This window comes from Sturnira hondurensis, unplaced genomic scaffold (assembly GCF_014824575.4).
Source record: "Sturnira hondurensis isolate 20B ecotype Veracruz unplaced genomic scaffold, ASM1482457v3 Scaffold0016663, whole genome shotgun sequence".
Taxonomy (NCBI): domain Eukaryota; kingdom Metazoa; phylum Chordata; class Mammalia; order Chiroptera; family Phyllostomidae; genus Sturnira; species Sturnira hondurensis.
In genome coordinates this window covers 12,917,984-12,988,891 of record NW_028089294.1, presented here as the reverse complement: position 1 = coordinate 12,988,891, position 70,908 = coordinate 12,917,984, and the positions used below count along the sequence as shown (strand labels likewise).

The window sequence follows — 70,908 nt, the reverse complement described above, 5'->3', positions numbered from 1 at the left end:
CACAGAAGCAAGTCTTAAATGATCAATCAACCACTTACTAGCCATTCGACCTCACTATCCAAACTCCCTAAGTTTCAATACCCTAAACTCTTCAATGTGTAAGAACCAGACCAAGCTTGTAGGGTTGTTGTGAAGGTCAATGGGGTAACTCAGGGGAAGTATTTAGCCTCTGGACACGTAGTAAGCATGAAATAAATGATCCCCAGTGATATGACATGAGGTTGTTGTTATATATGATTTGTGTACTACCTAGTACATGGAGGGTGCTGTTGTAACCAGCCTCTATGAAGGTCCCCCGGCATCCTCACCTTCTGGAATCCCTACCCTCTTGCAGTTCCCTCCCACAATGAGTCACAGCTAGTTGGTGTGAACACAGTACGAGTGACAGTGTGTGACTTCCAAGGCCAAGTCATATAAGCCATTGCAGCTTTCCCTTCAGCTTCTTGACTCGCTCTGGGGGATGTCCGACTCCGGGCCATGAGATCGTGCAGCAGAGGGGCCCCTGCCAATGGCCGGCACAGACTTTCCAGTCGTGTGAGGGGCTCCCCAACACACACACACCCGCCAAGTGGCTCTCGGGCCCAGCCCAGCCGTGAGACGACTGCAGGCCTGGCTGACACGGACGGCAACCTCGCGGGAGATGCAGAGCCAGGACTGCTCAGCCAAAGCCAACTAGCCCATTGCCAGACCCACAGAGACAGGACAAGATGTTAAATTAGCGCTGTTATTTGTCATGCGTCAATAATGAACGAATACAATGCTTCAGAAAAATTAGTCTCCTCCCTCTTCCCAGTGAGAAACAGGTTGGCATTTCCATCTGCAAATCTATGCAGTCTAGCATGTGAACAGCAAGGGGCACCATTGGACCACTCTGTGGTCCAGCTGTGTGGGCATTTTCCTCCTTCAAGCAGGGGGCACACCCCTGATGGACCAGAAGAAATGCCAGACCTGCCAGGAAAAGGCCAGTGTCCTCAGGCCCCTGCTCCTCATAGGCCGAGCTGATGGTGGTCCCAGAGCAGTAGCTGGGTGCAAGGGAAAGCTGGGGCAGGCCTTGCCCCTGTAGCCAAGACGCCCAGAGAACAACTCAGGGTCCTGCTTCCTAGCATTAAGTTTTGGGGCAGGCTCGACTAAAACTCCCCAGTTGCTGAGCACATCTCTCTGGTCTCCTGGTGTACCCCAGAAAGAACAGAGAGCCCGATGGCCCTCATCTCCTCCGAGTCAGAGACGCAGGGCATCAAGTCCCTTCCACATCCTTCTGTGATATTTCCCTGGCCCAGAAGAGGCAGCACTTTGCAGGGAAGGGTGGTGAGGGGTAGAACGTATCCTGGATGCTTCAGCCCATTTCTTACTGGTGTGTGAAGTCAGGGAAGGCGCCCAGAGAGGGAGGTCATCGGAGGGGGTGAGAGGGTAAAGATCAATGCACAGGGAGTTGGCTGATCCCTGGAATGAGCCCCTGGTACCTGCTCCCCTTGCCAGTAGACCTGCATAGAAGGCAGGACCACCCTCCGTGGGCTTGTGGAAGAGTATGGAAGGCACGTGTTTTCGTCTGATGCAGTGTACTTAAGCGCCACATCTACGGGCACCTTGATCCTGGACTTCTCAGTCCCCAGAGCTGTGAGCAATGAATGCTTACTATGTGCATTGCCCAGTTTCTGAATGGACCGAGCGGCCTGAATGGACCAAGATGCCAGGTCATACCTTGTTTGCGAAGCCCCCAGGTGACCACGAGTCTGAGTTTGTAGTTATTGTTACAGAGCATCCCAATGCTGATCTTCTCTGCCCTGTGCTTTGCATTGGAACTTCCACTCTTCCCCAATCTCCAGCTCAGCATGCAGTAAACTCCGGTCTCTTGGAAGATGTGTTGTTACTGGACAGAACCTGCTGCCCGCTGCCCAGTAAGTGGCTTTCCCTCTGCAGGGACGCCATGATGTCCTTGCAGAAGAGCACAGGTTTGAGTGAGAGGCTTAATCGTGCTCATTCCTTCTGTTTTCAGAATTTTCCTGTCCCGCGCCGACACTCAAATATCTTGATAAATGAACACTTCTCTAGGCTTAGAGTCTAGATGGCTTGGTGAAACTAAGCAGATAAAGGAAACAGTGTCATGGGAACATATTCACTCAACAAATGACTGAGCTCTTATGATGAATAAGGCACTGTGCTAAGTGCTGTGGAGGATTCTAAGGCAGACAATAACAGCTGTGCTCCCCGGGAACCCATGGGTGGCAATCCTTTGTGAAACACACAGATGTCTTTGTCATCTCCCACCTCCAACACACAGAATGAAGCGAAGACCTGGGTGGAGTCTCCAGGTGGGTGAGCCATGTCCAATCCACGAAGCTTGATACAATTCTGAGTTGCCGTTCGGGCAGAAATGCACAACACTATGCAAAATGGAAAGTATTCTGAAACCACTGAGAAGTTGGGGCAGTCCCTTCTGGTCCAGGGAAGAAAGTGGGGATCGAGGGGTAGGCTATCAGGAGAAGCTGGGTGCCTGTGGTTCTTTTAAAAGAATGATTCTCCTAGCTGGTGTAGCTCAGTGGATTGAGCACGGGCCTGTGAACCAAAAGATCATGGTTCAATTCCCAGTCAGGGCACATGCCTGGGTTGCAGGCCAGTTCCCAGAAGGGGATGCACCAAAAAGCAACCATACATTGATATTTCTCTCCTTCTCTCCTTCCCTTCCCTTCTAAAGATAAATAAATGTAAAAAAAAATAAAAGAATGATCCTAAAAGGGACTCTGTGAAATATCTAGAGTCTAGATTCTAGATGAAGTTGATAAATGCCTCCACTCTGGGACATTCACTTCCCAGTCCCTAAGCTAGTCAAAGTGTTCTTACCTGCATAGGTAAGAGCAGGGGAAATCAGAGGAGGCTCCATCAGCCCACGATAAAGAGGATCCCCCGAAGAAAAACGTTTAGAAAATCATTACAGCCCCTCTCTATGTCAAAAGTCTCGGTCAGAAATGTCTTTTCCTCCTTGCAAAGAAACAGGCTGCTTCCAACAGCTCAAAATAGCTTCACCCACTTCTCTCCAGTAAGGAAATTGATTTTTCTGTTCTCTCTCCACTCCCACTGGACAGTGGAACTCAGTTATCAAGCTTTACTTCCTGTTCTCCCAGTAACCCTATTTGGTGAAATTAGAATTAGGCGTTTAATTCAATGAAGGGCAAAGCTCAATGAGATTAGCCTTATGGTTTCAAAACCTCTTGCTAAGGAAACAGAATCCTGTGTTCTCTATTCCTCTTCCAAAAACTGACAGAAAACTAAAGGGAGGTTGGGAATTGATACGGCTTTTGGGTCCTGTGCCTGGCTCCACCCTGGACTGTCATGCCTTTGAACCCTACCTGGATATTTATGAACCTACCTATTCTGTGAAACTTGACCTACCTTCAAAAAGAAAGTGACTATGAGATTGTTTTTCTACAATGTATAAACTGAACCAAAACACAAATAGCGGACATTCTTCCAACACCTCCTGGGTGGGACGCAGCTTACACGTGGCCGTTAATATGATCCTTGCCTGTGACCAGCTTCATGGACATATATCATCCATGTAGCTCATCAGGCCACATGCTCAGCAGGGCGCACACTGGGTTTGCTTTTCTACTGTTGTCTTGAATTCTTAACAACCTTGGGGCCAGGGACCCTGCATTTCATTCTGCACTGTACTCTGCAAACTAGGTAGCCAGTGGTATTCTTACTGTAACTCTATCGCTTGGTAGGTATGTTGATCCCATTTTTCACATGCAAAACTGATATTTAGAGTGGACTCAATCACTCACCTCACTCTGTACAAATAGAAAAAAAAACAGTTCTGGGATTTGAAGCCAGGTCCCTGCTACCAACCCCAAACACATGCACCGTTGACTCTGCCCTTCTGACTTGGTTATCCAGTTCAAGTCAACCCAGCTCTCTGAGTCAGCATGTTAATTCTGGACACTGTAGGTTACAGGGCACCAGCAGGTGGATGTTTTCCTTAATCAACAAGATAATTAGCTTAGATCTCTAAAGAAATAGTTCTGCATGTATAGTATTTATTTCCGACAAAATGTTTTCCAGCAGAATGTAACAAATTTTGTCTTTGAAACCCAGGCAATATTTTTATCTTTATACACCGTTGACATGGCATTATAGCCGCCAACATGAAGAGCACTTGCTCTTGACAACAGTGTACTTCTTCCCAAGATATAGTGACTTAATATTTAAAGTAATATCTGGGAAGTACAAATATGAGGTATTCATAAATAAATTAAATTAGATTGTGGCTGCTAAGAGCCAATTATCACGTAAGATACTTCTGATGGTTGAAATAATTGAAATACTAAGAGAGCAGAATATTAATTCTGGCATTCTCTGTAGGCCATGGTTATAAATTACTAAAATGGTCTAGTAGGTTAGGGAGTTTTATTGAGATTTGAGATGGCCCTTAAAATATTCATTGTGTGTTAGAAATTAGTTGTCTTGATTGATTCTATTTATAATTCTATCAAGTGTTTACCAGATGGGAGGAGGAGGGGTGCCGCAGGACTCAGAAGCAAAGTCTTTTCTACTTACGAACTAACCATGGTAACCGAGATGGTGGCGCCCTGACTAAGAAGTCCTGACAAACCTGTCTTAGAATCCCAGTTTCACCGCATTCCAGGTGTGTGACCTCGAGCAACTCACTCAACTTCTCAAATGTCCTCCTCTATGGAAAAGCCTTGTGATGAGGGATCAATTTAAAACTTTCCGAAGCACATGCACAGAGCCTGGCACTTAGCAAGCAAAGCGTAGATGTTATTCTCGTGATTTCTGCTGCTACAGTCGGGGGAATACGGAACTTTCCTACCTGCAAACTCAAGGGCCAAGGCATTATCGTTAGCGCCAATGAGAAAACGCGGGGGTTCTCTCAGTGCTGTGCTGATAAACATCTAACAACAAGTGGCATGGGGGGGGCGCCCTGGGGAGCGGGGGCGGGGGGCGGCTGGTCTGCAGTGTGTGCTGATTTCCACGGTGTGAGACTCCCGCCGCCACTGGTTTCAAGCTCCCGGAGTGATGTCACTGAGTGCGGATTCAGGAAGACGTGCGGCACAGACCTCTGGGCCGCTCGCTGACAGAGCTGGCCCCACACTCCACCGGGAAGCTGCGGGCCCCAGATCCGGCTCCGCTGCCCTCCAGTCGCAGGACCCTGGCAGTTCCCACACGCCACCCCCGGGCCTGGGCTTCTTCATCTGCCAGATGGAGACTCTCATACCTGTCTGGTATGGCGACAACCTGTGAAACGCAGTGGAAATTAGATCGGCAGTTGTGATACACGGGCTCCTGTAGTTACAGCAGCTGCTTTGTCTGCCTTCAAGGTCCCAAGACGTGCAGTTCCGTTGTCTTTTGATCTGCCGTCCTTCTGGCAGAAGCTCCTGGTTTATTTACCCTAACCTTTCCCCGCCCCCCCATATCCATTTAGTTCATAATTATTATCCGCACAATTGCCATAATAAAGCAACTTAGGCTCTTCCGGGCCATAGGAAACAAGGCCCGGCTCCTGTTACTTGGGCTTTGAGAGGCAGCTGGGGAGCCATCAAAGCCACGCCTCCCCCACCCCAGGCAGCAGGAACAAGGACTCCTTGTCCTTGGGAGGCCATTGGCCGTCCTGGCGGTAACCTGGTCCCTTTGATTCCCCCTAGAAGTGGGTGTCCTTAGCCCTTGACCCCAATCCCCTCGACAGCACTGTTTCTGTATCTAGTCTTACCCACCCCCTCCACCCACTGCTTCTACTTGGGTTGGAAAAACAGCCAGTGTCATGGCAGGAGCGTGAGCCAGACTGCTGGGTTCAGATCTAAGGGCCGATGATGGAGCAGTGACGTGTTTGTGCCTCAGCCTTGCGTTGGTAGAACGGGGATAACAGCACCTGCCCCACTGGGCTGTCATGAGATAAAGGAGTCAGAGCGTGTCTATCGTGCCGAAGAGTGTCTGGTATGTAGCGGTCCTTGCTGACAGCCATCCTGCATCTGTGCCATCCATCTGAGGTCTCCCCATCATGCCTGGGCTCTGATTAGGTTTTTGTCCCCGTCCACTGTTTCCTCCTGGGATGGAGCGTTCTCATGGTGTTCTGGCTTCCCTCTTACTGCACCTGTGAACCACAATGGAAATTAAATGGTCTGCCTAGACGTGGCCACCTTTGGCTAAGAAGCACTGTCTCAAGCCACAAAGCATGGCACGTTGCGGGTGAGCAGCCCACCTCCATGGAGGAAGGCTGACACCCCCAGTCCCTTAGCTTCTCTTGTTTATAGAAAGTCGTCCTTTCTGAACGTTGATGAGGGAGCAACATCAGCCGCAAGCACAACAAGGAAGACACTCCTGGGCTGGGTGGAGGAGGGTTCTGAGAACTATAGTGAGAGGGAAATGCGTTTTCCGCCGTGATATTTTAGAGGCTTGCCCTTCACTCTCCTTGATTTGAAAATTTATTCCTCGAAAGCCATTCTGGTTGTCAAACTATTTCCACCCCAGAACCCCCATGTGGCCCCCTCCTTGGGTAACAATCTCTGAGGATGCCAGCAGACCTCGGGCTGGGGTACAATAATCTCCAGGGCAGGATTAGCTTGATAAAAAAAAATTCTGTTTCTTCATTTGCCTCAAAGGGAAAGAATTTAGGAATGTGTTTCCAAGGTTCAGCTGTTCACCTAATAACAATAATAATTACCTTAATGCTGTTCAATAGGGGATTAGTTTAACAAATGATGGCACAGCCATGGTACATGATGCAGCCATTAAATTAAATGAAGTAGAACAATATACTGTATTTTATTAATCATTACACTGCTCTAAAGCTGTAACATATGGGTGGCTTTCTGAGAGTTACAACTTGGGGGGAAGGAGTTGCTGTTAAGGATTTTGGAACTAAGGTACAGCCACATCTTGAATTAAAATCGTACCCCCGGCTGTGAGCCCAAATTGCATCTTTATCCCGGCCACCTGAAAGGGGAAAGAGAGAGGCCCCAGGTGAACAAGTTCCCTGAAACACCATTGGAAAGCCCAAGGGGTGTTGTAGAGATGAGGCTGAGGCTGGCATTACGCTTTCTAAGAGATGGCACGTTTCAGGACTGGATGTTCCAAGTGGGGGACAATTATGTGAGTCACCAAATTGAGGAAGGCTCTGCAACTCCCTTTCGGAATCAGAGTCGGCTGCTCAGGCTGGGTCCGGGCCAGCAACCTGCTTGTCCCACCCCCTGTCACTGTCTTGGGACCGAACATCTGGGAAGCACCAGAACAGACTCCTTTTCTCTGGAAAGATTTGCAGCGGTCCCTGTGCTGGGAGCAGAGAAGGTCTGGGAAGGGGTTAGAGCTATGGAAACAGTGCAGGAGGAAGAGGTGGCAGAGCAGGGAGACGCTGCTGCCCATGTGAGCATTTCCAAGGACCCGCCCAAAGGGGAGCTGGCAAGAGGGCATTTCTAGGTGGGTCGCCCTCACTGCTCTGAAATGAGCGTCTGGCAGGATAGATAGCAGCCTGGATGGATATGTCAAAATCAGAGCCTACACCAGGGACCTGGGAATGTTGATGTCTCCCAACATGCTTATGCTGTGCTTTCTGCCTGGGACCCAAGAGTGTGGTCGGCAGGCCTATGCACACCCTCACTGAGCGTCTACTGCAATACAGTAGAGCATCTACAGTAGAGCGTCTGACGCTCTACTGAGCGTCTACGTACAGCCCCAAATTAGCCAGCCACGGGGTACAGGCTGTCATTTTTATCCTGAGGTACCATCTAATGGGAGAGCCAGTTAACTGAGGAAGAAAGAGAAGTAACTCTAGCAGCCGGCGAGAAGCAGGTGGAGGATCAGAGCTCAGATCTGCGATGCCCAGGCAGATCAGTCTGAGTGGAGGGGCTTATGGCTCCACCCTGAGGAAGATCCTCAGCATTCTGGGTCTCAGGGGTATAGACACACGGGCTCTGGGCCCAGGACACACGAGCACGGGGTAGAAGCCTCAATTTGCGGCCCATCTGCCAGAACAGGCAGTAGATGAGAACATTGCACTCTAGTCACTTCCACTCTGACATTTCACAGTGTGAGGGGCATAACCCTTAAAACCAAGGGGGGAAGAAGTAGCTTTGTATAGGTTGTCTACTGCTGCATAACAAGTTAGTCCAATATTTAGCAGCTTAGGACCCCATCATGACTTACTATCTCCCACAGTTCACAGCTCGGAAATTCAGACACAGAACAGTGAGGATGGCCGGTGTCTGCTCCACTGTGTCTGGGGCTTTAGCTGGAAGGGGCGAAGGCTGGGGCTGGGATGATCTGAAGACTCATCCATTCACACGGATGCAGACTATATGCTGAAGGCCTAGCTGGGCCGTTGTCTGGAAAAACCGACCCATGGCCTGGGCTTCTCCACACCCCCTGGGCCTCCTCAGAATATGGTAGCTGGGTTCCCAGGACAAGTGTCCCAACACAGACAGCCAGGCAGATCCTGTATCCTTTTTATGCCCTGAACGTGGAAGACACACAGTGTCACTTCTGCCACATTCTATTTGTTTGACGTGAGTCGCTAAGCCCAATCCATATTTAAAAGGAGGATTAGAGTCCATCTTTTGGAGAGAGGAATGTCAACAAATTTGTGGACCTATTTTCAAATTACCACGGGACTCGTTGTTACATGGATTGTGACAAACAAGAGCACTTAGAGGCTGCTTGCACCCTGCTTCCCCACCACGACGCAGCTGTTGAAGCTCAGAGAGGGCAGGGATGGAAAGATACCACTGAGACTTTCACTCTCACGATGCCGCTCCATCCCCAGGCTCTTTGGGAGAAGGAGGTGAAATGGGTGCATTCAGGCTCCAGCCAGAAGTCCCCAAAGCATTCCCAGAGGGAATTAAATACGGTCCTAAGAAGAGTGTGATGTAAGGGAGGGACGTTTTAGGCTATAAATAGGGAGAGAGAACAGGAAGCATCATCAGACGTGAGACATCTCTTTGGGAAGGTTCCACAAAAAACCAGCAGAGGGCAAGGTTAAGTGGAAGAAATCTATTGGTGTGTGAGCAGGAATCTGTGTAATGTCCAGGGTTTGACCTTGGCCTCTGGAAGAGCTCGCTATTTAAATTATAAGTGACTGAACACAGTTACTTCGCTTGAATGAGCCTTAGTTTCCTCACCCACAAAATGCGGATGGTAACAACCTCCATCTCAGAGGGTCGATGTGAGAATTAAGTTAGGGGATAAACAGGTAACGCGCAGTGCCTGACACGTGGTGCATCATCTTCACGTTGGTTGTGGTTACCATGTCACCAGCCCCCCGGCCCCCACCTCTAAGAGAGACTCAGTTCCTTTCTCTTGCTGCAGCTCTGGGGGTTCCTGGCCTGCCAGGGAAGTTTCGATAAGCTTTTTCTATGTGAGGGGAGAAAGCAGAATAAGAGAAAAGGAAGAGGAACCGGGACTTTAGAGGAATGAAGGACAGGGAAGTGCTGGTGCGGTAGATGGGAGAGAAAAGCCAGATTTTCTAAGACAAAAACCTTCATGGAGTCCAAAGAATACAATTATGAACTTGAGATCATTTTAAATTAACTTTTGGTTGCTGGGGATATTTCTTTGGTTAGGACACTGCTTGGAATCTGGAGCACATGGAAATGCATTTTAGGCATTGCTTTTTAACCAAGGCTTAGAACTGTTGATCTAGCTTGCGTTTGTTTTTGCATAGAAAGTTCTAGAAGAAATATAGGCAAGCAATAACAGTAGTTTTAGCTTGGCTGAGAAAGACTCATTTTCATTTTATCCCTTTGGATCTATGAAGTTTTTCATCAACCTGGGCCCATGTCACTTTCTCAGGCTACTTAACATAAATTATTATTTTTATAAATAGACATGTGTTAAACACCCATTAAATATCTGTGTTAGGAACTTTATATGCATTGTGTCTGATTCTCACAACAACTTTGGGAGACTGAGTCCATCATCTCCTGTTACGGACGAGCAAGTCAAGGTGTGAAAGACAAAGTGAACATGTCAGGGTTCTCTGGAGAAATAGACAGGATATATAGATATGCAATGTAAATAATGTCAGAATCTACACATAATAGCATATGTACATGCTCATGTAATAGAATATGTACAGGAGATTACCTGATTGTCAGAAATTGGCTCCCATGATGGTGGGACTGCCACGTCCAAACTCCAGAGGGCAGGCCAGCAGACTGGCAGTTGGGTTAAGAGTCGAGGCTGTGGCCTTGAGTGAGTTCTGCGAGGCGCCAGGCCGGAAACTCGGACAGGGTTTCTATGTTGAAGTCCTGAGAGAGAATTTCTTCTGGAAACCTCAGTCTCTGCTCTTAGGGCCTTCAGCCGACTGGGTGGTATGCTTCCAGAGAGTTGGGTAGTGACTATGGAGGTGCATTTATATGCAAAAACTCATTAAGATTTGTGGGCTTTGCTCTATGTATGTTATAACTCAATCGGAAAAGGCAAGCATTTCTTAAAGACCATAATCTTGAACAAAAGAAGCCACTATATATTTTTTTCAAATGCAAGAATGTAGTTCTCCTGAGAGTCAGGACACCTGTGCCTTTAGGGAAGGGACAAGGGGTTGTAATCAAGAAAAGGCAGGAAAAGATAATATGCTATTTCCTGACCGAGGAGTGTTCACAAGATGGGCACTTACAGTCATTCATTAATCTCTTCCTATCATTTGTGTTTTACACGTTTTTAAGTATGTGGCTACGCTTTACAATTTAAAGGAAGAGTTTTAAACAATCAAACAGGGAACGTAGTTGTTGATTTCTTGATGCAGCTGAAGACTTCAGGCTCCAGAAAGGACTGCCAGGCAGGGCAGCTTCAGCTCAGAGGGCCGACTCCTGGGTCAGGCCCTGCTGCCCCTCCCTGCAAGGACCCCCCCCTTCACCTGCCCCTCAGCCCAGGAGGACCCCTGGAAATTGCCCCCCCTTTATTTCAGGGCTCCTGATGAAGACAAGGCACGCTTTATTGGAGAAAGCTCATTCCATTTCACGTGGAATGTGAAAGAAACGGCATGTTCTGCCTTTGTCTGATGTGCTGATTAGATTGCAGACGGGATTAGTGAGGTTGATGCCATTAAGTAAAAAGTCATCTCCTTTGGAAACGGCTCAGAAAGTCTGGATTCCATTTTTAAAAGCCTCAGATCCCATTACGATGACATATTGAGAACCACGTGGATTAAGATTCAATGGGAAACGTCGGAACTCCAAGTACCGGCAGACTTGTGTGGACACCGGGGGTGGGGGAGGGAGGAAGGTGATAAATGAGGACAGCCTCGTTTGGCTGTAAGATCAGAGAATGCTCAGCCACTCTCTTCCTCAAGAACAAGTAATCAATAAATCATATACTGCGCATCTCCCATTGAATGGCTGAGTAAATTATAGTACCCCCAAGCCATGACATAGTGGGCATCCACTTAAGAGTATAAATTAGAGTTACACCAACAGAGTTGGATGGATTTCCATCAGGTATTAAGCGCAAAAAGCTTTTAAAGCATCTAAAATATAGTCCTATCATATAAAAACAATGACAAACAATCTTGCCATTTAGGCATATGAATACTGATATACATGCATGGGTGCCTATACATGGTATATGGGAAAAAAGTGTAAAAAGAAACATACCAGGTTGTTAATATCAGCTACACCCAGCAGGATTTGGGGTGGTGGTAGGTGCTGAAGAGAGGGGAGGAGGGGGGGGAAAGTAGAACCAAACAAAAGGGAACAACAGTAAGAACAGCCAAGTATGATGTCATGAAATTTATGTGTTCATGTAAAAGTGACTAAGGGGGCAGGGAGTTGTGCTAAGCATTGCCCCTCCCCTGTCTCTAGCCATGCCTCAGGCACTGTGCAGAAGAGAGGGAGGCTCTGTCCACCACGTTCTTTAGGGAAACGAGGCACAAGCCCTGGCAGGTCTTGGTGAGCCAGTCAACATGATTTGACATTTCAATTCTTCGTCTTCCACATTCCTGCCATTCTATCATACCGTTTATCTGACAAGCATTTCCTGAGCCCATAATAGGTGCTGGGCATAATCACGGCCCTAAAACACATGTCCAGGAGTAGAAAATGCAATATACTTAGAGATGGACACAGAGATGTGCTAAGTAAATGTTTATTGAAGGGTTTCATAGCCACAATTTGAACAGAGAGAGGTGCTCTATGAAATTTTGCCTTTATAGTCTTTGTAGCCCACCACACCAAGCTCCAAAGGGGTAGTTAGCTTACTAACTATCTAGTCTAATCTCTGTATGTAGAAGCTGAGGCCCAGAGAGGGTAGACGAGAGTAGTCACTTCTAGCGGACAGCAGAGTTTAGATCACCCCCCACGTTCCAGGACCAGTCTTGTTTCTTGCCATCCTACTAGGAAGTCTTCAAGCAAACCTGAGAACAAGCAGTGCCTGCAAGTGAAGCACTCAACATTCTTGTCACCTCGCACATGAAGCCATTGGTACAATAAGGAAAACGTGGTGCTATAGGTTGAGTTGTGTCCCCCCCAAAAGATAGGTTCAAGTCTTAACGTCTGGAACGCGTGAATGCAACATTGTTTGAAGACAGGGTCCTTATAGATGTCATCAAGCTAAGATAAAGTCACCCAAGATTAGAGTGAGTCCTAAATCCAGCACAACTGACATCTTTAGAAAAAGAGGGAAATTTCAGACACAGACACGCAGGGCAGAAGGTCATATAAAGACGGGGGCAAACTGAACAACAATAAAATAATTTAAATTAAAAACAAAGACTGAGGCAGAAGCTAGAGTGATACATCGACAAGCAAGGAGCCCCCAGAATTGCTGGCGACCACCAGTAGCTAGCAGAGGCAAGGAACAATTTTCCCTGGAGGAACATGGCCTCCAGAACCACGAGAGAATATATTTCTATTGTTTTAAGCCACTGAGTTTGTCACGGCAACCACAGGTAGCTAATATACATGTCTTAGAATTTGTTAGGTATGGGGTAAAATCTTGTTTTTGTTATTTACTAGACAGATGGTCTTGGGCACAAACACCAACTTCTTTGACCCTTGGATTCATTACCTGTAAAACAAGATGGCCACCGTCATCTCACCTGCTGTCAGAATTAAACCAAGTAATTCCGGTATAACTCCTAGCTCCTGACCGCCTGACTGAACTCTGGGAAAAGGACCGAACCCGGCTGGGCCAGGGGAGAGCAGCAAGCTCTGAGTTCCTCTGCACTCTTCACCTTACAATGCACTGCGAAGCAAAGCTGGCCAGTTCTTTATCTTTCCAACTGTAACTAACCTACAGGAGTGGCTGGCATGTTGCAGAAGAATGATGCTGTTGGCTGAAGTCTGCCCCTCCCTGACGTCAATCACAACTTTGTTCTTTGTCTAGAGAGTGATGCTCCAGAAAGATTGGGCTCAGGCTGATGAGAGAGAGGACTGGTTTGAGAGACAAGACCCAGTGCTGTTTCTGGCTTGGGGACTTGCTCCATGACCTTGGAATTTGCATCCAATGGGAATAACACCACCACCTTCTGCCACAAAAGGCATTAATAGAAATAGATGAGTTTTTTTTTTAAGCCCTTTGGATAATGGGGCAGAGTTAATAAAATACAAACTGACTTAGTTATAGATACAGATGGAAATTTGGATGCAGCTCCTAGAGTAGAAGGAAGACAGAATTCTTTCCTTCTTATGGGCATCCATCAAATACTTTTGAATAGTTGCTGGGATCTGAGGACACAAAGAGAATAAGACACAGTTCCCTGTCCCCAAGGCCTCACAGTCTGGTGCAGAAGATGGGGTGTTGTGCATTCCTGAGCTCATGAGAGCATTCAGAAGCCGTGATCCTGCTGAGAAAGACCCGGGGGTTTCTGGAGCTGGAGATGGCAGGAAGGAAGTTCAAGGAAAGGCTTTTGGAGGAGGAAAACTTGTCATCTTTTCACTGCCGGCTGTAAGAAGCAATTCTGGTCTCTAGATTTCCAGAAAGGATATCACAAGCTATGGAATTACCTCCAATTTATTCACCATAGGTGACAAACCCTTTATCTCCTTCTTTGCCTTGTGCTTTCTGAAAAAATGGGGTGCCTGGAAAACTTCTGTCCACACAAAAACCTGCACACGGCTGTGTGTAGCAGTTTTATTCGCAATTGCTGAAACTCGGAAGCAACCGTGGTGTCCTGTAGTAGGTGAATGGGTAAATGTGGTATATCCAAACAATGGAATATTATTCAGTACTAAAAAGAAATCAGCTATCAAGTCTTGAAGAGACATGGAGGAACCTCAGATGCACATTACTTAGTGAAAGCAGCCAATCTGAAAAGGCCACATGCTGCACGATTCCAGCCACAGGACATTCTGAAAAAGGCAAAATGACGGAGACAGAAATGAGATAAGGGGTTGCCAGGGTTAGGGTGGGGGTGGGAGGGACGAGCAGATGGAGCACAGAGGGTGTTTAAGGAAAATACTCTATGTGGCACCATAAGAACAGATAGGAGTCATAATACGTCGTCCCAAACCACAGAATGTACACCACCAAGCGTGAGCCCTAACACAAACTACGGGCCCCGGCCGTCGGCGACGCACGGGTCAGTGTAGATTCCCCGACTGTAGCCAATGCACTGCTCCATATGGGAGGGCTGTTGACGTGGGGAGGGCGTGCGTGGCTGGGACAGAGGGATATGGAAATTTCTGCACCTTCTCCTCAGTTTTGCAGTGAACCTAAAACTACTCTAAACATTTTAGCCTCTTTTTAAAAATGAGATGCCAGTGCTCATTTATTGATAAACTGAAAAATGCCTGTCCCCGCTCTTCCCTCTTGTGTCACCAAACTATTTCCTGTGCGCAGTGGCCAGCGGTGGGATTGCAGCGAAGGCAGGTGTAGGGAAGGGATGTCCACGTAAGGAAGAAGAAATGCTGGCTGGCTTCCTGGGCTTATCGATTTGAAAACGCAAAGATGCTCTCCCAGTGTCTTGTGTGAGAAGGGGTCAGCAGGGGGCGCTCGTTAGCATGAGCACATACACTGTGCTTCAGTGAACTTATTTTTAGCAGATCTATCTCAGTATCACCCCGAAAGTGCCCGGATGGTGACAGAACACCCTCGTGAGGGTAAAAGGGTCAGAGATTCCAGGGCTGTGGGCTGAGCAACAAACAGTGATGCAGAGGTGGGGGAGGGGGGAAGTCACAGTGGCCCGGAATGAACAAAACCCCTGTGTCTTAAAGGTGGAAAAATCAGAGGAAGGAGTTGCCTCCTCTCCTTCCCCCATCTCTGCCTTATCATTTATGGAGCCACGTTAAGCCTGCGCATGCATTTCTTAGTTTTTTTATTTAGTTTGTAGATGTCCCCACTCCTTTTTGGAGCTGTGGGACACCGAGCCTCGGTTCCCACACAGGAAATGGAGAGCGTGTTACCGAGAGCGTGGAGAGTGGATCAGCCCAGCTTTGAGTGGGGCACACTGGGTGTGGCTTCTGACTCTTGTACTCAGCGGGTCCCTCGGTCTTTTTTTTACTCTCACCCCTCAAGCCGGAAAGGCATCCGATTTAGATTGTTTGCCTGGCACTGGGTAGGAAATGGAGAGTTGCTCAGTCATACCCAGCTCTGCTTCTTAAGTAATTAGGGATGGGCTCCTGGCTCAGGGCTCCCTCCCCTGTTATGCTTGGCGCGCACGCTCCCTGCTGTGAAAAGAACACCACATGGCAGGGCACAGGGACCTTTTCTAGACCTGGATCTAGAAAGGGAGGAAGGGAGAGGATCAATGGCACCCTTCTCATAGGAGCCCTCCAGGCTGGGACTTCTGCCAGGGGGCGGAGGATTCATGTTGTTCTGGAGGCTGGTGCATCTGGGGTTTTCTCTGGGCTGGAATTCAGAGCAGGGAGAAGGAGACTGCATCTGGGCCAAGGTGAGCCTGTCTGGTTGGAGGTCCCAGGCTACCGGGAGGAGAAGGGCGCCAGAGCTGCCAGCCAGGGGTGGGGGTGAAGGAGAGCAGAGATCGCTGACTCACACGGGAACTCTGCCCAAGGTGCCCTTCAATCCGCCCAAAGGGGGGTCAGTCCCAGTCTTAAACTGCCACGGTTTTCACTCCAGTGCCAAGAACATCCCTCCATTTTGAAGATTTTATTTATTGATTGATTTTTGGAGAGAGGGAAAGTGGTGGGAGGGGGAAGAAGGAGAGGGAAAGAAACATCAATGTGCAAGAGAAACATCTATCTATTGGTTGCATCTCACACTCCCCCAATCAGGGGCCTGGCCTGCAATTCAGGCATATGCCCTGACTGGGTATCAAACTGGCAACCTTTTGGTTTGCAGAATGACACCCAATCCACTGAGCCACACCAGTCAGGGCCATCCTTCATTTTAAAAGGAAGAAGAAAGAAAACCAACATCCCTGAGGATTTGCTATGTGCCACGCATTTTACAATACCCCGGAGGCCAAGAGAAACAGGAGGCCTTGCTTAAGGTTATGAATTAAGGCCAGTGAATTAAAGAGCTTGGACTAGAATTGGTTGCTTTTCTATCTCCGGGTGGTACAGAGGCAGGTGCAGCAGGGTTCAGACCTCGGGTTGCCAATCAGCTCTGCTGTGTATTAATTCTTTGAACCTAGGACTTATGCTCACATCCCCAGAGACTCAGCTTTCCTCCTTTGTAAACAGGCTGCCTGCCTGGTAGCATTCCTCTTAGGGTAACGGGACTAATGCTTGCTAAGGACCTGGCATCATGTCTGGCCCACAAGGAGGAGCTCACTAAAGCCAGTTATAACGTTCACTGCTTTCTCTTCCACTGCCTCTACTGAGAACCCTGATCGGGAACCCCGTCCAGGGGTGGAGCACAGGGATTAGTCTCTGAAATGAATCCCATCATTCCCCAGCCTGCTCCCCCCAAGTGCATGTTCACCCCCAGACCAGCAACAACTTGACAGGATCACCAGGGAGGAGGTTCAGGACCCTCCATTACTTTCCTGCTTTCCAGATAGACCTGTCCCCAGATAAAGGAAGGACAAGGCGCTGGCTCAGAGCTGGGGAAGTAACTGGATGTGTCCTTCACCTAGGTGACATTTCATCCCACTCTTTCTTAAGTGTCTCTAGTGAGCAGAAGGGCCGTCTGAGCCCCCTTCCGCTGGTGCCTAGGCCTTTGCAGACCCAGGAGTTTGGCGGAACACTCCCACACCCCATGACAGTCAGGCCTGGGGTTCCCTTTAAAAGCTCCGGATTGAGCACGGCCACCTCAAACGGGATCACATCACGGAGGACCAGCCAAGCCCTGAGAGCTGCTTCCCGGGGCAACCTGGGAAACGTTTTTGTTTTTTATTTGCAGAATCACAGATGTTGACTTGTGATCTCTTCCTCTGGGCCTCAAACTGGTGATAACAGCTATTTCATTTCTTTTCTTAGTTTTACTTTTTCCCTTTGAAAAGGAAAAGTCGGGAGGGCTCAGGAAGGTTGTTAACATACTGGAGGGGTCATTGCATGTCAGCTACTGGGGTGACAACAGAAAGACCTGGCCCTCTCCCTGTGATGCTGGCGGCAGTCATCAGAAGGGGACCTAGTGGGGCACCGGTTAAGGCAGAGTGTTTGCAAACCGTCCAGGGGTCTCATTACCGTGGAGATTCAGGTTCAGTGGGTCCAACAAGCTTCACACGGCTAGTTCAAGACCACGCTTGGAGAAGCGGATGTAGAGGTTCTTCCCGTCTCTACTGTGCTCCAGCCCTGCAATGCCAGGACGGATCGATCCTTCAGGCAACTGGGTCTGTGCAGGCAAGACGCTGGCCAAGCAAGTTTCTCTCAGCAGACACTTTAATGGAATTAAAACCCACTCTTAGATTTTTATCACTCCTGCTCTGCTGAAACAGAAAGACATCCAGATATACACAGATATCCAAAGAATCTGTCCCAACATGTCACCTGAAGACTCTTAATGGGGCAGGAAGTGAGTGTCTTCCTTCTCTCCCCTCATTCCATCCCTTTGGCTTATTTGGTTTTTTCTTTTCAATGAAATTTAACTCAACCATGATGATGTTATGCTGATTTTTATTTTTTGTGGCCATTCCATGAATGGGCAAGCCCCTGAAGACCCAGTGAAAAATCACATTTTTCCCTTGTATAGTTCCTATTTATTTTTTAAAATTAAGTTCTATTTTGTGCACATGGGCTTGACTTTAAGAGAATCCATTATATGAAAAACCAGACATAGTACAACGGGTAATTGTCATGCGTTAGAAAGTAATCTCAGGTCTGTATAAGGGTTCCCTGTGGCCAGCCTTCGGGTGATGGGCTCTTTCTGGGCATTTAACTATGAAAATCGTGCTTTCAGAGATTCTGACGGAAGTGGTCTGAAGAGGGACTAGTCCACCAATTTTTTCAAAAAGCCCCCAAGATAATTCTAATGCACATCCAGGTCAAGAACTCCTAGACCAAATGACGTCGAGTTTCCAGCTTTCAACTCTTCAGATAACTTGTCCGTTTAAATGCAGCACACATTTCTGCACACTGTTGTATGCCAGGTACCATGACAGGCTCCAGAGGCAGGAAATCAGTCCCAGTTCCTATCTCGAAGGTTCCCCCAATCTAGCAAGGGAGATGAAACACACAGAATGAATTTTCCCTGGAGGCCCCGCAAAGAGTGAAACAGAGAAATGTTGCTTGGGTCATACAAATAAAAGAAGAGGCAGAGGCAGGGATGAAGGAACCTGCGTCTGTCTCCTCCATGGTCGTTGATCCTCTCCCTTCCTCCCGGAGGGAACAGAACAGGGACCAGACAGAAGCACAATGAACTTGCAGGGTGGACACCTGGCCCTCGGATTTGAATTCTGGGGGTGAGTGAGCAGGGCTCTGGGAGGCTGGGTGGCCTTCCAGACTCGGTGAATCTTAATTCAGGAACGTACTACCTTCCCACAGGTTGCAAAGGCTGAGCTGGGGGTGACTTCCAGCAGCTCGTCTGCCAAAACTGTCAAGTCACTAAAGTCACCTTCTCGCCCTCCTCCCACCGTTTTTTCTGAATACTTCTCCAGCCCCCACCTTTGGGTGCTCGTTTTCCCAGATGGCCTCAGCTGGTCCCCTCACTGGTCTGTGCCCCTCACCCATCCAGGCTTACCTGTCCCCAGATTACCTGTGCTGCAGGCGTGAGCGAGCTGGGTTGGACTCCATATCGAGCTATGAATAGCCAGGAAACCTGCTCAAGAATACTTTAGAACTCTGTTCCTCCAAAGTCAGTGGGAATTCAAGAATGAAATACATTTTAATAAATGCAAGGCCAGGAAGCCCCCAAATTAAATTATTCCACTAAATTGATTTGGGAAAATAGATTTTGGCAAAAAAAAAAATAGCATACATCCTAAGCATGACCCTTGCCCTCACTTCTGGGCTTCAGCCCATGTGGTCATACCGGGTCCCCTCCCACAAGAACAGAGCCCTTGACCCCTGGCCAAGCCAGCCAAAGAGGACGGGCTGCTGCCTGAGCAGATGTCTCCACGCTGGAAACTTTTCATGAGGACATAAGTGAGGTTTGGGAGCAGCATGATGGGAACAATGGGTAAGGTGTTGGATACTTTTAATGTGCCTTACAGGGAACCTCTAAAAAACACTCAGTGGCCTGCTTTTAGCTGCCTTCCACATCTTCAATTCTTCAAAATATTTGAAAGGAATCCAGGAGGTCTCCTCCAAAAGTGGGAGGCCAATAACAATCCTGCAAAGCAGTAAGTATGTCCTCAGATCCTCTCTGGGACACGATCACTCCAAGACATAGATATTATACTAATTTTACAAATAAGGAAATTGAGGCTCAAAGAAGCCACAAGATTGGCCCAATATCCCACAAAAGACAACTGGCTCGCCCTGGCCGAGGGGCTTAGCTGGTTGGAGCATTGTCCCATACACCGAAAAGGCTGTAGGTTTGATCTCTTGTCAGGCATGTACAGGAGGCAAGCAACCAATCTTCTCTCTCACGTCGATGTTTCTCTTTCTCAACCTTCCTCTGTCCCTAAAATCAATAACCACATTCTCGGGTAAGGATTACAAAAAAAAAGGATAAGTGGTTCGAATCCAGGTTTCCTGTCTTTTAGCCTGATGCTCATAGTATGATAGCATGACTTGTATTCAGATGTAGTTTTGCTCTTACTGAGTATTTATTTTCAAGAAAGAAAATGATTTCAAAGAAGAAACGGTTTTACAGGAATTGGATGGGTGGGTTAGCTGTCAGGGCAATGCTCAGGAGTCACCAGGAGGGGGCAGAAGTCTGCCATTCTAGATGTTTACCTTCTTTCAAGTCAGTCTGGGAATGAGTGTAGGGACACAAAGAAAGCAGGAAAGTGCCAGTGTGGACTGTTGGGGAGGCCAGTTTCAGGCAGCATCTGAGAGCCAGCAGCTTGGAAAGACAAGCCCTCCCTGCTGTGGCCACACCCGGAGACCAACAGCGGCACAAGGTGTGAGCACGCACAGGATTTAAACACAAACCACCCAAGATTCGGGTCCTCCATCTGCCATTGTCCAGCCTGTGCCACCTTCTCCCTCTGCCTGCTCCTGCATCCATGAGAAGAAGGTCATAGCAACTGCCTCACAGCAGTTGGAATAGTTGGGTAAAAGCACTTAGCAAAACATAAAATATGCCGTCTGGTTAGTTGAGGTGAATTCGAATGCTGCCTCCCCTTAGTGCCCCTCACCACTAGCACATGACTCGGTGACAGGGTGATCAAGTGTAGCCTGTGCTGGTAGGTGGGGGGAGGAGGCCTGGGCTGGCGCTGAGGTGTGGGCAGAGGGAGAAGGAGAGGCCTCTGCTCCCATTCTCTGGCCAGAGTCACCTGACCTCAGGATGCTCCATCCCAGTGTGATGTGCTTCGGATGGGCTCCCTGTCCCCTGGGGTCCTGTGTCCTCAGAGGAAAGCCCCCAGCCTCCCTGGGCAGGAGCTGAGAGGCCCCTTTCAGCAACGTGACCGGCTCCCTCAGCCCCAGGGACCACGGTGAGAGTCCCTTTGCAACCTGAAGGCTCAGAGCTGAAACGACGCCCTGAGGCTAAGCGAGACCACAATCCAGACATGTACCCCTGGTTGCAGCAACAAGAGCTTGCAGTTCTGCCTGGGAGCTCGACTTCCTGTCCCATCACAACATCCTGAGAGGCAGGTCAGACAAATACAGCTTTAACCCCGGTTTTGGTTTGGTTTGGTATTGCTTGGTTTGTTGTTTTGTTTTGTTTTGTTTTTTAAGATGAAGAAACTCTCAGCAAGCTTGACTGACTTGCCCAAAGTCACGCAGCAGTTAAAAACAAAACAAAACTCAGAACCCAGTCTTATGGCTTTTACACATCTCCTTGCAGTGGTCTTCTCACCAACAGCTGTCATCTCTCTCTCTCTCTCTTTAAACTTCTGGTAGAGAGTTACGTATATAATAAGGTCATCATTTTCAACTTGCAATACATTATCATTATCAAGCTATGCAAAGACCCTCTCTTGTTTTGTTTGATTTGCTTTTATTTCATTCCCCATCAGCCCCGATTTGTATTTGTACTCCTTCATGCCCTTTTTTGCCCCATAAATGGGCACTCCCTCCAGTTTGGTTGGTTGGTTGGTTCGTTCCTTCCTTCCTTCATTTAATCAGAAGCTTGAGTCACATACATTTCTGTGTTTACGGTTTTTAAAACAAGCATTTTGTTGTTTGTTATTGTTCACAACTCATGGACTCGCATCTCCAGTCCTTTATCTGCTACATTCCTGGTAATTTCCCAGGATTATTTGTATGCAACGTCACCCTTCACTCTTGCCATCCCTAACTATATTACTTGCTGCTTGTACTTACTTTGTTCTATTCTTAATGGCTTCTGATTTGTTTTGTACTCTTCTGAACGTAAATTATCCCCTTGGAGTTGTTCCCCTGCTTGTTTTGTATTATTTGTTTATTTACTAGACATGCTCTTGAGTCCTTCACGCAAGCTGGGGACAGTGATGCCCAGAATCGATCACTTTAGGTTAGTTCTCAGCTGTCACGTGAAAGTCCGAGGAGACTCCTTCTGAGGCTGCCAGCAGATCGTGGACGGTCTCGCTTCCGTCTGGAGCCTGGTGCAGTTCTCACGCTCTCCAACGCTGGAAGGATGGGGCAGTGCCGTCCGACAGAACCTCCGCAGTGGAGGGAATGTGCTTCGGTTTGGGCCTCTCCTGTGTGATTCCCAGTAGCAACATGTGGCTTCTGGGCAGCGGCACTGGGGCTTGTGTGACGGAGGAGCTAAACTTTAATTAACTGCAATAATGCTTTCCAAAAATCTGAAGATACTCATGCAAGTGGTTTTTCAGTTCATTAGTGCTAAAGATTGCATTGCTTTGCTTGCAATTAAAATTTCGCACATTCCAAAAGCAACCCGACTTGGTCACAGCTTTTAAAATACACTGTTGATACCAGTAACTAACTGAATTTTTTATTTTACGTGATAAAATTATGAAATGATATTTTATGTATAATTTTTGTATCGAACATTCAGACATGAACTAGCATTATAGTTTTTTTTAACCATGCTTATCTGACTTTGTAATAAAGGTTAACCAAATCTCATAGCAAAGAAGAAACTTCTGTTTTCTGGAACAATTCATCTATAATCAGGGGACCAGCGTATCCTTACAAGTGAGTGGAACTAATCTATAAAACCATCTGACATCTACGGGTCTTTGATTATATTGTAATTCTATCTTTTTAGAGATGTTATTTATTTATTTCCAGACAGAGGACAAGGGAAGGAGAAAGAGAGGGAGAGAAACATCAGTGTGTCATTGCCTCTCATGCACCCCTTACTGGGGACCTGGCCTGCAACCCAGGCATGTGCCCTGACTGGGAACTGAACCGGTGACCATTTGGTCTGCAGGCGGGTGCTCAAAATCCACTGAGCCACACCAGCCAGGGTGTGAGTCTAATTAAACACACGGCAACTAGGTTTGCTATTTGTTCTTCCAATTTTGAAATTTCATATTTTTCTAGAATTCTATGAATTTTAATAAGTCACCAAATTATAGTTCTTCATAATATTGTTAGTTTAAAACTTTTTGTTGTGTTTTTTCTTTCCCTAGTAATCACATATTTATATCTTTTCCTTTTTTCTCCATTAATTGTCATGCTTTTGTGTATTTTATAGCTTTTTTTAAAAAGCCAGCGTGTTTAATGTCTTGTTGCTGTAGTCTATGTCCCTGCTGACCTGATATATCTGTTTCTCCTCCTCCTCCACTTTTTCCTCCTCCTCCTTCTCCTTTTCAGGTTTACTCTGGAGCTTTTTTCTAGGTTCCATCTTGCACTGAAAAATTAGCCTCAAGAATGTTTAACAGAAGGGTTTGGAAGAGCCATCTGAAGCTCTATCTACCTGATACCATTTTTAGGTCTCTTGCTTTTGAATGATAGTTTGGCTAGATATAAAATTTAGGCTTGAAGTCCTTTTCCACCAACACTTTGAAAGATTTTCATTGTCTTTTTGCATCCAGTTTTGTTGCTGAGGTTTCCTGTCATTCTGATTCTTTTTCCTTCATGATTGATTCACTTTTGCTTTATAAATGTTCTGAGAATTTTCTCTTTGCCATTAATATCCTTACATTGCATTCCAGAACATTTAGGTGTGAGTTTCTTTTTGATCTATCTTGTTTAACACTGAGTCCTTTCAATCTGAAGTTCTCTGTTTTCTTTATTCCTAAGAAGTTCTCAGTCATTGTACCTTCAAATATATCCTTTGTGCGTGATTTATTTTCCCATCCTGGCTCCAAAGCCTGTGACCCTAACCACTACCCTCTTCTCCCTCTCTGAAAAAAAGAGTCAACAATTTGTTGCCGTTGTCTGTTTACATACTGCCTCCCTTCACTGCCCTGTGAAGGACAGTGGCAATGTCCTATCTTGTCTCTGTATTCTTAGGGCATCAGCACCCCCTGTGTATTGAATGAATGAATGAATGAATGAGTGAATGAATGAATGAAGAGCATGGAGGAGTGGGGCAGCAACTGAGCAGCACGACTGCACTGTGTGTCTACACCCAGGTGCCTGACCCCTATTGGGGTGGCCGTCCCTTTAGCAGACCCTGTCCTGTGGGAGTAAACACCTGGGGCAGCCAGTCTAGCCCGGCTGTGCTCCAAGACAGTGACCTGGGTAAGTGCCTGCCACATCCCCCCGCAGCCCCACCCCACATTTGGCCAGAAGCTCCATCCAGACAGCTGTGGGATCCTGCTGTGAGCCCACCTGACTTCTTCCTGTCCAGCTGGGGGACCTAGAGCAAGTCGTCCCTCTTTGACCCTCAGTTTTCTGTGGCATAATTTGGGGATGATGTCACACCCCATCCAGCTTCCAGAGGTGTAAGGGGCAGCAGAGGAGACGTTTAAGTGCGTTGTAGGTGCGGAGAGCTTCACACGACAAGGTGCTGCTGTTACCGGGGACAAAGCACAGTGCACGAAAGAACCGTTAGCCTGGAGTATGCGTTCCGAGTCCTTAACCTAATTCTATTTCCTTAGATGGGGGACCAGGCTCCCCACAGGTTTGTGGCTCTTCCTCTCATTGGAAGGAAACTTCTGGGAACCAGAGTCAGCTTCCACCCAGAGGGAGAGGCACTACAGGCTGGTGATTCCATCCACTCTTCCCCCTCCCCCCGCCACACCTTCACCTACCCCCTCGCTCTGGATCACCCCAGTCCATCCCTCCAGCGTCCCCTCCTCTAGTTTCATTCAGTCCCTGTACTGGCCTTCCCTGTTTGTGAGAGGGCTCCCCTTCCCCCAGGCATTTCTCTTCTCCTCTGCCCAGATGAACTGCCTTTGCTATATCTTTTTTAAAAATATATTTTATTGATTATGCTATTACAGTTGTCCCATTTTCCCCCTTTATTCCCTCTGTCCTGCACACCCCCTCCCACCATCATTCCCTCGCCTTAGTTCATGTCCATAGGTCATACATACAAATTCTTCAGCTTCTGCATTTCCCATACTATTCTTAACCTCCCCCCGTCTATGTTGTACCTACCATTATGCTTCTTATTCCTGTACCTTTTTGCCTTTGCTATATCTTATGACGCCGCTCTCAGTGAGGGTTAAGCTGAGGAATTCAGTCTAAGGGTCTCCTGGACGGCGGATGTATGGGCTTACTCCTCATAAGTCATAGGCTGATATTCTCTCTTTCAATAAGGCATCCGAAGTCTCACTCCAAAGGGGCACCAGCAGCGGAAATGTCAGGTCCCCTAGCAGCCCGGTGTCAAGGAGGAGAGAAGGAGATGTTCTAAGGCCCTCCAACAGCCCACTTGAGTAGTGATGTAGAATCTCGAGAGATGCTCCCCTGGTTTCCAAGGTGAGGATGTTTTCCTAGATGAGACTCTCCTGGACCGAGGCTTTTGGCTCTTTAGAACTTCCCCTCCCCTTCAGCTTTTCTTAGTGGCCACTCCCAGCAACCTCTGAACATTTGTCAATTTATGCTTTTCCTACCACCTCCTTCATTTTTTTTTTACTAGATCTGAAGCCCTCTCAATAGGCCTGCCTTTCTGGTCTTCTCTCATGAAAACCTTTCTTGTCTATAGCTTTTTTTTGGGGGGGGGGGGCTTTTTAATAGCTTTTTAGAAAGGAGGTTTCAAGCATGAGGAAGGAGATTGGGTTGGGTTATCTTGGGGACCATCCTACCCTAAGCTCATTGATTCTGTGAAATCTGCAGTGTGGTTAACACTAAACTAGCCCCACTGAAGATCACTAATGATTACTCCTTCAACTGTGTGCCTGATGCCTTTTTACTTAGTGAGAAGATACAGCACTAACCAGCAGGTTCTTGTCTGGTGTTAAGATCAGTGGTTTAATCGGGCATTATCTTGTGTGAACATTCAAAGCAGCCGCATTCTCAGTGCGTCATGAAAATGCTGTCTTAGCAATGACAATAATAGATAACATACAATATACCAGGTACTCTCCCAAGTACTTGACATACATTAACCTATAAATTTTGCACAGTCATGCCATGAGATAATCAACATTTCCACCCCTACACGACAGAGGGGAAAACTGAGGCACAGACAGAGAGGTTAAGAAATTTGCCCTCGATTGGAATCAGTACATGACAGGGCGGGGGTTCAAACTCAGCAGTCTGCCCTCTTACCCACGACCCATACTACCTCCCGAAACCCAGCAAACATTATCATGCACCCCACATGGGTAACGATGCTGGCACCTCCCCTCACAGGACACTGTTAAAATCTTCTCCCTTACCCCCTTATCACTGCCATGTGTGTCTGGATTTGACCTTTTGCACACTGGCAACATCGGCAGAATGAGGAGACGACTGAAAGAGATAACCACTATCAGTAAAGAAACTGAAGCCACCGGAAGAAATAGGAAGTGAGCAATTTTAAGTACGGCTGGAGAGGAGGGCCGAGAAGGAAATGAGGGGTGTTTGGAGGGCTTGGGAATTATAAGTGTGTGCCATACGAAAGAAAGTGAATACAATGAAACCATCAAAATCCCACAGATGTCAATTTCAGCTATAGAGTTTCAATTGAAGTCCCACAGGGTGCTGGGTTTTGTTTTATTTTGTTTGGAACTAGACAAGCCAATCCCCAAATTGATTTGGAGGAGCAAAGGGCCAACAATAACTGAGAGGCAATTTTGAAAAAGTCCAAGGTGGAGGAACTTACCCTATCAAAACATATTATGAAAATATTTAGTAACAAAGGCAATGCCTTGGGCAAAAGGAGAGACCAGTGGAGCAGAACCAGAGCCCAGCCTCTGGCTCACCCATGTTTGGGAACAATAGAAGGCAGAGATGAAGTTACAAAACGATGTAAAATGGGCGGCTGTTAAATAAATGAGTCCTAGGAGAACTTTCATCCATAAGGAAAATACAAAGTTAGATTTCTATCTTAGATTAAGTGGATGTCAATCCAGGTAGATTAAAGATCTAAAACAAAAAGCAAAAAACACACGATGAAAATATAGAAAAATTCTTCATGACCTTAAGATAAAAAAGGATTAAAAAACCCCTGCAAAATAGAAACAATAAAAAACTGATCATTTTGATTACATTTAAATTAACTTCTGTACAACGAAAGGCCACTGTTACAAAGTGAAAAACAAGCCATAGCTTGAAATAAATATAAAATGTTTAGAAATCTCTCAAATTAGCCCTGGCTTGTGTACCTCAGTGGATTGAGCACTGGACTGCAAAGCAAATGGTCACCGGTTCCATTCCCAGTCAGGGCACATGCCTGGGTTGTGGGCCAGGTCCCCAGTAGGGGGCGCACAGGAAGCAACTACACACTGATGTTCCTCTCCCTCTCTTTTTCCCTCCCTTCCCCTCTCTCTAAAAATAAGTAAACAAAATCTTTAAAAAAAAGAAAAAGGAAAAGAACAACAACAAAACAGCTTTAAAAAATCTCTCAAATTAATTAGAAAAAGATACCAGAGAAGGGACATGCACAAAGAACACAAACTATCAGTTTATAGAAGAGAAATGCTCGAAGGTCAGACAAAATACAGAAAGATGCTTGCTCTCCCCATTAATCACAGAAATGCAAATCAAAATAATAATAAAATGCCATTCATACCTACCAGGTCTGCAGAAATTTACATCAGCCAATGTCAATGTTAGCACAGATCTGTTCAATCGCAGAGCCTCCCTCACTGCTGGTGGGTCTGTGAGTTCATACCAGTGCTTTGGAGAGCAACTGAGCAATAACTAGTAAAACGATAGGTGGTATGTCCAGAAATTGCACTTCCAAGTGTACAGTCTTGTATGTGTGCACAAGGAAACGTGTACTGTTTGCACTCAGTAGGGGAACAACCTGAACGTCCATCGACACAAGAGAATGAGTGGTTGTGTGTTACAGGATGAAATACAACAAGCACGTGTCTGCAGAGATAAAAATCTCACAATCACAGGGCTAAATAAGAAATACTTATTGCAGAAGATTGTGATACCGTGTATATATATGTGTGTGTGTGTGCATATATATATATATATATGCACACACACATACACATACATAGTTTAAAAGCCAGCATAATAATACTTTAAAATTTTAATGGACACATACAAATTTACCCAAAATAGTAAAACTACACAAAAACATGCGTAGAATAAAGAACACTGAGTTCAAAACAATGCCTAGCTCTGGGGAATGAGGGAGGAGAACAGGATGGGGAGGAATGCAGGGAGAAGCTCAGCAGTCTCTTTCATATTTACTGTCTTTAAAGTTAAAAAAAAAAAGCTTGAAGCAAATAAGGCAATATCCTAATATTCGCTAAAGTCGATGTGGACATCATTAATGGTGCTCACCAAAGGTTTCTAGATCTTTGTTTTCCCACTGGATTGCATTTCCCACCCATTTTGAAATTAGGGGGTGGCCTAGAGACTTACTTGGTTCCATGAACCGGAGGGGAAGAGACTTATGTTTCTGGCCTCACGAGCCAGTATACAAAAGCTTTGGTCAACTCAGTAGCGCAGAGACCACGCTTCTCCCCTCCCCCATCCCTGAACAGCCCTGCTACCCCCAGGTGACCCATGGAGCACAGGTAGAGGAGTGAGAAATGAATCTTTGTTGCTTTCAGCCACTGAGATTTGGGGATGTTTGTTACCACAGCTCAGTCAGGTTCATCCTGACTGCTATAACTGGGAAGTAGCCCCACAGGACTCTGCTATATCAGCCTGTGGTTTTACCTACATGTTAACATGTTACAAATAAAATTTTAGAACAGTTTTTAAAATGGGCTGGATAAATTATATTGCTCAGCTCGTAGCCCATTATCTTTACTGGTCTGGGCCAGGCCCCTCTCTTATTTTATTAGCTCTTATTTTCTTGATAAGTACTTTAGACTTGGGATGGAAGCAGAATTGAACTACAGGAGCATCTTCATCAGAAGACAGAATGATGAGTTCACACTCCCAGCATGAGTCCAGGTTTCCTCCGGGACTGTCTGCTGCCCACCAGCTTGTGGGAGGCAGAAACCCAGTTAGAATGCCTTAGCTCTTCTCCAGAGAAGTGTGAACAAGCAATTGTGGACAATGCAATGTCCCCAGCTATTGCCGACTCTTTGTATGGCTTTCAGAAAAGTTGTTTCATCCTTTGTTCTCTGATGTGTCTGGAAGTAGCAGGCTCGTCCCGGGGAGCCCCTTCCCTGCCCCCCCAACCCCAGAGCCAGTGCCCGCCTCCCATCCCCACGGACCAGCAACCGTTTTCCCAGATTCAAGTCACCTTTGTAAAAAATGCTAGTAAAACTTTCCCACACCTCTTGGACTCCAGCTTCCTTTTCTGGGCTGCTTGCAAACCCCTCAGGGAGTAAAAGCCCCCAAAAGAGGGGGCGGGGCAGAGTGGTGGGAGAAGGAAGAGAAACTCCATGCTCTCGGCCAGTCCTGTTCTGCACTGCGCAGCAAAACACAAGCGGTGCCCGAAGTCGCCGTGAAACGCGATGCCTTTGAGAAGTTCCGTGGAAAGAATGACATCATGACCAACCACTCCCCCACCCCACCTTTTTTCCAGTGGGAGTGCGAAATAAATAGACTGACACATTTTCCAGTCAGGGAGCAATTCTGGAGAGCAAGTTTACCTTGGCACAGGCGCTCAGGTGGGGCTGTGAGAAACCTTATCTGTGCTTGCCCAGTAAACAAGGAGCCCTCAATCTCCCTGGAGCCTGGGCCACTCAGCAGGTAACTGCAGGAGGCAGGTGAGCAGGGTGAGCTGAGGGCTGGCCAGAACCACCGCAGGGACAGCCTGGCCCTGGCCCTGTGTTGGGTAAATAGCACCGCAAGTGATTGACAGACTGACCTGACTTGGTTGCCAAGAGAAATGCCATCAAACCCAGATTCACAGGTAAAACGGACTTCCCTTAACCTGAGGATTCTCAAACTGTAATGGGCCTTCGGTCAACCGGGGAGCTCGTTAAAATGCAGCTCTGGTTCAGAAGAGTGGGGCAGTGGGGAGAAATCACACTTCTGACAAGCTGCCTGGAGACGCTGACGATGCCGTTCTGAGGCCCACACTGTGAGCCAGCAACAGCGTAATGTTCAGGTCACCACGTGTCTGTCACACAGTTGAAACAGTTACCACNTGAGGATTCTCAAACTGTAATGGGCCTTCGGTCAACCGGGGAGCTCGTTAAAATGCAGCTCTGGTTCAGAAGAGTGGGGCAGTGGGGAGAAATCGCACTTCTGACAAGCTGCCTGGAGACGCTGACGATGCCGTTCTGAGGCCCACACTGTGAGCCAGCAACAGCGTAATGTTCAGGTCACCACGTGTCTGTCACACAGTTGAAACAGTTACCACATAAGGGGCTCCGCCTGCCTCTGCGACAGGTGCTGGACCAGGTGTTTTCTGTCCTCTAGCTCTTTGGTGCTTCACAGCAACTCTGCAAGGCGGGCGTGATGGCCCTGCCCACTCCTTGGCAGGCAAGGAAGTTGAAGCTCCGAGAGGTTAATTTGCGCTATAGAAGTGTTATTTCCAAGAGATTTTATTACTACCTTTCCTTCCCTTCACTGTGATCCGAAATAACCCAAAGACAAAGGAAAATAAACACCCCATGGTAGGGCTGAATGTTGTTTGCTTGTGGCGATTGGCCCTCTGGACACCCGATGATGAGTAATTCCTTTTGTACAGAACCATCACGTCCAAAGTACGGGAGTTCAGGAATCCTAGACTCGACATTTGACCTAGTAAGTCCCCATCTCTGTAGTGATAATTGCTCAGAAAGGTGGACAAGTCTGGTTTGCAAACCCTTCTGGTGCTGATGTGTTCACCCCCGGGACATGCCGCTGGAGGTTCTTAATACCAGGAGGAGATGTCTTGATGAGTCAGCTTGGAAAGAATGCCTCTTAAGGGCCATTCAGGACTGCAGGAGGGGGAAAAAAAAAATGCCCGGCTTGTGGAAACACCAAAGCGAAGGCAATTAGAACCAACTGACCCACCCGGAAATAAATAATTAAATACCTCGAAGAACTGTGATGTGCCCTTGCAAAACCCAGACAGCTTCCAAGTCTGAACTTGCGTCATGTCTGGAGCTCAGGGAGCAAGGTGGCTTGCCCGGCTGATCCAGGCTGTACACCACACACAGGGCCACGTGGGAAAAAGGTGAGACCCTCCCCCGAGACCCTTGGAAGACCTGCATTGTGGTGCCCAGCAACACAGTGGGCTGCTCCCGGGCTCCCTCGGCATTTGAACCTCATCCAGCACAAGAGAAGGCCGAGATAAGTCCAGGATTTGCACAGCAGGCTGGGCAAGGTTCCAGCCCTCCTGGAGGAGCAGCACAACCCCATTGCTGGGCGTTACTACACAGAACACACGCAGAGAGGCACGGTTCAAGACAAATGGAAGGCCTGCAAAGAAGGCCTCTTTAATTGTTCTTGTTTTGAGTTTTACGTATTACATCATTCAAGAAAGTCTTTGAGGGAGTTTACAGAAACCACCTAAAACAGAGCAAAGTTTAAAAAATAGGAAGAGGGAATACGAGGAGGAGGGGAAATGAAAGGTAAAAGCAAACAGAGTCTGGTGTGGTATCTTCTCCAAGACTAGGGGGTCCGTGCACTCGCACTAAAGGTGCCTTCCAACCATGCTCCAACTTCCTAACCTAAAAGCCAAACCTGCGAGAAAAGCACACACAGCACTCCTTTGTACCTACGATGTAAAACAATGAAGCAATTGCTCCGGAGAAGCACGTCTGACCCTGATGCCGAGGCTTCCCACAGGGCCTCACAGGGACACTCAGAAGACACCGTGGAACGTCATGGAGAGTGTCCTCGACACCAGCTCTGTGGCAAACTTAGGGGGTCGTTTCATGGGGACGTTTCCTGCGATGTTCCAGTGCATGCTAATGGCCATACCAAAGTCTGGGCCTTTGAGAGAAATTATGGAAGACTCTAGAACAACTCTGCTGAGCTGACTTAATCCCAGGATAAAAACCAGAGGCAAGGAACTGCTTTGGGAAGCTGCCAATTTCTAAGCACCCCCTTCTTGCCCTGACTCCCTGGGAATCTGAATTTAGTCGACTCCCCAGGTCTGCTGTGCCCCCACTCAGTGCTTTGGAGGATGAATCCCTAGCACTTCCAGCAAAAGGCATGACACTGAAGGGCAAGGCCAAGGACACTGTGGGCAGCCCATTCACAGGTTGGAAGCAACGGTCTCCCTCCAGGACCTGCTGAGCACAGAGCAGTCTCCTCTCTCGGGACGCGCACTGGCCGAGGAGCCAGAGGACCAACTGCTGGTCCTGAGTTCACCGCTCACTGACTGTCTGAACTGAGAAGAGGCAAGGCGAGCCCTCTTTCTGGGCCTTAGTTTCATTGCCTGCGAAATGGAGATGATGGACTGGCCTCTAATCTGTCCCTTCCCCGAGGATTCTAGCAGCTGCAGTCCTCTGCAGTGCATGGCAAACTGAAGAGAGTCCATAAACGATCGTGGTCAACTTTTGGGTCTGTGATAGAAACAAAAATGTGCCACCAGGATCCCCTCTCCAGGGAGGACCTGCTGCCCAGCTGTGTGTGGGGTCAGCAAACTACCTCCAGCTGTCAGCTCCTTCAAGGTCAGTCTCTGTCAAAGAGAGCCACCTCTCCCAAGATCATGCCACCCCCCAGGACAGCCCACACTTAAGATGGAGAGAGGCAGGGGAACAAAGCTCTGGGCTTTGTTCAGTTGCCTCTCCCTCTGGCTCCCGCATCCAAACAGCTCCTAATTCTGAAGCCTCCACCTCTGCATTGCCTCTCACCACACCTTCCACCAACTCGACCTCCCTCTGGGGCCATCGAGGTCGCCCCCATGCTGACCTCCGTCTCTCCTGTCACTCCCTCCTTTCTTATGATCAGGGTGTCTCCGTCAGCACGGAGATGCTCCCCCGCTGCTCCCTGTCATCGCTGTACAGAAGGAAGGGATGCCAGGTCTTTTGGAATCACACCAGTCCCTCACACCTGTTTCCCCTGAAGTCACTGGGAGGTGTTCGTTGCTGCTTGTGACAAAGACCCAAGCACAAACAAAGGTGGTAAAACAATGTGAATTGGATGAGAGGTTCCTGTTTCTATTTTCATTGAGGTCAGTGTTATTTCCAGAAGACAGAGCGCTCGTTCAACGGCCGTGATGCCCCTGGCACGCAAGTGAGGCGTGTGCTTGTGTGGACATGTGGAGGTCCCAAGAACAAAAGACCTGGGTGACTCGCCCGCAGCCGATGCCAGAGCATTTCTTAATGCTGCTTGTTCAACAGACAGCGTTCAGATGTCCCCATGTGTGGAAGGGCAGGCAGTGAAGGCGGCGGGCTGCCCGCCTGCCCATGGGGACTATAGTGTAACCACCCTGGACTGCTGTGGGAGTGTGGCAACTCACGCACCTGTGTGCTTCGGGCCAAGGTGTTGGCAAGTGCAAGATCTGGTACAAATGAAGAAATGTGCTGCAAAGAGGGAGAGAAAGGATATCAGTCATTATATGGGCATCACTCGCTTGTAAAACAACGGGCTTGGCCTCTCTTCTCAGCAAACAAAGGGGGTTACTGCCTCTACTGTATTTTCCTGCTGACAAGCAACAGAATGAAATAATTGATGTGGCTTTCTCTTTCCCTTCTTGACTGTTCATCTTCAAGCAGATCCAGCAGAGTGTAATTAAGGAGCGTACCTTTCTGCCGAGGCAGAGGAGTGCTTGCCACCATTGCTCCCTTACTGAGCGATGAGCCGAGGGCAGGGAATAAACATCAAGCCCATTTCACAGAAGAGTAAGCTGAGGCCAGATAAGTGAAGAGACCTATCGGTTCTCTTACTAAGCATGTCAGACAGCATCATATCTGGAGTGAAATTCATCCATTTTTATATTATCTTCTTAAATGGAGCAGTGAGTAAGCATCGTGGAAGGTTAGGGTCCTGGCGATGAGGCAATAGCATGAGAAAGACCCTGGTGTATTTGTGGGAAGGGGACCCTGTCTAGCAGGGAGCTGAAAGCAGAGTGAGTGAGGGCTTGCATTGACGCACAAATCCAACCACCCACAAATAAAAGAGAGCAGATGACTAGACGCACCTCACCCCGCCCCCCCCACCCCAACCTCTGCAAAGACTCAAGCACACAGAGTGATCTTTTTCAACAGTGACATCAGAGGCGTTAAAGAATGACTTTAGAAAACAGCCTCGGGGGCATTGCCTTCCATCTTCCTGGTTTCCTTTCCTAAGACAAGGCCTGGATAAGAAGGAAGAGGGCAGCCAGGCCCTAGCTGAGAGGGCAGTAGGGGAGTGCAAAGCAAGGTTCCTGGAGTCGGGCAGGCTTCAGAAGTCAGGGCAGAAGGTGTGGGAGGCCATGTGCCCCACTGCCCTCAGTCACTGGCAAGCAGTCATGTCACTGGCTCTCCCCAAGCCCCAAATATGCCACACTGTCTGCTCCCCAGGCTTAGAAACCACTCACAGAAGCCTCTGCTGCCCGGAGGGCCTCATTAAGCCTGTGAAAAGGCATTTCTCACCATCGTGACTTGTCATCGGCTTTGCTTAGGCTGGCGCAAGACTTCTGCCGTGGGGTCAGGGCCACCTCTGATGAGGGACACCTGGACTTCTTGGCCTGGCCTGGGCCTGGGCAAGCCCACTCATAGGAGTCCCCTTTGGTCGGGAGCCCTGTCCCTTCTTAGTAAAAAGGGAGGAAGAAAGGGTCTGCTCAGACCTTTTAATACTCCCCTCCCATTGGCCACCAGAGTTAATTCCCTGAAATGCAGTCATCGTGTTAGAGCTGAGGTCAAGGATTCTCATTGGATCCCTCCGTAGGGCTGTGACCGACAGGGCAAGTCATTTTACAGGTGTGCCCACTGATTGCACCCAGCCCAGCCCTTTGAGGGGCTGACTTCCTTCTCCATCTTACCCTGGCTTCCCACATTAACCATTTACCATCGTCAGCTTCCTCGACCACAGAGGTTTTATCCCACTCACCCTGCCTGGAATCAGAGGCCTGGGAGGTATTGCGAGCATGTCATTCCCACAATAGTGTGAATTTACTTGTCCGATCAAGTTCGCCTGTCTGGCAGCTGTGTGAGATTCGGGAGCTGAAGGATGAGCTTTTCCATGGAAAAGAAAAGGATAGTTTTGGAGTTTGGGAAGCTGTTGTGTCGGGAGCATGGGTGTGTGTGTGTGTGTGTGTGTGTGTGTGTGTGTGTATCTGTGGGTGCCTGGGGCAGGTCAAAGGGAGGTGTGAAACCAGAGGGACTGGAAAGGGGAAGTCTCAGAAGAAACTTTTCATATAAACTCAATTTGACCTACTTAACACTTCTGCTCCGGCCCCACCTAACTGCCCGAGAAACGCTGCTACTCACTCCAGTGATGTAAAAGGGAGGGAAACTGGGTTGGTTTGGCTAATGGAAGTACCAGAAGTCTTCTCCTGCTAGGAATTCTGCGCAGAGTCCGTTCTGCAGAGTGCAAAGCCCTTTACCAACAAATGAGAATTTCATCCGGCCTGCAGACCCGGAGTCCCGGTGACTCCAGTGCCCCGTCCAGAGATCTACAGTCTTCTGACCACTCCCTCCGAGTTCCCAGCCCACCCCTGGCACTTTCTCCGCCCTGGGCCTCGGTGTATGGTGTTCTTGTGGTAGGGGTGGCCCTTCTCTGGCTTCCACTCATCTTCTGAGGCCAACTGAGTGGCATCCTTTCCCTTTAGCCTCTCCTGATACCATTCACTTGTTTGACAAATATTTCTTGAGTGCCTACTATGTGCCAGCACTCTTCCAGGTGGTGGAGGTACAGCAGTGCAAGAAAAGAGAATCAGCCCTTCCTCCACCAGAGTTTATAATCTGGTGGTCAATACCCCCCTCCCCCAAACAGAAGTAATCACGCCACCTCCATGGTCACATGCCCCTACTACAGCAGTTATGACACAGCTGGGCTTTCAGAGGGCTGGCCTCTGGTCCTTCCAGTCTCCCCAGTGACAGACACCATACCACGCGCCAGAGGCAGCTCCTGATTTCTTTAGAAAAACAACTGGGGAGTGGAAAATCTGGTAGGAAGGGCGGAGGCTCAAGGTCTTCTCTGAGAACTGCACTCACAGAGCAAGTGCGGTGTTCGCACTCAGCTTGGTGGTGATGCAGGAGATCACTAAAGCAAGCTGGGCAATTTGTCTGAGAGCTGTGTTGGCCTACCGCTGGAGCGTGTGTTTATTTGGGGCAGTTTTGGGGGTGATGGAGATGGGAGACAGCTGAACTTCTCCTACACCTACCCCCTGGAAGCACCACCGCCAGGCACATACTAGGCGCTTGGTGCCCGTTGGTAGAATTGTTGAAAGGGCATAAGGGTGTAATATGGACCCAGCTATCTGAGCCCCGGGCAGGGCACCCTGTGGGTGTGAAGCACACCTGGGGCTCCAGCCGGCCAGTGGGAGCTCGGGTTACAGAGCTGGCAGAGGCGGATCAGCAGGAGCTGCGCCTGGTGCATAATTCACGGCTCCTCTAGGAGGAGCGAGGAGCGGTGGGTGCGAAACCAGCGGGATGCAGCTGCCCCTGGAGGAAACTAGCCACATCCTGTGTATTTGAAAAGAAAACTGAAAGTGCTTTCTTCACAAGAAACTATTGTAAGTATTTCCCTCTTTTTTCATACCCCTCCCCTCATGTAGAGTGGAGTTTCTCTGGTCCAGAGGGTGAAATGGCATGGGGGAGTGGGGAGGACAGAGAGGTAGGAAGGAAATGTGGAATGTTCCATGGCCAGGGCTCTTTGTCTAATCTGGGGAAGATATCAGCCTGCAGGACCCCCCCCCAGCCCCGCCCCGCCTGGGGAGCCCTCTGCTATATGATATGTGTCCTGATGATAGCAACCTCTTTTCTGGCTGTTAAAGTGCATTCCTGGGTAGCTGTGGAAAGAGAGAAAGCATGCTAGAGTCGGGGCTAGGACAGGAATGTGAGTATTTCCTTAATTGGACACGAGAGCCTTGAACTGGTTCCAGTTTGAGTGTTTTCTTTTAAGAGCCTGGACCCTAAAGATTCCATGGAGTTTTCTTTCTCTGAAAAATCCCTTTGGTTCAAAGGCCCCTTGATAGAAATAAAGAAAAAAACAGGGCTCCATCTCTTTGATATTAGGGAAGGCAAGAGTTCATGAGCTGCCAGATCCCGGGCTTCTTGTGGGGGTAAGAGGGTTCTGGGCAGGGGAAGGAGACTCCTGCCTAGACGGCCCATGTGAGAGGAGAGTGCCCCTGGGCTTTATACTGGGCCGCAGAGCCTCACAACAGGCTGCAAGGCACTTTCCTCTTGAGCATTTAGAGAAGCCATTTCTCTCGGACTTATCAGCACCCCGAGAGCAAAAGGAGACATCTATTGCCTGCTTTACTGCCCTTGGGAGTCTGAGACACAGAGGTCACATGACTTGCCTGAGGACTCCCAGCAAAGCCAAAAAAGGGCCAGAGGGTGTCCCTGGTGGGTTTGGGTTGCTTGGCATGGTGGATGGTTAACTCCCTAACAGCCAAGATGGGAAAGCACGCCCACACTCGCAGGCCTCCCCCAGTCACCAAGTGTCGGGAGCCACCGGACGCTTTCAGGGAGGCACCGTGGCCTGGAGGGCCTGGGGCGGGGGGCGGGAGTGGTGAGGGAGATGCTGGGACACGGGTACCCAGCGGTGCCCCGCAGACCTAGAGCTTCACTACTTGCCCCTGCCCCACCAAAGCCGGAGACTTCAGTCAAGGGGCTCCAGGGGAAAGTGGGGTGGCCCGGGATGGAAGTGGGTGAAAAACTAAAGCAGATGCAATCAGCTCTGCCGATCCCCTTCTTTCCCCCAACACCTTAAAAACAAGCCGTGTGCGTGCTCAGTGCTTTCCAACTTGCCCAGTGTTTTCATAACATTATCTCATTTCAGCCTCACATCAACCCACACACATTCTTGCCTTTCAGATTTCTTATGTACTCAAACAAGTTCCACCGAAAATTTGGCTAGAAACATCCTTCTCCTATTCGTTCCCCCGCCCCCCCCCCACCTTAATCCTCAGGCCTTTTTGACTGATATTTTTAAGAAGCTCCCAGATTCCTCAGGATAGGGGGTGGAATTTATTTTGCTAACTGTGCCCCGCTGAAGGACACCAGTGGTCCTGGACTTTGCTAATTGGAACCAACACTTTTGTATTTAGTTTATAGTTTAGCTGTCAAAACAAACAAACAAAACCACAGAGGCCAGGGTAAATGTTGTATTGTGGGTAAAACATAGGCATTGGAACCAATAAGCCCTAGAATCGACTACCGGATCAGCCGATGGAAAGCCACATACGTGGCCATGCCCATGCCGCAACCTCTCAGGGGCTCTCTTTCTTCATCTGTAAAATGGGGGCGGTGGTGATTATGTCTCAAAGTTGTCCCGAGGCATACATGTGCTAACAGATACAGGTGTACCTCAGCAAACAGTGAAGTTCCTCGTAGCTAACCAAAGGACCAGCTTCACCATGACTAAGCAAATTAAATGCCACACCGTCTTTTTGCAAGCCAGAAGGGAGGAAAAGTATGGGAATACATTGCTAAATGAATTTAAATGGGGGCATTTTTACTCAATAAATAATTAGCTACATGTCTTGCATACTGAGGTATGCAGGCATTTGAGGTAACTTTAATAAGATATAATGAGTACCTTTATTCTTTAAAAAATATTGTTATTGATTTTTTTTTTTTAGATAGAGGAGCAGGGAGAGAGAGAGGGAGCGAGAAACATCGATTTGTTGTTCCACTTACTTCTGAGTAGTTGATTTCTGACTGGGGATCAAACCCACAATCTTGGCTTTATTGGGACAACACTTTAACCGACTGAGCTCCCTTGCCAGCACACCTTTCTTCTTTTTTTAATCCGTATTTTAGGTGAGGAAGAAAAGGAGCTGGAAAACTGGGTTTATGGAATGATAAAAAACAAAGCAGTTCTGATCACACTGGGATTTTTATTGAAGCAGAATTGCAGTTCAGCCCGGCAGTTCCTGGGACAAAGGTGGGAGGCAGGAGGGCGTGCAGCGCACTCTGGCTGGGTATTTAGTTCACTGATCTGCGTGTGGTAGATGCTCATTAAATATTGGTGGTGGACGGAGGTGGTTTAGAGTCCAGACCGTGTATTTGACCACTGGGGCTGACTTCTTGGCAAGTGCACTGCAGAACGTAGGGCTGTAGTGGAAAGAACACTGCACTGTCTGCCTGAAGGCCTGCGTTCAGGTTCCATCAACACCACTTAATAGCCTGGTGACCTTGGACCTGCCACTTAATCTCTTAGGTGTCTTCTCACCTGTAAAACGAGGAAACTGGATTAGGTGATTTGGAAGGTCTCTTTCAGCTTTCTGGGGCTGAAAGTAACTTCTCTAAGGCTCTAAGTAACTTCTCTTGCTTTTGTTTCTTGTTCTTCATTTATTCAAAGGCCATGGGGAGAGAAACCTCATAGGATATTAAGAAGAAGTCGTCCGTCTGCATGACAAACGCCCTGTGTCTTTAGAGAGCTGAAGGAAATGTAGTAACCCGCACTGTATAATGGAGTAGCCGTGTGATCTTCGGCAAGCCTCTAATTTATGTCAGCCTCAGTTTGCATATCTGGAAACTGGGGGTTGGGAGTTGTGTTGTGTTACTCTTATGTTCTTTTGGAAGCTGTGTATATGAAAATGCTTTGAAAAACCACAGGGCACTATATAAAGGGTTACTGATTGAGAAATGGCATATTCGTTATAGTCGTATCAGAGTTCAGCCCCATGCCTCCCATATTTTCAAATGAATGAATGTGTCACTGTGGTCCCACAAGGGAAACCAAAAGTGTAGATTTCAGATCACAACCTAAGGCCCACTTTCTACTCTAACTTACCAATGGAGGTGCAGTTCAGCTAAAATGGGTATTAATTCAATGTTTCCTATAGAGTAGGCCCCAGGTAAGTATCTCGATGTTCTCCAATGTAGGTATTTTTCCAGACGGCATGTATCGGCTGGTGGAGGTCTTATTTTCCACAATCTGCTCCAAAATAAGGCCAGTTTGACACTTCAGGGGTATGTGTGTGGGGGTGGGGTGGGAGGGTCACTTTCTGAGTTTTTCAAGTTTCACAAAGCAATAACCACAGATATAACACTGGACTGTTGCTCTGTAAAAGTGGTGAGGCCCAAGTCCTTTCCTGCGGGTCTGGCCAGGGATTGCTAACGACGAGAAATGGCAGAAGGCGTCTGTCCTGCTTTTACCTAGGACCTAGTGCAGGGCCCCAGAAGTCCCAGCCTAGAAGCCAGCTCTCCAAGCATTGGTTTTTCCTTTGGTCCAAGTAATGACAATGTCATACCCAGCCTTTGAGAAGCTTCCCCACCCTACCCAAAGGGAACAAACAGCCAACTCCTCAGCAGTAACCCCATGCCTGCAGCATTCCCCATCAGCTCCTGTTTGCAGAATCACTGCCCTCCATCCCGACACCACCTCCAGCGGATCAGAGTGGAGGTGGTACTTGGCAGCACAAGTCAATTACCGATTTATCTTGTGAGGCAGAGGTGGGGAGAGACTCCTGAATTTCACTGCTTGGGAGGAGCAGCTGGGGAGGGGGCTTGTCTTGCAGCTGCCTTTTCCTAGAAAGTGCACTGTGTTTGCTCAGATTGTAGATATGAATGACCAAAAATAGCAAAACTGTTTTTGATTATTCTTACCAATTCTTTTTAATATACACAGTCACTATCAATTTGTATCTATTTTTATTTGGGTTGGCTTGGGAGAGCTGACGAAAAGTATGAGGGCCTGCTACGCCCTCACCATCAATCCTACCATCCTTTACTTGAGATAGGATTATGTGTTTCCACTTTTAAGCACAAATAAATGGATTTCTATACGTTCACTACCTTTCAAAGAGCCGACTGACTTCAAAGCACGTTTCATTTTGCCAAGTTTTTGATACCCACCCCCCACGCATACCCCCAGTAAAGTGGCCCTCCCCCGCCCCAGTAAAGTGGTTTATAAGGCCATTTTACACGAGTTTTTGAAGCAGAGGTGTGAAGCAATACACTCCAGCCACAGAGTGTATTGGGGCAGACTCCTATCCCAGCTCTGGGGGCTGCGTAGACTGACGGCCTGGACAGACACACGGAGTGGCAATTCCTGATCAGTGTGAAGGGATTCCGCTCACGCGCTTTGTTTCTTCTCCTTGTATCAAATATAGGAGCCAGTGCTGGAGCCGGGGCTTTGCCTGAGCGGTGCCCACCCACACCCATGCCCCATGCCACCGGCATGTATGTATGTGTCCAAAGGAAAAACCCTAAGACCACACGACTTCCTTTCTCACAACAAAATCCTCTATGGGCCTCAGCATTGTGAGCTAGCCCCTCGCAAGCTAGGGCGAACCCCGCTGGCTCTCGATCCCTCCAGCTCTGCGTCCCCTCCCACCTACCAACGACTCTTCTTAGGCGGTGTTCTAATTTCCACGCAGCTTGGAAGGTACAGAGGGCACGCGCTTCCGGCACAGTGATAGAGGTGCCGTGGGCAAGGATGCCAGGGAGAGGCCTAGTTTAGGGGATAAACTCTCAGGCAGGGTCCTTAGGTGTGGGCCACCAAGCGGTCACGTCCAGAGAGGGCCCAGCACTCTCCTCAGGCCCACAGCCCTCCGACCCCGAGTCCCCAGGGGTGCGTGCAGGGAGGCGGGCGCCAACGTGGGCGGGCTGGTAAGCAAGCTGCGTTGACATTGAACTCCAGCCCCAGTGTGTGCGTGTGTGTGTGTGTGCGCGCACACGCGTGCCTGCGTGTGCCTGCGTGTGCCTGCGTGTGAGTCCTGGGCAGGCAGCCGGGCTAGAAGCTGCAGCAGCCAAGCGCGCCCCCGAGCTGCCACTCGCAGGATCTGCGAGCGCTGAAGCCATTCATGATTTTGATGACGTTATTCCAGGAGTGGGTGACGGGGGGCGGGGCCTCCGGCTAGGCCCCGCCCCCCGCCCCTATAAATAGGGCTTCCCGGGCTCTTTGTCGGGCTGCGAGCTCGGTGGAGATCCCAGAGCTCAGTCTGCTTTGCAGACGCAGCTGGCATCTGGGCTGTCTCCGGAAGGTGGACCGGCGAACGCCCAGTGCCTGTAATCGACCTCCTGCTCCCTGCCTGCCGAGCGTGTCTGCGTCCGTGACATCCTTACTCGGGACTCAGTGACCGTTTTTAAATCACAAGGGCGTGGGTCAGCCTCCCCTAGGACTTCATGTCTGTATATTTCCCCATTCACTGGTGAGTATCCTGCGCACCTCGGCGGGTATCCGTCTAGCATCTGTAGCTGCGAGGCCCAAGTGCCTGCTCGTGCTGGGGCCGGTGCGAGCAGAGCTGGCGGCGCCAGCGCCGGGCACTAACCCGCCTCCCAAACCCGTACAGGAGTCAACGTCAAGGTTGCAAAGATGGGGGTGGGGGAGGTGGTTCTGAGAACATCCAGACAAAGGAAGTGAACTGAAAGACCTCACTGGAAGGACATCTGGGAAGGTGTATCTACGGTGGTGATGGTGTGGGGGAGAACCAGAGGTCATGCCTGAACCCCGGTAATAAAACTCCGCACGCTGAGGGCTGCGGAGGCATGAGCCCTGCCTGGCGCTGGGGGCCCCTGCGTTCCTCGAGCCCCTCCCCTTTTTCTTTTTGTTTGCTTGCAAGTCTCGGCATCGAGACCGGCGGCAGCGGGGCTGAGTTGGTGCGGCAGCAGCATTTGCAGAGGGAGTGGGGGGGGATGCTCTCCCTACACGTAACTCGTCCAAAGCTCCAGGCAGCAGCACAAGCGCATGCTGCACCTTCCTGACACCTTCCCTCTCCATAGCCCTTAAAAACCAATGCACTTTTTGGGGGGCCTGGGCTGGGGAGGAGCTGCCCTCGCTGGCCCCAGCCAGAAGGAGCCTGGGCTGGCCATGGGGCGGCGGAGATTTACACCCGACTGGGGATCGGGGCTGGAAGGGATGCGCTTCGGCACCCGGCTCGTTACAGAGCGAGGCCTCAGGCCGCTGGGACTTGAGCGCCGGCTGCTGCTTCCTTCCTGCTCTGGGGAGGAGGAGGAGCGACCAAGGGGTGGGGGGTTGGGGGGGGCGAGCCTGGAGGCTTCGGAGCGCGTTCTCAGGTGCGGGCGGAGAGAGCCCAGCGGGCCCTGCAGGCTCTAGCTTGGTGCGGTCCCTCTCAGCCCAGGCACTGGAAAGTTCACGCTTCTCGCTTCAACTTTTCGGGCCGCCCAAGAAGCCAGCGCCCCTACACCAGGTGAAGAGCCAGGCGAGAGCCCTATGCGCTCTCGGTCTTCTGGCCCAATTCTTGGAGGGAGCCGCAGGGTTTGGGGTGGGGGTTTGCAGCAGCCTTTTTAAGACCCAGGAGGAAACTGCCTTTGGAGTCCCAGCTCCTGACCTGAAACTTTCGCCACCTTCTCTTAGGCCTTCATCCTTTGGGGCTCACCTTCCCTACCGCCTAGTGGTGTGTGAGCAGCCAGGTACCATATGGGTGAGACTGAAGGCTGGCCACCGGAGGCTTTGTGCCGCAGGTCACTCAAAACTTGCCAAGTCTCTAACTCCTTAGAACCCATCGGGGTTATTTTCCCCTGAGAAATTAAGATTTGGAGTTATTTTATAGTTGATTAGCACATCGTAGATGGCAGTACTCCCCCCACCCCCAGATGAGCCCTTTAACGTGATTGTGAGGTATGCGTTCTTAACATCCTGGAACCAGACAAACAGGGCACCTGTGGCTCAGAGAAGTTCTATGACTTGTTGAAGATCACACAGCTCTTGAGTGGCAGAGATTGGGCCAGAAACTGTTGCTTCAGTTTCCAAATCCAACGCCATTTCTATTCTATAGTAACCTTGAAATGAAGACGAGTTTGGTACCCCTGTTTCCTTAGGCATAGTCTCTCTAAAGCCTGTTCCACTTTTTAAATTTTTTAAAACCATGTGTAAAGTCGTGAAAATATTGGATGTTGTGTAGCGAGGACATTGACTTGAGTGTGCACTATTGGGGACCCAGTGTGTGCCCATGCGCTGTGTGAGGATAATGGGACGTTTGTATCCTGCCTACAGAGGACAAAGCACTTTCACATATCTGCCATTGGTGGGCCAGCCTGGCCCCTCTGGAAATTTCCTTTGCGATCAGAGTCTGGGCATCCTTAAGGCTTTTAATCCAGGGGATATTTTTCAAGCTGTGAGTTTGCAGCTGCTGTGGCTGGGACCAGAGAAGGGGGTTGGATGGCAGATGTGAAGCTTGCAGGAAGCTGACCCCTTGGGGCTTTAAATGAGACATTTTGCAAAAAGAAGCACCACAGAGGCGGAGGGAAATTTAGGAAGCCAGTATTATTAGACTTGGTTTCCCTGAGGCTGACCTGCTATTATTGCATAATAATATTATGCAGTTCCCCTGGAGAAAGGTTGAATTGTTTTTAATATAGACAGCTGGACTCAGCTACCTACTGTTCGGGTTTTTTCTAGTTCTGGCACTTAAAAGAAGATCCAGAGTCGCTCTGCGTGAGCGGGGATGGGGACTAGTACGGGAGAGGCGGGGAGAGGAGGTTGGCCAGAGAGGTTTTCAGACAGTGGGCTTTGTTGCTGGAGGCTGAGAGCCCAACGCTCTGGACTTGAAAGGCACTTCCTCAGGGTGTGAATCTGGTTTTCTGCAAGCTTGGTTCTGAACACCTCTCCTGCTGCCTCCAGGCAGCCCCCCATCCAACAGCAGTGGGCACCCAGAGGAGGAATGTGCGAGTGTGTGTTTGTTGACTTTCCGCTTGGTTCTCTTGACAGCCCCGACTACCTGAGATCGGCCGAGATGACTGAGGTGATGATGAGCACCCCATCCATGGAGGAGATCGGCCTCAACCCCCAAAAGGATGGCCTTTCCTATCAGGTGAGTTCGACACTGGGTTCCTTCGAGCTTTTTAGAGCCTGGTGTTTTTGGCTGGGCTTGGCGGCAGACTTGCTTCTGTATCCTACTGCCACTTAAAAGAGCTGTGTGACCTTGGGACAGTCCCCTAGTGGCAGTAATCCTGAGTTTCTTCATCCGTAAAATGGGGCACCAATATACATTACCTCATAGAATTGTGAAGATTCGACATGGTGAGAGGCTTGTAGAAGGCATTCACAGTCCTTGGAACACAGTGAGAGTTCGGCTAGGATGAGCTGATGCTATTAATTAGTCGCCCTGGCGGCTGTGGGCTCTCCCATTCATGGCAGCTGGGAGGAAGTAATCTGTGCAGTCATTTCAGACAGAACTTCCCTTCCCAGCCATGCCATGGGCGGTGCCACCATTGCTACGAGGGACAGCTGACGGGGAAGGGTGGCCTGGTGGAGGAATAGCTATGGCCAAACACTGCTTTCTTCCTCGGGTTGATGGCGGGCCAACCGAGTCTAACAGAATGAGCACTCAAACTACTTAGAGTTGTGGAGAGCTTTCCCCAGAGAGAGGCTATGTCAGGGTGCCGTTGCTGGAATCTAGCCTAGCCGTTGTCCTGTGTTGGGAATTCAAAATACATAAAGGCCTCCCGAAAGTGACCTAAGTAAGAGCTTTGATTCTCAGCACAGTGCTCTTTCTGCCTGCCATGATGCTTTTCCAGGACCACCCCCCTCCCCCCAGGGGGCTTCAGAACACCTTTGGCTCCCTGTGGGGTAGATCTCAGAGGAGACTGCCGAGGTTGTTACATTTGGGGGAGGAAGGATTTGTTTTTAAGGGGAGACCTTGGGGCTAGGGAAATTGTGTAGCATATCTGCCCTGGGGAAGAAACGGTCGGGGTGGGGGGGGGTGATGGGACCACTCAGCAGATATTAACTGAATGTCGGCCAGGGACCACACCCTGTATAGGCGATCCCCATTCACTCTCGGCCATCACGCTGAGCCGGGAATTCTGGCTCTGCTCCACAGATGAGGAAACAGGCTCAGACTGACTAGGCGGCTTCGGTCTCGAACTACAAAGCCTTGCTCTTCTGATGGATCGCGTGTCTGTACCTTGGGTTGGTTCTTGGCTAGAATCCAGGCTTGCTCTGGCTAGACATTCCTTAGAACCATTCCAGGGGCATTTGTTTTGTAAAGGGAGGAACAAATAGAAAGCCAAGTGGGTGCAGTGGAGGGAGGGTGATCAGAGACTGCCTAGATGAAAGGTGAGGTCAGGTGAAGTAGATTGGCAGGTGACAGCAGTCACCCACAGACATGACTGGGAGGTTCTAGAAGGCCCCTTTGTTTTGTGTCAGTGTGGCCGCCTCTGTTGATGGCTGGAAATAAATATTCAGGTGGCCCAAGGGGGTGTGGGGGGAGAAGGGGGATCCCTTTCCTGGTAGCTTTGTACCCTCCACGCCCGGAGTAGGTCTGAGAGAGAGAACTGAAGGCCCCACTGCCCGTGGGAGAGTAGAAGTTTCCTGGCTCAGCAGCTGGGGTGTTTTCAAACACCAGTTTCCAAGCCACTGAATCAAACTGAATCTCTTTGTGGTTGCAGGTGAGATTTTCTTTCAGTTCTGAGTTTTAGATTTCCATCACAGAACCTTTCCGAACACAGGCGTCGGTATGTGTTGTGTGTGCTTTTTATATTCTCCTTTTGAATATGTCCCAGGATACAGGGCCAGGTCCTTCAGGGTGCTTTTCTCAACCCTCCGAGTCCTTCAGGCCGTTCTGCTGGGTCTGAGGGACAGGGCAGGTGGTGATGAAGGACAGGGTTGCCACCCCGGGTGAGGAAGGCTGAGTTGGGGCCCCAAAGGTAGGAGGAAAATCGAATCACCTCTGGGTTCCTGCAGTGTCCTGATGCTGCCTCAGAAGCGGGCCCTCCAACCTTCCCTATAGGGCTGGACTCGGGGGGCCACCACCCAGTTCTCACAGCCCCTCAGGATACTCGTCCCTGCTGCCTGGGTGGGGGCTACTGTCCAGTTTCGAAATACCTGGAACTTCAAAGTCTGCCACAAGATTCCAGAAAGGGCTCCTGGTTGCCTGATGAAGAGAAAGAGAGATTATCATCTCTAACCAGCAGGCAGCATTTATTGGCCACTTGATCCATGGAACATGCTGTCCTGGGCCCTTGCACAGAGAGGGTTCAGAGCTCCTGCGGGAAGCCAGCAGGTACGTAACACCTGGCATGCAGGGAGTCAGGTAGAACATGCAGACACCATGGTCCATCCGGGCGTGGGTGGCAATGAGAAGCCTTGGATAGAGGCCAGTCTGGGGCTGGTCTTAAGTGAACACCGGGACTTTGAGAAGACACCTCCATCTCCAATCTAATTTCGTTGCATCTCCAGATACCCCTGGGCTTGCTCCTGTTGATGTCAGGTGCAGGGCTCTGCAGAGAGCTGGCTTGACAATCGCCGTATGACGGATGTTCTCTGAACCTGCTCAAAGCTAGTGCCTTCCAATTAAACACATTCCCGCTAGAGCTCTGGGGATTGGCTGCAACTGCCCTGGGCTGGAGACCGTCCTCTGCATGCTCAGGCTGGGCCCAGACCTAGGGGCGGAAGATCTCAGAGCGCTGTTCTTGGCATCCTGCCTGAGGGTAATAATAGTATGTGGCTTTTTACTGAGACCTGCTTTTCCAAGGAACTGAAAGTGGGAAAGAGACATCAATCCTAACTTGGCAGATGAAATAGAATCTCAGGCTTGTGAGTTGACCTTGAAACAAGGTCGTAAAATAAATAGGCATACTGGGCTAGGTCAATTATTCTCCCACCTTCCAGACCTACTGAGAACACAGCTTTCCTGATTTCTCTGCCCTGGGTATGACCTCTCTTAACACCTGTGGCATGTTGTGCTTTGACATGATGCCACACTGGATTTTGAGGATGTGGGTCCTGCCTTACCTTGTCACTGCCCAGGTGTCCGAGGGCAGGGGATGGCTTCTTACCCTCTTTGTGCCCATCAGCCATCACCCTCCTGACACCCTTTCCCAAACCAGGGCCTTCACTGAGCAGGTGCAAAGGGGATAGTGATGGTTTCCATGATGGCCAGCCCCCTGATTCTAAAGCTGGTCAGGCTCACTTCTGCTTTCGGACCTGTAAGGGCCTCGTCAGTCTCAGCCATGGACATCCCAGCTTCACCTAGAAGCCTTTTTATCCCCTGAAAGTTTTGGGTAAACCCTATCTCTTGTGCTTAGGGAGGGAGTTGGTGCTATTTTGTGAGCAGGTATAAAAATCAGCAGAGCCGGTGACTTGTTTTGACTTCGCATTTATTTAGAGAGTCAATTCAATATGAGACATTTGTGTCTTACGTACTCACTTGGCATGAAGTGTAACACCCACTAGGTGGGTGAGTAAATGGTTACTAGAAAGTCTGAAATACATTTCAGGCTGGCTGGGGGTGGCAGCCAGCTCACTGGGGCTGAGTGGGAGGGTCTCATTGAATACATTTACGTCCCTGATGGCTGCCACTCCCATCCCACACTTCATCTGCGACCCGCTGCTGCCCTGCCCTGAGGAAGAATGTCTGCCATCTCGGGCCTCTTTCCTTTTCTTTGATCCGAGGAGGCAGGTCTGTGCCTCCCTGCAGGGCCTTCCCTTGGCTCTAGGGCTGTAAGAATGTGGCATTTTGGAATGCCTCTCTGATTGGGTCTCCTTCCCTGCTACCCCTAATCGGCCTAGGTCCTGAATGGGGAAGGGTCCTGGGCATTTGCTTGAGGACACTGGTGCTGCCACAACCCACGGGCCTTAGCACAGTGCGGCTGAGGCTTCTGCCGTCTTCATGCCCTTGCTATGGTCTGGATTGAGACACGGCTCCTCAATTTGCATTTTAAAAAAAACGGTCCCTTCTAAAGCTTCTGGACCAAGATCTGATAACTTTGTTCTTCCCTAGGTTCTTTAAATTCCTCTCTGATCAGTACACAAATCCCTTACCAGTGCCCTTTGGATTCTTTCTGCTGTTCTTGGTCACATGCTCCTGTCATCTGATGTCCATCCGCCAGTCATACAGGCCGGGTGGGGGGTGGGGGAGGTGCTCGCTGTAAACCAGAGGGAGTGAGGTCTTCACACACCACTGTGCCTCCCAATGCGTCCCCCGTGTGCCCTGTGCCTTCCCTTTGATCCACAGAGCTCAGAGCTTCCATGTCTCCCCCTGCATTTCCCAAGACAGGAGGGAGGGGATAGCCTGGTGTTTTATATGATAGGGAGGAGGGGCGGTGGGCAGTGACTTCTCGCCGCAGCCCTGACGTTTGCTTCCAGCAGTCCTGAGAGCGTCCGTTCTAGCTCTGCATTAGGTCTAAAGCACTGTGCTGGCTGAGAGCTGGCTTCTCCCAGGACAGAATTTCCCAGCCTCTTCTATCTCCCTGGCCCAGCGATGGCTGACTCCTTTCCCTCCCCCTCCTCACTCCTCATCGGAAGCGGCAATTCCTCTCTCAAAGAACAGGCTTGGTTTAATCACTCAGGCCAGGCTGCAATTCAGAAACACTTTGTCTTCATTTACATCTACGCTGAGCTTTCCTTTCTGAAGACCCCCTGAGCCTGGCTTTCCCTGAGCCGTTCCCACCTTCATAAATATATGTGTTGAAATATGTGATGGGTTGAACTCTGAGTTAAGCCCCCGGAGAGGTTCCTGCTCTGTGTCCCTGCCTCTGTCTCCCACAAGCCCCTGCTCACGGGCTTGTTCTGGGCATAACTCATCAACCACCTTTGTCTCTTCCTCCTCGGGCCCCTTGTCTCGTTGGTTACCCCTAGCTGTGGGACCCTACGTGTCTGCTGAGCCGCCACATGGACGTCCCATGGCCACTCGGAAATCATCTTTCACAACCTCAGACTTAAAAGGCTTCAGACTTGCCCCTGGAGAGATATAAAGCTAAAATTCCAAAGCACTTGGCAGGAGATGTCCAGCCATGGACACAACATAAATCACGGCCAGTTTTCTTTCTCCTATCCCTGCCCCCTCCCCCCCTCCCTCCTTGGTACAGATCGTAGTTCTCTAATGCAGCATGGGCAGAGGCACCAAGAGTCCATTTCTCTGAGTGGCGTTGGGCCCGCTTCTGCACAGCCTGCCTCTTTTTGGGGTCGTGTACACTCTCTTCAATATGTACTCTGTTCAGATCAAGTCCACTTTGTATGAGGGGTACAGCCAATCCTGGGACCAAATCCTTGACGCACACCTTGTGTTCTCTCTTTAGGAATGCCCCTGGGTTAGGGCCTGCAGGGGGCTGGGATCGCTCCCATGGGGGGGCTCCCCCCAGCATGCACACTGTGGTCACAACAGTGAGTCTGTAGCCCGTCCAGGGAGAGAACAAGCCTCCTTCACTTTCCTAGCCAACACACTGCACACTGGAGCCATACAACCGGCCTTCTCTCAAAGGGCCTGTGTTAGGCCTGACGCCTCTTAAGCACTGGTGTGTTCTTCACTCCCTAGAGCTGGGTCTGTGTCTTAGACCACTCTTTGTTCCTACAGTGCTGGATACAGTGTCCTACAATAATTGCTCACTGAGGGCTGAGTGATTGGTTGGACCCTGCCTGCCCCCCTTTCCTGCACTGCAGATGAGCCTTCTACCTTGGCTATTCCATGGTATGGATTTTTGTAGGATCAGCATTTTCTCTACGTCAGCTCAGTCTCCCAAGTTGGATGGAAAGGAGGATCATACCATTAGAGAAAGGGATGAGTTTGGGTGGCGAATCTTGTGACTGGAGCCAAGAGCTATTCCTGGGTGTCTGGTGCGTGTCCTGAAATGATCCTTCAGGCCCGAGTCCTAAAATTATCCTTGGAGGTTATGAAGACAGGCCCTCATTCACACGGAGCTCAGAGCTGATGGGGCTTCACTCCTTTCCCGTCTCCTAGTCACTGTGCCACCTCTGCTGACGGTCACTTCGCCACCTGCCCTTCCCTCGTTCGCGAGCCTGTGTCTGCTGCTTTACTCCTCGGTTTATTGCACAGACCAGTGCGATAGCAAAAATTAAAATTAGCCGAAGTTTCTCCAGGCTGTTGCCCAGCTCGCACGTTGATCGCAAGGGATGTTTGGGAGCTCTCCGTCCCCTCCCCATGAGAGCTGATTGCCTCGCACTGTCAGAAGCTCCTTTTGGGTAAACTGTACGGAAGAGGCACTGAAGCATTTAGCTGAAGCAGCATCGACTGCCTGCCTCTCAGTAACCACAAAGAGTTTTCTCCCTGACAGTAAAGGGATTCTACTGGAGCCCATGGGAGGGAAAGTTTTGGATTTCTCCAAGTAGAATTGGCCTGAGGCAGGAGAGCATTCACGAACCTCGGTCCAGAAGTGGTTGGTCTCTAGGTCTGACTTTCCCCAAATTTGAACCGGAACATGGTTCCCAGGCAGAATGAACAGAATACCTTGAATTTAAGAGTGGTTCCAAGGTAGAACTAGTGCTATACCTGCTGCCTTTATTTTGGAGAATGGAAACACTTGCTTTGCCCATCCTGGATTTGAAGAGCACCCTTGGCTTCCCCAGGGGTGTGTGTTTGTGCGTGTGTTATAATTATAATAGTACTATTTATTCCTTTTAAAATTTGGGAAAACATAGAAAAGTACTAAAAAAGAACACCCGTATTCTTATTATTCAACTATTTTGGTATGTTTATCTCTAGAATACTACTGTGCATTTATACATTTTCTTAAAATGGAGATAATACTGTGCGTACTGTAGTGAATCTTTTTTCACTTACTAGAATATTGTGACCATGTTCCTGTCACTTGCTTTTCTTTGTAAAATGGCATTTTGTTTTGTAATGTACCATGTCTTATTGCTGAATATTTAGGCTGCATGTTTTGTTCTTATAAAAAGCACCGCTCTGAGCCACATTTAGGATAAATCTCTGTGCGGGACTGATTCATTTCCTTCGAATAAATTCCTGGAAGTAGAGTTACTGATTTAAAGAGATTCAACATTATTCAACCTCTTGATTGTATATTACCTTAAAAACAGAAAACAAATCAAAGGGTTTATCAAAATATGAGCTCCCAGCTTTGAAAGCTCTAGCAAATGGAATCTGAGGAGTGTAAAATCTGTAGAGGTGGAATAATAGAGGACTCTGTGGACTGACTGTGTCAGATAGGTGCTTGGTTATATTGAAGAGGTTAGGAGACATTGTACATCTTCTTCTGGTTTGTTAATTGCTTATTGTTAGCAGAGATCATGGCAGTTGACACTGTTTAAGCCATTAGCCAGCACTGCAAAATAGTTGGTGAACATATTCTTATCTCACAGTGGGTATGTTGACAAGATTACACATATTTGTATGCAAATATACATATTGCCCTCCTTACCCGCTTTATTCATTGGAGCACCGCAAGAACTTAAGGAAGACCAGTGAAGTCACCTCAGCCTGGAGACCCATGAGGGTTGGACAGATGGACATTCAGTGCCCTGAGCCATCTTAGTATTCCTGGGGCTCTAGCTCTGGCTCATGGGGTTGTCATGGTTTGGAAATATTGCTTACCTGAAATCAAGGATGGGATCGAGTTCCTAAAAGCAGCTCTGAACACAGTGGAAGCCTTGGGCTCCATGCTCAAGGGCCTTTCACCCAACCACTCTGCAAGGCTCTGGGCACTTTGCACCAAGTAAGCAGCCTTGGCCAGTGGTCCAGTAGGGTCCACATACTTCTGATGGTTTAAAAAGTTAATTTAGGTGTTACCCAAACTCTTAAAATGTTAGTATATTTTTATGGTTACTACCTATAATGAGTAATATTAGTTTTCCATTTATATATTGATAATTTTTTTAAGATTTTATTTATTTATTTATCTTTAGAGGGGAAGGAGAGAGGGAGAGAAACATCAATGTATGGTTGCCTTTCATGCATCCCCTGCTGGGAGTTGGCCTGCAGGGAACCAGCCTGCAACCCAGGCATGTGCCCTGACTGGGAATCGAACCGCGATCCTCTGGTTCGCAGGCCTGCGCTCAATCCACTGAGCTATACCAGCCAGGGCGTGATAATTTCATTTTTCAAGAAAATATTTTTTAAATAAGTGAGTAAAGTAAAAAATACAGTCAAGCCATCATGTGTGCAGGGACATGAAGGAACAATGACTTCCTGCGGCCAACATCACCGTCATTCCCACAAAGGGATTATTTTTTCCTTCAAGAATTAAATGTATCCCCTTAAATGGACGCATTCTTAAAGATTAGCTAGAACTCAGTTACGATTTCTGTATTTCTTTGGTCATTCGCTCCCTTGAGTATAACATTTGAAGGTCAGGATCCTTCCTGGCTATATTCCTTGGCATCCTAATATTGGAGGTTTTCATGCCAAATTACTTTTTAATACATAAAATGGCCTATGTAGCCCTCCCTTCACGCTTTAACAAAGTGCTAAAACAGGAGGACAGCTGCCCCTGGGGCTCCCAGAAACTTTCCAGGGGATATGACAACAGAGCGCGTTTTCGGAAAATCAACTTCCGCCTCTTCAACTTCTTTTGCTGCTGCTCTAAAATTGTATTCCCTGAAGCCTGGCTTCACCAGCTTTCCTTCCCTACCTTTCCTATCACGGTTGTCCTCCTCCCCCTTCTCAGCAAAAACCTGCCTCTTGCCCTCCTGAATATTTTAAGATGCTTTTTCCCAGGATATAGAAACCGTGGTAGCACTGAACAAGCGAATCATTCAAAATGGTAAATCCCACCTATCTGTCACATTAAGACTGCAATCTCAAAAAATGTACCTTTGCATTTAATAATTGTTTGTGGTATGTGTATCGATCGGTCATATACTAGTAGCTGCAATAAGCCAATTCGGAATTTTTTTTATTAACAAGCCTTAGGGTCATGAGACATAAAACCTTAAACCAATTTACATACATAAATACATCTTTTTTTGCAAAGCTCTTTTTTTGCAAAGTATGAAAAGCTAATGACTGTAAGACTTTACAACATAAAAATACATGAAGAAAAATCCTATAGGGAAGTAAACTGGAAATACATTTTCGAGTACAGAATGACTTTGGAGCCTGTTTAAGAATTTCTTTATAGGTGATTGTTGATACCGAATTCTTGTGGTGATGATCAGCCACTGAGCGCATTTAAAAAAGGGGCATGAAAGTTTTATTTTGAAATGTGAAGATTTATGATGTGTCAGAAGTTTTAGGTGCCAGTTTGAAAAACGTGTGAAAAGAGACAGTTTTTCGAAATTCTTTTACGGGGCACACAAGCAAAATTTTGGACATTCACAACGTCCTTGGAAGCAAAATTATGGTGCTGTGGCAGCTCAGGGTGGGAGGAGGCTAGGGGGCGGGGTTCCTGCTGGGGGCGGGGTTCCTGCTGGGGGCGGGGTTCCTGCAGCGGGGCGGGAGTTCACTCTGAAGTTTCGGGGCCCTGGGCCCAGGAGGGGTTCTTTGGACATTGCCAGTTACACGGTTTCAGACGCTGTCAGTGCAGCCACCGTTGGTGTCAGCTCAGGCAACTCTCGTCACCACCTCGGGCCTAAAGGTGTCCCATCTTTATGGGAGAGTGGATTGTATCGTTTTTGTTAGAATGTTGTAAAATCCACCAGGCTGATGCTTGATCGATCGGTCCCTGGAGTTAAAAAATTGGCGCTTTTCCTTAGGTCAGCCTTTCAGACATTGAAGGCAGCTTTTGTGTTCCCCTTAAATCTTTCAAGTCGATTTCTCCCTCCCTTTCTCTCCCCCCCAAACATACATAAAATATTTAAGAAATAAAATGAAATAAAATAAAATATATTGACCTTCAGCCTTGATTTACATGGCCATCATCTCGAGGATATTTGTGCCCTCTAGGCCAGCGGTTCTCACACTTTTTGGTCTTAGGCCCTTTTACATCCTTAAAAATAATTTAGGACCCCCAGAGATATTTGTTTATGCAGACTGTATTTTCTATTATGTCTTTTGTGTATTATATCTTTTAAAATTTTATTTATTCATCCCTTTATAAATAACAACAAACTCACTTCATGTTAATAGAGGTAATAGTTTATAACAAAAACAAATCTGTTTTCCAAAACAAGAAAAGTTAAGTGAGAAGAAAGGTACTGTTTTACATGTTTGCAAATCTCTTTGGTATCTGTCTTAATAGAGACAGCCAGATTTTCACACCTGTTCTGCCTCAGTCTGTTGTGGTATGTGTTGTTTAGAGTAAAGAAGGAAAATCTGACCCGTGCACATATGGAGTTAGAAAAGAAATATTTTAATAGCCCTTTTAATATGTTTTTCTTTGATATTTCACCTCAACTCAACAAGTGGTGGTTTCTTAAAGGGTAGTGGTCATGTGGAACCTGAAATCTTATCAATGAACTTCCCGTACACTTATATTAAAATTCATTAGTCTGTCCTGTACTTCGAATAAATCTTTTACCCATGCTTGGTTTTGTAATACAGTGAATCAATCAGTTGGAAAACATAGGTTTGCTGAATTATGCAGATCTTCCGAATGTTAACACATGTCATTACATAATGTCAAAAAATTGTATTTGTTGATATCTCCACTGGCTTCATCAGAAATTCATCAAGTATTAGGAAACTGCCAAGCTTACAGTAGCTGAAACAAGTTTCCCCAAATTCTGATTTTTGCTTGAAAGCTCAATTTTTGTCACTGGTAACAAATACCCTCAGTCATTTTCTTTGAAGTGAGAGGCTCACTTTATTCATTCTTGAGGGCATGTCTGGTAAATAACCGAGTCTAAATAACCATAGTTTGCTGGTCATTTCTTCGAGTAGAAAGGATATTCTGTGGGGAGGTGGCTAGTTCAGCCTGCAACTCAGTCACATAAACGCTTTTTGTCCCTCGAGACAACCTCTGGGCTTTGATATGCAGCAGAAGTGTTTTATGCTGACTTTTACGCTTCATCACACAGACAATTAAAATAGCATGCACTTGAGTAAGGATTTAATAAAATTACTGCTTCGTTGCAAGCATTACATTTTTTTTTTCAGTTGTGAGCATGAGGTGGTGCAGGTATAGTTTGTGTCCCTGCATTCATTAATTCTTTTTTTAAAGATTATTTATTTATTTCTCTTTAGAGAGAAATACCAGTGTATGGTTGCCTCTCGTGAGTCCCCTGCGGACAACTGGCCTGCAGCTTAGGCATGTGCCCTGACTGGGAATCGAACCGCAATCGTGTGGTTCGCAGGCCCACGCTCAGTCCACTGAGCTACACCAGCCAGGGCCTGCATTAATTAATTCTTACTAAAGTGCCAGAAATATCACCCACCATTGTTTTTTATACCACTAGTGCAACTATTGATGCAGGGAAAATGGCAGGTAACACTTCAGTGCTATTAAGAAAATATTTAACTCCATGGAGACACCCTCTCTGAAACAACCTAGGGAATTGAGCTTTGAGAACCACTGTTCTAGACTGAACAGCATACATCTGATCAGCCGAAGCAGGACCTTGACCTTCGTGTTAGTGTAGGTGGCCTCCATGAGATGAGTGGATCACTAATATAGCCGTGTTTGCTTCAGTGTTTTAAGCATCATTACTGCAGTTATGACCAACTAAGATCTTCAGGCCTTTTTCACAGGACCTACTACCAAGCAAGGCTTCCTGTTTGGGAGGGAGAAAAAGTTTTTAACTTACAGACAGATAAATTAGCTGATGCCCTTACTTTGAGACAAGGTGAGTTGGCAATGATAGATGATGTCATCCAAAAGTGGAGCTGTCTCACAGATCGAGGGAAGGTGGAAGTGTAGCTGTAGATCAGGGAATCATCGGCCTAAGATGGACAAGTGAAGCCAGGAAGCTGCCTGAGTCTGGAGAAAGTCCTAGAATGGCCCCGAGTCCGGGGAGGCACAGGGAAGATGAGGTTAGACAGGTCAGGTGAACCTGAGCAGGGTCATGAGAAGCAAGAGAGAACAAGGCTGCCTGCCCTGGTCCTGCGCTGCAGGGGTAGGTGATGGTGACTGGGCTGAACCACGGCCCTGGGGCAGGGCTGCAAGGAGGCCTAGAGACTTGACAGACTTGTTCCCATACAGGGGTGGGCTCGGAAGCCACATGGTCGAGGGTAGGAAGGGAACCCCAGACAATGATGGGGAGGCTGTAGGATGAGGCCAAATCTTCAAGATTTTAGTTTCCAAGACAAAAAAATGAGGGAATGGTTGGAAATGGCAGCCATGTCAGTCTGGGCTTTGTGAGAGAGAGGAGGCGTGGCCGTGGGACCTTTGGAAAGCACCAATGAGGAAGGATAGAAAAGGCATCTCTCATCCCCAGAGGCCCAGGGGTGACTCGGAGGTGTTTCCTCTTTCCAAAGGGCAGTGATGCTTTAGCTGATGGAATTGTGGGTATTTTAAACCCCCTGTGCTAGATAACAGAGGTCTTTTCTCACTGCCCTGGAAAACTTGGAGAGACATCCTTTAACATTCCAAAGGCTCAGTCAGCTCACTGGGCCCAGTAGAGTTATCAGTAGCCATTAGTGCTAATTAATTGGAATTTGAAACTCTTGACTCGCAGGATGGGTGTGTGTTTGAGAGATGTTTATGAAAGATGGTGTTTATCCAGTGGATTTCCTTCCTTTTAAGTCAAGGCTAGAAGTTTAAGCATCTTTAATCCAAAGGAAGGAGACCCAACAGTTGTTATAAAGCCTCACATCTCAGCTCCAGTCTCCTGTAGGATTAAAGAGGACAGAGGAGGGGTGGGAGAGGGTGAGGTGGGTATTCCGTACCCCAGCCAGTCCAGGGGAGGTGGGAGTGAGGTGAGAGCCTCCAGGATGAGGCGACTCCCATCTGAACAGAGACTGGAGAAAGTATTGCCCTCCCTGAACCCAATCAGTAGGCACTCTGCCCCTTTGCTACAATGCTTTCTGTTCTTACCAGCCATATTTCACTTTGAAAAGTCAGTAAAACGTATGTGCAAATAAAGATGATGACGATAAAACAGCAGGTGGTATTTCAAAGAATATAATTCTCGCCTTCTCCTATTGTTCGGGGGCAAAAAGTAGGGTGTACTCTTCATTTGAATTAGCTGCTGCTCATTCATTCAACCCTTGGAGAGCAGGATGCTGGTAGAGATCTGCCCATTGTTAGAAACCAACTCCTCCTAGGAAGGAATAAACACACAGGCCAGTCCATTGTTGTTCTCCAGGAAAAAGAAGAAACCCAGACTTTGGGAAAACGAGGGGCAGGAGGGGTCTGACGTACCCCTGTAGTCGGCCAAGGGGCGAGGGCATAGTGGGAAGACCTCCAGCACTTGGGGCTTCCACTGAAAGACCTGGATCTGGACGAGGGAATGGATTCCATTCCAGCTGGTAACCCTTGCCCTGGGAAAACAGAGGCACTGGGACAGAAGCAATGAGGTCAAACCCTTTCTGCAAAGAACCTGGCCTAGCGTTTGCGAGCACGTGCCCAGGAGTGCCACTCACTTGCTCCTGTCCCAAGCCATAGCTGCTGACTTTCCAGTCCCTCACTCTAAATGGTCCTTGGAGACCTCAGCTGTGCCTAAAAAGAAACATCATTAGGAATTTAAAGTTTACAGAACATGTTCACACATGCTTGTGTTTCATTCCCTCCAAAGCCCTATAAGGTGGGAATTCGCATTTAAAAATGTTTTTTCTTTTAATTATATTTTATTGATTATGCTATTACAGTTGTTCCAATTTTCTCCCCCTGCCCCCCCCCACCCAGCAACCCCCATTCCCTCAGGCAGCCCCCACATCACTGTTCACTCCTGTGGGTTATTCATGGAAGTTCTGTGGCTACTTCATTCCCTACACTGTGCTTTACATCCCCGTGGCTACCCGTGGCTATGCTGTAACTGCCTATTTGTACTTCTTTTTTTTTTTTAATTTTATTTATTTTTCTTTAGAGGGGAAGGAGAGAGGGAGAGAGACATCAATGTATGGTTGCCTTTTTGCGCGTCCCCTGCTGGGAGTTGGCCTGCAGGGAACTGGCCTGCAACCCAGGCATGTGCTCTGACTGGGAATTGAACCGCGATCCTCTGGTTCGCAGGCCTGTGCTCAATCCACTGAGCTACACCAGCCAGGGCTCCTATTTGTACTTCTTAATCCCCTCGCCTCTTCACCTATTTCCCTTCACCCCCCTCCCATCTGGCAACCATCAAAATGCTCTCCATATGCATGATTCTGTCTGTTCTTGTTTGCTTAGTTTTTTTTAGACTTAATTGTTGATAAGTATGTATTTATTGTCGTTTTATTGCTCATAGTTCTCATCTTTTTCTTATGTAAGTCCCTTTAACATTTCATATAATAATGGTTTGGTGATGATGAGCTCCTCCAGTTTTTTCTTGACTGGGAAGCTCTTTATCTGCCCTTCCATTCTAAATAATAGCTTTGCTGGGTAGAGCAATCTTGGCTGTAGGTCCCTGCTTTCCATGACTTTTTTTTTAAAGATTTTATTTATTTATCTTTAGAGGGGAAGGGAAGGAGCTAAGGAGAGAAATATCAATGTATGGTTGCCTCTCATGACTCCCCTGCTGGGAACTGGCCTGCAACCCAGGCATGTGCCCTGACTGGGAATCGAACTGCGATCGTGTGGTTCACAGGCCCGCACGCAATCTACTGAGCTACACCAGCCAGGGCTCCATTACTTTTAATATTTCTTGCCAGTCCCTTCTAGCCTACAAAGTTTCTTCTGAGAAATCAGCCGACATTCTTACGGGAACTCCTTTATAGGTAACTGACTGCTTTTCTCTTGCTGCTTTTAAGATTTTCTTTTTATCTTTAACCATTGACATTTTCATTATGATATGTTTTGGCGGGGGCCTCTTTGCATCCATCTTATTTGGGACTCTCTGTGCTTCCTGGACATGCCTTTCTATTTTCTTCTCCAAAATAGGGAAGTTTTCTTTCATTATTATTTCAAATAATTTTCCAGTTTCTTGCTCTTCCTGTTCTCCTCCTGGCACCCCTATGATGTGAATGTTGGAATCCTTGAAGTTGTCCCAGAGACTGTTGACACTATCCTTGGTTTTTTGCATTCTTTTTTTCTTCTTGTTGTTCTGATTGGTTGTTTTTTGCTTCCTTATGTTCCAAATCATTGATTTCATTCATAGCTTCATCCACTCTACTATTGTTTCCCTGTAAATTGTTCTCAATTTCAATTAGTGTATCCTTTGTTTTTGACTGGATCTTTTTTATGCTGTTGAGGTCCTCACTAAGTTCCTTCAGGGTCCTTATAACCAGTATTTTGAACTCTGCATCTGATAGATCGCCTATCTCCATTTTGTTTAGTTCTTCTGGAGTTTTGATCTGTTCTTTCATGTGGGCCATATTTCTTTGTCTCCTCATTTTGGCAGCCTAAGATGGGAATTAGCATTAATCCATTGGGATTAATAGACAAAGGGTGGGGCATGGGCCTCCGCCTCTTTGAGCCTGTCAGGCACTGTGCTGGTGCTGAACATACATCATGGAAGTCTTTCAGCAATACTGTAACATGGAAATTCCCTCCTCATTTTACTCAGGAGGCAACTGAGGCTCAGAGAACTTACAATGACTTGACCTTGGTCATGGAGTAATATACATGGGGCCAGGTCAAAGCCAGATCTTTCAGATTCCTGTGGGAGTGGCCATTTTTCATAGCAGGTTGGAGGTTGACTCTTTCCCCCCACCCTGGAACCAGAGAAGGGAGAGGCTTACTGTGTAGTTTCATACACAGAGACAGGCCACCTCAGTTCCTTGGGGAGCTACCCAGTTATTCATCTCAGGCCCTCTGCCCTACCTCCCCTGTCTACCCCACCCCTGCCTGCCTCTGTTCCACCCCAATAAAGGGGAGCAGGATATTCAAGCTCCTGGGGTCTCAGCTTGCAGAGCTGGTAATTAGCCCTTTGTGTCCGGTTAAGCACCTTTCATCTCCTCTACCTGCTGGTGTCCGCTTTCCCTATTAGCATCTCTCAGCCCTCTACCGAGCCCTCTGCCCTCTTTGTGGTCAGCTCAGGCTGTTTGTCAGGAATGATGGCGGAGGGACGCACATGCACTCAGGGGAGGGCTGGTTCAACCAGAATCACTCACATTTTCCACCCGAGGTGCCAGCCATCTCTCTCCTCTCCCTACCCCAGAGACAGCCAGGTTTAGGTCACCTGGCTTAGAGGCAGACAGTTGATAGCTAGGCCCCCAAATTTCAGGCCTTTGGAGCCCTGGTATTGCCTTTCAGTTCCCCTCCATGGCTGAAATGGGAGCTGACTGACTGGCAACTTCTATACTCAAGCAAAAAGCCTGCTGACTAATTCCTCATCTCCAGGGGCTCACCTTCAACCAGAGGTTCTGGTTCTTCAACCTCAGGCTCTGCTCTGAGGCTGCTTGTGTTGGTCTGTCAGCCAGACAGCCTGGGTCTTCCCGGACAGTCCTGTTTTCACTGTCTTCATATTTACACCTTTATGTTCGTGCTATCCAATGCAGTCGCTATTAACATTGCTATTTAAATAGATCATATACTTTTATGTGAATAAAAATTTAAATTTAAAATTGTAGCCTCATTCCCATTCTCAGGAGCCACGTGTGTCCAGTGGCTACTGTTGTGCAGCACAGATAGGAAAGGTACATGCGCGCAGAAAGTTCTGTCAGACGCTCTGACCTGTGCAGCCAGAAGATCTAGTATATTAGTGTCCAAACCACAACTCACAGGCTGTTTCCCTCCTAGGAGTTCCTAAAGTTCCCTTAATCTTTCAAGTGAACCTATTCGAGTTCCCAAAATGCCAGGGCCTGTTGGCATTTGAAGTCACCTGACAAAGGATGCCTCTGAAGACATGTCTCCTATGAAATTCACCATCACCGAGTTTGAATGCCTGCTATTTCAACCCAGCGGGACATGTGGGACCCGGGATATTCTTGATGTGTGTGATCTTCAAAACATCGCTTCATCTGCGAAAGAGGGAACTTGGTGTCTCTTAGTTCTATCCAAGCCATCAGCCCTGATGGCCGAGTGTGACAGCTGGATGTGGAATCCAGTGCCTGCCGGCAGAGGGAGGGAGGGGCAGAGCCGAAAGGGTCACAGCTGGGCGTGGATGCTTCTGGGCCTGCCCTGCCTGCAGGTGAGGTTGTGAAATGCCTATCAGGGCCTTCCCATCGTCCAGCTGGACCTCTTAGATAGGAGCCTTTGCTGCAGAACGAAGAAAAAGGATTTTTTTTTTGGTCTTTCCCTCATCCAGAGAGAAGGGGCGCTTTAGGGTAGGAGGTTTAACCAGAAGCAGTTTCTTTTGGAACAGGGGCAGTTCCTTATTCCCTGCCAGTTCCTGCGGGCAAACAGCATGCCGGCCGGCTGGCTTGCTGCTTCAGCCCTACCTGTCATGTGCTTGGCAAGGCTGACTTGAGTCCTTTTTTCCACTGCCTTCCCCACCCCATCAAATAGCAGTTGCAACCTCTCATTTTTCTGCTGCCTAGATGATTAAAAAGCATGACTTAGTGGAAAAATCTTGACCTCCTTAGGGTCAGCCTCTTAAGCAGCTGTCGTAGATAAGATTGTGCTGGCAAGATACTCAGCAACACTGCAAGCCTTCTGTCTGTCTGCACGGAAATGAGGAGCTGTTTGCTTCTGGGTGCCTTTGTTTGTCTTTGGTGAGGGCTACAATTTTCAGAGGCATAAATTGGTATTATCTGATAATAGAATAAAATCTCTGATGGAAGGGTTAGATTATTATAGTGATTTTTAAAAATGTAATTAACAGGCTCTGTCAAAAAATTTTGTTTGTTTTTTTTTGGAGGATGCCCGCTTTGAACAATTCCGGGAGGGAGCAAAGTTCTCTGGCAATGAAGCATTATCAGAAGTTCAATGCTCAGACTCCCCCCAAGGACTTAAAAGGCTTCATTGTGCTGTTCTTGGTATGAAAGGCGTTGTTTGGAGTTATTTTAATTACTGTGTTAGTATTGCCGCCTCTCGATTAAAGATTGAACATTTACCATAGTCCTGTTGATGCTGCTCCAGAAAGAACATTCCAGTTTGAATTGCGCATATGTCCTCAAAGTATTTTATTATGTTTGCATTTGCCAAGGATTTGTATCCATCTGGGGAGAGAGGAAGGTCACTTTGCTTCTCAGAAGGAGAAATGGAGGAAAGGGTGACCAAGAGGATTTGCTTGGGGTCTGATGTCAAGGACGTAGTGAGAATCTGGGGTCTGTGCCTTGCCACACAGCGTGTTATCAAGTCCTTTAGGTCTGAGTTTGGGTCCTGGGTCAGCCACTCCCTAGCTCTGTGGGCTTGAGGAAGTCACTTGCCCTCTCTGTGCTTCAGTTTCCTCATCTGTAAAATAGGGGTCACACCACTACATACTTCATAGGACTATCGTGAAGATAGAGGCTCTGATCAACAAATATGCCTGGCGTATCTTCCATCATCATCCAAATTTTAATAATTGCCTCCACTCCTGCCAATTTTAGTTAAAGATCTATTTTCACCTTAAAAAAACTTTCATGCTCTCCACCCTTATCATTGCCCTCCTCCTGCTCTTGGCCTTGCTGCGTCTCGGCCCTTTCACTCTAATCATAGTTAGAAACTGGTTATCACTTCTCTCAGCTGAGGAGTCACAGAGGAGGTGCAGCCCTGGGCTTGAGGTCTGAGGGTTAGAGGCCAGGGGCCAAGTTTGCCCCGGGCCAGGTGTCTGTCTCCTCTTGATAGCCACAGCTTTCTCAGGTCCTGAAGGTTTAGAACAACTATGTGGACTGGGAAGCTCAGCTTCTGGACCTGGCTGCCCAGAGGGTCATCTTGGGACCTCCAGCAGTCGAATGGGCAGTTAAAACCCAGAGTCTTGCCCACACTTCCTGGTCAGTTTTCTATCTGTGACATGGGCATGTTCACCCAGTGACATCCACTCATTTTTCAAAAGGGACAGGCATTGAAATGAGAAGATCTGGGTTTAAGCCCTCAGAGCCTGAGGGTCTCACTGCTCCTGGTGTGGGGGAGGGGGTTGATGAGACCCGAAGGAGGTGATGCCTAAAGAGCGTTGTGGACTGCAGCACCCACTCAGGCACTGGGGCTCCCCTCGCTCACTGCCTGGGCCTGTGCTTGAGACGGCACCTTGTGTCGTCACCCGCCAGGAGGGGCTCCAGCTCCACAGGAGAAGTGAGCGGGGGTCCAAAGTGGCCGCTTGACCCTCTGTGGGCTCAGCACACTTGGGGTCTGTGCGCAGAGTCCAAGGGCCAAACTGCAGCGTCCGCCGCACCAGGAAGAGATGGCCCTCAGTGGGATCAGCCTGCCCTGTGCTTTCTTCCAACCCCCTCCCTGGCCCCTCCCCCTCCCTGCCCTGTTTTCCTCCTGGCTGTCATTAGGGTACTTTTTATAAGGCTTGTTAAATCTTTAATGATGCCTGGTTGTGCAGCTGGCTTAAGGCTTAATCCCCAGCAATAGGGCTTTATTGGATAAATGGTTAATAATCACTTGTCTGCAGGGATTGGGGAGGTTTCATTGAGGTTCCCGTGATTCCTGGGAGCCCCGTGTGACTTGTGACATGGTCAGTGACTTGGCTGGGATAGTGCTGCTTGGGGCTAGGGTGCAGTAACATGGGGCATCCTCACAGCGCCACGGAGGTTGGGAAGGCCCTAGGTTACAGGGGAGCACATCTCCCCCTGGGAACAGAGGACGCCTGCCTGTTGCCATGGGCTGTCTGGATCTGAGCCAGGCGTGGGCAATCCCCAGGATCTCTTCAAATATGTGTCTGCCCACTCTTGGTTTTGGTTTCCCCTTTTTTATGCCATTAACAAGCTGTGTGACCTCAAGCAGGTTTCCTGACCCCTTTGGGCCTCAGCTTCCTCATCTATCAAATAGAGAGGTGGGAAGAGATGGCCTTGAAGGTGCCGTGTGATTCTGTGAGCCCCAGCGTCCCAAACAGAGGCTTCCCTCTAGCTCTGGGCTGTGTCACTGAGGGCTGTGAATGTCAAGGAACCAGCAGCCCATCAGCTTAAGTATTTAATCTGCTGGGCAAAGAATTGGGTCAGCTGTAGTCACAGGGCCGTGTGTACATGGGGAATGCACAGAGGCCATCAGTTTTATAGCTTGGTCTGGAGTTTCTCCCAGCTCTGGGCAGGACACACAGTAGGAATTGTTTTTAAAAGCCTCGTTGATCAGGCTCAGGAGAGCAAAGTAAATTCTTCCAGGTGTAGAGCCATCAAGGAGTCAGGAGTTGTTCACAGGTAAAAAAGGAGCCTGGGACTTGGTGGGGGCCTCACCTCAACCCTTACTTGGCCTTGACTTTACAGTTGCAGCGAGATCAGGACACACGCATTGGAGGAGTGTGGGTGCACTGCGGCACGGGCATGGGAGTCAGACAGACCTGGCTCTGAATCTCCTGGCATCACTCATCTCCAGGATGCGTGTGGCAGGCGACCTCCTTCTCCAAGCCCAACATTCTTTACCATAGTATCAGCAACCCCTGATTTTCAGAAAGAGCATGCTAGTTCAGAATTACTTCTGTAAAACACCTGGCAGCTGGCTCATAGCAGGTGCTAATCTGGGGAGGCATTTAACCTGTGGGGCCTGTCACACACTTTGAGCTGCGAGAGTCAAACCCTTGCCATAAGTGGAGACGTGGCTTACTGGGGACGACATGATTCTGAATTCTTTTACCAGAGATAAAACACAACGAAAAGTGCACACAGGGCTACCCCAGCTTTCAGACTCCGTGGTGCTGCCCTGAAAACTTTCAGCTTCAGGCCAGGGGATGGTTTCCCGGGTTTTCCCCAGTTTGCTTCATGGTTCCTGCCGTAGACCGCTCCCCCCACTGTCCCAGGGGCAGCATACAGCGGGTGCTCAGTCCTGCACGTGTATGTGGCGTGAAGGCATGGACTTTCTCTTTTTTGGTCTGTACGTGACTGGGTGCTCGCTCTGCTTCTATTTCAGATCTTCCCCGACCCGTCAGACTTTGACCGCTGCTGCAAACTGAAGGACCGCCTGCCCTCCATCGTGGTGGAGCCCACAGAGGGGGAGGTGGAGAGCGGGGAGCTGCGGTGGCCCCCCGAGGAGTTCTTGGTCCAGGAGGATGAACAGGACAACTGTGAAGAGACGGCGAAAGAGGACAAGGAGCAGTAGAGTCCCCACCGACTCCCACCAGGTCACACCAGACAGCATCTGTACCTGAACTTGTGTTCTTTCCTATTGTGATGGAAGAAGAGAGTGAGCCATAGTCGTTCGGGAACGCCCGACGATGGCTTCCATTTGCACCTGCGAATCACTGAGTTGGTCTTCTTTCCTTTCCTTTCCTTTTGTTGAACTGTGTCGAGCAGTGGCGCCCTCTGCGATACTCTCTGCAAGGCCTTCTGAGAAAGGAAGCTGCTTAGAGCCGGGCCTGGGGGGTGTGGGAAGCTTTGGTCTCTCAGATCATGATCTGAACTCAAGCAGCTAGAGGCACTGGTGGGATTCCAGTGGGCTCTGGGGTGGGGGGGTGGGGGATGTGCACAGCGAGCAAGGAACACTCGGGGTAAGAAAACAAATGCCAGACGAGAAAGAAAACACACGTTTTAAAGAAAATGTTGAGCAGAGACCTGCAGCCAGGAAGCACTACTCGGTGAGCATTTGCTCCGGCTGCTGGGGCATCGACGGCAAGGTCTTCATCTCTCTCTCCAGCTTCGCTCACCGCCAGCCTTTGCTTTTATTTCGGGTGTGTTTTCTCTTACCGGGCAGACGGGCAAAGGAGAGCAAGTATAACCTGGCTGCCTGCAAAGCCAGCTGGGGGTGATGCTCGCGAAAGAAGGTTCCTCCTCCGAGGACCCGCTGTTCCAGCTGTGGCAGGTCACATACCCGCAGTAATCTGGAGTATTTTTCTAACAGGCAGCGCTTTTGAGCTTCTCTCCCCCGTTTATCCTTTTTGCCTGTCCCCCCTCTGCCCTTTTGGGAGCAGTGAAACTACTGTCTGCCCTTGGTGGAGGATTGATGTGGACACTTGGACATGAAGGTCCTCCCCAGCTGCTTCCCCCAGACTTGCTCTCAGTCTGAGTGGAGGCAGAGAGCAGGAGGGCTCTCCCGGGCTGGCCCCTCCTCCTCCCCACCACTGCCCTGCCCGGCCCCAGGCCATGCATGCCATCATGCAGAGGTGGCTCCCAGCCCGGCAGTGGGTTCCAGCCAGCCAGCCTGGTCAGCTGCAGGACCCACTCCCACAGGGACTCCTGGCCTGTTTTTCATATGGGAGCTGAGTGGAGAGCAGGAGGCTTTTTCTGTTTCTTGTTGGGGCGCTGAGTTTAGGGCAGGTCTGGAGGGCTGGCAGAGCCTGGGGATTACTGGGTGGGGGCGAGGAGGCTCTTGTGCAGCAGCCTGGAGAGGGAGCTGAAACTAAAATATGTCTTGCGATCCCAGGCTTCTCCCCAAGTGTTCTGGACGCAGATGGGAGGGCAGCGTGGGGAGAACCCATGAAACGGTGGTCCTCCTCACTCCCCTCCTCCCACCTGTCCCCCTGCAAGGGGACGGTTTCATCAGAAAGTTAGCCTTGGACCTAGAGCTTCCTGTAGTTCAGAACCACCAGGAGCGGCAGGATGCAGAACAAACTTCAAACCCTCTCTGTCTCGGAGCAGACTCTGCTGCCAGGAGCGGGGCTCGGGGGCTGAACTCTGCCAGTCAAGGCACCCACATGTCCCCTCCGGGGTCCAGTCCGTCCAGGGTGACCCTGGGGTTGGATTTGTGTGTAAGGTTGTATTTAATACCTCAAGGGTAGTGTGGCTCTGGGGAACGTCGGGCGGGGGACCAGGGTGTGCCGTGGATACATCGGCAGGGTTTGGTCCTGGGCAGCCAGCACTCTCCCATCCCCTGCTCCCTTCCTCTGCGTTGTCTGCTTGTGTTACACACACCGATGGCAATAACTTCTTCCAGCTCCTCGAGGAAGTGGGGGAGGCCCGCAGCCTGCCCTGGGGGGCGTTTCTCGCTCGTGCTCTCCCTTTCCTTCTGTGCCGGCTGCAGAGAGCCTTTCCTCGACTCTCATTCTCTCACAGCAGCGTCTCTCATCCTGTGCCCTTGCCTTTTAATCCTGTGTTTCCGTGTGCCCCTCTCATGTGCTCCCCGGGATCATCTGTCCGTGTGATGGGAACGTGCTTGTAAACTGCCTAACAGATCTACTTTGTGTATATGTGTGTTTATGGGGGTGGTTTATTTTTGCTGGTCGCTAGGCACCTTTGTACGACCCTTTGGAGTCTGAGCAGGCCAGAGGCTGACAGCTGAAGTTGGGACCCTCAGCGGTGAGCCTGCTGAGGGGACCCAGCCACTCTTGGACAAGTGGCTGAGCTCCTGTCTGGCCTCCTCTTTTTTCTTTTTTTTTTTTAAGTATCTCGTGTGTATTTCTAACTGATTGTATTGGAAAATAAACCTAGTATTTCAGTAGAAATGCCTGTTGTAAGATGAACCTCCTGTAAGTTCTATCTGTTCTTTTTCGAGGCTCAGGGAGAAACTAGCTTTTTTTTCCCCCCAAAACTACTTTTTGTCACTGTGACAGTTGTAAATAAAGTTTGAAAATGCTTTCCACGCTGGTCTGGCTTCCTTCTTTCTTCCTGCCCCATTGGAACAGAGAGAGTACAAGAGAAAAACCAAGGTACAACTTTCCAGGGAGGCTGGGTTGGGGGGAGACCCATATGAAGTTCCCTGCATGTCACCTGCTGGCCCTTCTGGGTTGGGCCCACCCATATATATATATATTATTTTTTATTAAAATATATATATATTAATTACTTGGCTGAATGAAAGCAGCTTGTTTTTCTACGTCAGGTGGTTCCTGACTCTGGATGTACATCGGAATCACCAAGAAGTCTTTAAACATTATACAAATACCTGGGTTCTACACCCCAGGATTTGGCTTTCAATAGGATGGGGAAAGGTGGAAACATTAGTATTTTTTAGAATCATTTGGGGAAATTTTAACACACAGCCTTCGTTTATAACCACCCTTCTAAGGGAAGAGAGATACCCAAGATATGTTCTAAGTTTGTTCACAAAAACTAGGGGGTGTGGCCAAAGAAAGCGCCAGCACTCATTAAGACCATTTGCTGAGTGCCTGCCACTCCACCAGCGTGGGTAGAGGTTGGTATAAACAACCTAGCAGTGGTCCCAGCCCTCATGCACTGCTTTAGTGTCAAATTCAATGACAAACAGTGAGGACAGGGCCGGAAGAGGAGAAAGTAGGGTCATGAAGGGCATCTGAAATGACAAGGGGCAGGAGAAGAGGGGATGAGCTGCATGGAGAGAATGCTTCTGGCAAAGAAAAGGCTTGAAACAAGTTTGGCCAGCGGGGGTGGGGAGGAGGAAACAGTTCAAGGAGGGTTGCATAGCCCGGGTGAAGAGTTTGGATTTTATTCTAAGTGCAGGGCGTTGAAGGTATAGTTTACATTCTCATTTGATCTGGCTGAATCGAAATGGACCTGGAGTGGACACCACCCTGGGAGGCCCGGAGACCAGGAAGGAGGCGCATGGAGGCCAGAGAGACAGAGGTGGTGCTTCGTGAAAGAATTTTTGGGACATTTTTCTAGCCCAAGGTTGGATTATTGACCCTCTATTTTTCTCCAATAACCCAAGGATGGAGTTTACGAGAACATAGCCCCCTTGAATATGGCACCTCGTAAAACTGTTATTTCCAGATGCATTGTCTATGTAGAAAATCCTATGAAAATCTACTGAAAAAAGAAAGAAAGAAAAAGCTACTAGAACTTACATGTGAGTTAGGTATGGTTTCAGGATCTAAGATCAAAATACAAAAACTGACTTTATATAGTAGCAATAAATAATTGGAAGTTGACATTTAAAGTACTGCTTACATTCGCATCAAAAATAAATTATTTAGGGATAAATCTGATAAAAAGACGTGTAAAACTGCTTTTATGAAAACTACAAAACACTGCTGGGAGAAACTGAATAAAACCTCCACAAACAAAGGTGTACCATGTCCATGGATCTGAAAATGCAACGTTAAGATGTCATCATATCCAGATTGGTCTGTAGATTCAACATCCTCAAAATCCCAGTAAGTTTTTTGTGTAGAAATTGATCACCTGAGTCTGAAATCCATATGGAAATGCAAAGAATCGAGAATAATCAAAACAATTTTGAAGAAGAACATAATTTGAAAAAGATCAAAGAACTCAGTTTTAAAGCCCCAGTAATCAAGGCAAGGTAGTATTGGCATCTAGATAGACAGATCCGTGGAACACAATAGAGAGTCCACAAAGAAGTGCGCACTTTCGTGGCCAATTGATTTTGACAAAGGCCCCTCGGTGGGGAAAGGATAGTCTTTTCAACAAACGGCACTGGCACGTTGAATGGCCATCTGCAAATTGTCCCTGGGGATGGGAACATGAGTCTTCACTTCTGTCTCTCATGGTTTTCACGAAATTTTCTAAATAGAATAATTATTCATTTAGAAATAAATCCCCTTTTCGTGGTTGGCCAATCACTTCAATACTGTCCCCGTTTCATCCCAGGTCACCTCGTTTCTCCTGAAGGAGGAGCATTGGGTGGCAGCTGGTGACCTTTGCTATGTTATTCTGGCTGACTTGCATTCAAGTCCTGCTCCACCCCTTCCTCCATGTGCCATTTGGAGCCCGTGTCTCAATAACCAAGATCCTCAGTGTTCTTTACAGAACAGAGATAAGGCTAGTTAGGGCCTCCTGCGCAGGTGCGTGGAGAGTGGGCACTCTGTAGGCGCTCCATGAGCCAGGGTTTTCTTCTCCCTTTGCCTTGAAGATCTGGTGTCTGCGGAACCAGTTCCTGCCGTCTCTTCCCTGTTTCTTGCTCTGGGACGTTTGCACACACCAGAGTCAAGAAGAGCCTCAAGGTGAAGACACCTCCCTACCTGCAAACCCAGCTCCCTTAGTTTGCCCCTTTTGTTCATCAGTGTGGGTGTTTGGGGGGCAGAAAGCAGGGAGAAAAGAGAGTGTAATGCCTTCCGCCCACCAAAATACTGAGGAGGGAAGTGGGAGACATCTCCCGTCAAGGTGGGCCTGATGCCTGGCTCCTTTTAAAGAGGTGATCCTTGGACAGAGACCTATATGAAGTGAGGGTTGAGCTTTGTGTATATTGAGGAGAGGTTTCAGGCAGGGTGACACCCACTACAAAGCCTCTACGGTAGAAATGGACTTGGCCTTTCTGAGGAATATCTGTGACTCTGGCGTGGCTGGAGTACAGAGAGGAGTAGCTACAGTCAGATACCACAGAGAATCACTATTGCCCATCGTGAGAAGCCCCCTTGGAAGGGAAGCAGGCTCACCGGGCATCCCAGCCCCTGAAGGTCAGGCCACTCAAAGTTATCTGACTCCTGACAAATGGCAGTCAGTACTGACAGACCTGAGACACTATCACATCCTGAAGAGACTTCTGGATCATCAAAGAATGACTCAGTCAGGTAGAATTCAGTTTGTATATCTATCCTCCAGTTGCTGAAGGAAGGTTTGCGGCTAAGAGAATGG

The 70,908-nt window shown here is 48.5% G+C and overlaps 1 protein-coding gene across 3 annotated transcripts; it reads left to right on the top strand.

Moving 5' to 3' along the window:
• The first annotated feature begins 36,294 nt into the window (after positions 1-36,294).
• Positions 36,295-67,978, top strand: LBH (LBH regulator of Wnt signaling pathway). Of its 3 annotated transcripts, none has more exons than XM_037066645.1 (3): positions 36,295-36,393; positions 44,505-44,607; positions 65,375-67,978. In XM_037066645.1, the coding sequence occupies exons 2-3, from the start codon at positions 44,530-44,532 to the stop codon at positions 65,561-65,563; spliced, it is 267 nt and encodes an 88-aa protein (XP_036922540.1). In that variant the 5' UTR covers positions 36,295-36,393; positions 44,505-44,529; the 3' UTR covers positions 65,564-67,978. The 3 variants fall into 3 exon arrangements, with proteins under 3 accessions (XP_036922540.1, XP_036922538.1, XP_036922539.1); XM_037066643.1 differs by lacking the exon at positions 36,295-36,393 and adding an exon at positions 41,747-41,985; XM_037066644.1 differs by lacking the exon at positions 36,295-36,393 and adding an exon at positions 42,888-42,996.
• Positions 67,979-70,908: the final 2,930 nt, after the last annotated feature.

Coding starts and splice junctions, on each gene's coding strand:
- LBH (XM_037066643.1), top strand. CDS start 41,960: ATGTCTGTATATTTCCCCATTCACTG. Junction 41,986..44,504: donor GTATATTTCCCCATTCACTG/GTGAGTATCCTG, acceptor TTCTCTTGACAG/CCCCGACTACCTGAGATCGG. Junction 44,608..65,374: donor AGGATGGCCTTTCCTATCAG/GTGAGTTCGACA, acceptor CTTCTATTTCAG/ATCTTCCCCGACCCGTCAGA.